Source organism: Macaca thibetana, chromosome 16, assembly GCF_024542745.1.
Source record: "Macaca thibetana thibetana isolate TM-01 chromosome 16, ASM2454274v1, whole genome shotgun sequence".
Classification (NCBI taxonomy): domain Eukaryota; kingdom Metazoa; phylum Chordata; class Mammalia; order Primates; family Cercopithecidae; genus Macaca; species Macaca thibetana.
In genome coordinates this window covers 30,005,984-30,066,931 of record NC_065593.1, presented here as the reverse complement: position 1 = coordinate 30,066,931, position 60,948 = coordinate 30,005,984, and the positions used below count along the sequence as shown (strand labels likewise).

At 39.6% G+C, this 60,948-nt stretch overlaps 1 protein-coding gene and 1 pseudogene across 2 annotated transcripts in view; both read left to right on the top strand.

Moving 5' to 3' along the window:
* The first annotated feature begins 999 nt into the window (after positions 1 to 999).
* LOC126938287 (tRNA-uridine aminocarboxypropyltransferase 2-like) lies at positions 1,000 to 20,875 on the top strand (annotated as a pseudogene).
* A 20,177-nt stretch (positions 20,876 to 41,052) lies between these two features.
* Positions 41,053 to 60,948, top strand: part of SLFN11 (schlafen family member 11) — a 20,686-nt gene continuing 790 nt past the window's right edge. The window contains exons 1-7 of one of the 2 annotated variants that reach the window (XM_050762316.1): positions 41,053 to 41,150; positions 41,423 to 41,580; positions 42,073 to 42,189; positions 45,309 to 46,375; positions 48,753 to 48,881; positions 58,000 to 58,723; positions 58,921 to 60,948. The exon at positions 58,921 to 60,948 is cut by the window's right edge and continues 790 nt beyond it. In XM_050762316.1, the coding sequence (XP_050618273.1) occupies positions 45,328 to 46,375; positions 48,753 to 48,881; positions 58,000 to 58,723; positions 58,921 to 59,692 (2,673 nt within the window). In that variant the 5' untranslated portion in view covers positions 41,053 to 41,150; positions 41,423 to 41,580; positions 42,073 to 42,189; positions 45,309 to 45,327 and the 3' untranslated portion in view covers positions 59,693 to 60,948. The remainder of the gene's footprint in view (positions 41,151 to 41,422; positions 41,581 to 42,072; positions 42,190 to 45,308; positions 46,376 to 48,752; positions 48,882 to 57,999; positions 58,724 to 58,920) is intronic. The other variant, XM_050762318.1, reaches the window with a different exon arrangement.

The following is a 60,948-nucleotide window of genomic DNA, read 5'->3' as shown; positions in this document are numbered from 1 at the left end:
ATTATTATTATTTTCAGGGACAATGTCTTGCTCTGTCGGCTGGGCTGGATTGCAGTGGTGTGATCATAGCTTACTGCAGCACTGAACTCCTGGGCTCAAAAGATTCTCTCACCTAAGCCTCCTGAGTAGCTAGGACTACAGACACATACCAACTCATCTGACTAATTTTTAAAATTTTTGTAGAGATAGGGTTTCACTATGTTGCTCAGGCCAGTCTCAACTTCTGGGATTAAGCAATCTTCCTATCTTGGCCTCCCAGAGGGCTCAAATAGGCAAAATTGAGCCATTAAATGGAGAAGCAGTAAGGATGATTATCCCTTTTCATAATGAGGTTCTATATAACAAGTCTTAATCCTTGAAGGGCCTATTCTAACTTAAATTGTGCCATATTAACTATTTTAAAGAGGGATTTATAGGGTTCCATTTTATCAAGCCATTTTTTAAGTCCCAAAATTTTAACTTTAATTTATTATTTGTTATATCAGAGTCTGTGTCCAATATGAGATACTTTAAAGCAATGGGTACAGAACTATGGGAAATTCAACCAAGGCAGTAAAGTGAGGGATATTCATTTTTTTTTTTTTTACTTAGTTACCTTTTTAAGATTAGAGGGGGTACAATATTTAAATTTAGTGAGAACCCCAAGTATAATATATATTTTTTTGAAAAGGAGTTTCGCTCTTGTTGCCTGGGCTGGAGTGCAATGGTGCTATCTCAGCTCACGACAACCTTTGCTTCCCAGGTTCAAGCGACTCTCCTGCCTCAGCCTCCCTAGTAGCTGGGATTACAGGCACCTGCCACCATGCCTGGCTAATTTTTGTATTTTTAGTAGAGACAGGGTTTCACCATGTTGGCCAGGCTGGTTTTGAACTCCTGACCTCAGGTGATCCACTCGCCGTGGCCTCCCAAAGTACTGGGCCCCAAGTATAATTTGAGCCCCAGTATTGATTGAGTCCATGAAGTATGTCAGTTTGTATATTTTAGCAAATACTAAAGTTAATTTTAGATCTTATGTTGTAGAGACAAAAAACCCAATCAGTGCCCTATTTATCTTTTTGTAATATAAATTCTTTGGTATATACATTCTGGATTTATAATTGGGCCAAATTATGGACCTTTGTTTTAATTTAGTTATATATATTATATCCATATCTATATGTACATATACGATCTATTCCTTATGTCTATATTAAAATATTATATTGATGGCCTGACCAAAGTGTCCGCCATGGAGTCGCAGAAAGAGGCGCGAACACTCCAGGAACCCGTCGCTCGGCCGGCTGGGGCCTCAAGGTCTCAGACGCCAAACGACTAGGAGCTGCGGGAGGGCGGCGCAGTGCTGGCCAAGGCTGCCCTGGGCACAGAGGCGGACGACGCTGGTGCGGACTGGCTATGGGAGCCGCAGGTGCAGCCGGCCGAGCGGAGGCCCGAGTGCAGCCGCTGCAGCTGGCCTCAGAAAGTGTGTTTGTGTCCATTTCTCCCAGCGCACCCTTTGCATATCTCTACCCACTTGTACATAATTCAGCATCCAGCAGAGGAAAACAAAATGTTGTAGACAGTTCCTCTACTAGCAGCATGCCTCCCTCAGGACAAGTGCAAAGTAAAGATTGGTCGTCGCTTCAGTGAAGAAAAAGATCCTGAACTTTCAACTGTTTGCCGGAAATTTGGTACATTAATATTATATCCAGGGGCTGAAGCTGCTAATTTGGAAGAATTTATGTTAGATTTTCCTGTTTATCCTTCACAATCATCATCATTGATGGTACACGGAGCCAGGCTAAGGACATTTTCTGTAAGAATTCCTTGTTCTGACACCCCAAACAGGTGCAGTTAAAAACTAGCATTTCGGCTCGCACGGTGGCTCACGCCTGTAATCCCAGCACTTTGGGAGGCCGAGGCGGGCGGATCACGAGGTCAGGAGATCGAGACCATCCTGGCTAACACGGTGAAACCCCGTCTCTATCAAAAATACAAAAAATTAGCCGGGCGTGGTGGCGGGCACCTGTAGTCCCAGCTATTCGGGAGGCTGAGGCAGGAGAATGGTGTGAACCTGGGAGGCGGAGCTTGCAGTGAGCCTAGATCGGGCCACTGCATTCCAGCCTGGGCGACAGGGCGAGACTCCGTCTCAAACAACCACCACCACCACCACCACCACCACCTAGCATTTCTAGTCAATATGTAATTCGGATGCAGCCAACTAATAGAGGTCTTTCTACACTGGAATGTGCAGCTGTTGCTCTTTCCCTCTTGGAGAAAAATAATTACATACAAGAGACTTTGTTTCGCCCTCTTGAAGCTTTATGCTCTTTCCAACGTTAGCATGGTGCCCAAATTCACCTCAGGAAGGAACACCTTCTGAAAAATGGATTATATCCAAAACCAGTGCCAAAGAACAAACACAAACTCAGGAAAATGTAACTGTTAAAGAATAGCGTTAAAATTTAGTACAGTTGTTCTTTTGGTGCTAGCTTACCTGTCTTCATCTAACAATACCAAGTTAAGTTTTCATATAGTTTAGGTCTGTAGGTTTCTGACTTGCTAAAGTAGAATGAGAATTGCATACTAATCTTGCCCAGAAGAAGGAAGTAAACCCAATATCCATAGAAACAAATAAACAAACGAAAATTCACTGACTCACTGAAAAGCAAGATTTCATACTGTACTTGTTTTTAAAAATGTGCCTCTAATAATACATGTTTTCAAACTCAAATTTAAAATGTGATTTGTTGTTGAGCTGGGTTAGAAGTTCTTGCTTGTAAAATAGAAGGAAATCGTTGTGGTAGATTGAAACAGTATTGTTTTCATTAATGTTTATAAATAAGTAGGTGTAGACCAATAGTATAAGATACCTACATCGATTTGCAGTCCTAACTTTATAGTTTGAAATAAGTAGCAAAAGAAAATTATGATAATCAAGTAATTCATTATTTTGTAAAATAGTATAAAGGGATAAGAAAACTTTATTGTTAAGGGCTAAATTTGAATTCATCTAATATGATTTAAGTATTCTATTAATTGTCCTGCTTTTTAAAGAAGTACATGTAATTTTGAAACAGCACACATTTTCATTTGCAATTGCTCTGGATAAATTTTTATTTTTCAGTGTTGATTGAACAGGCTTATTGACTATGGTAAACTTATTTTATTGAAGTTTTCAAATGGAAAATAGTAAGTGGAATATTATACAACTGTTATTTTCAGAACATATTTCTTTAGGGCTATTTAAAATAGCCTTTTTAATGGGCAAAAACTTTCAACTTGAGAGAACAAATTCCTCTCCTCTGTGGGAAAATATTTGCTGAGATTTTGTATAGAATAAGAGACATGTAGGTAACATATATTTATATTCAGCATAAGTCTACTGCAATCATGAACACCTCTTGGCAAGAAGAGGGGATTTTGTTTTCAGTCTTTGTTTATGACTTCTAGAGTTTCCTGCATCATACGTGTTAAGTTGTAAGGAAAAACTAAACATGCAATTTAAAGGTAAACTTGATAACTATTTATGGAACATAAGCATACACTGATGGTTATTTCTCACAGTTTTCATGCTCATTTGTTTATTATTTACTTGGATTAGACTCATTAAAAACCAAAATGGTGGTCACAATTAGAATGCTAATATTTGGGGAAACTATGCAGAAAATATTTTAAAATATTAAAAGTTAGAGTGCTATCTTCTGTTGTTGATTTATTTTTGGATTTAAAAACAAATTAGGGCTGGGCCCAATAGCTCACACCTGTAATCCCAGCACTTTGGGAGGCTGAGATGTGAGAATTGCTTGAGTCCAAGAGTTTGAGACCAGCCTGGGCAACATGGTGAGACCTCATCGCCACACAATTTTTTTTTTTTAAAATAATTATCCAGACGTGGTGGTGTGCACCTGTGGTCCCAGTTGCTTGGGAGGCTGAGGCAGAAGGATTGCTTGGGCCCAAGAGGTCGAGGCTGCAAGAAGCTGTGTTCATTCCACTGCACTCCAGCCTGGGTTACAGAGTGAGACCTGTCTCCAAAAATAAATAAATAAATAAGCTCATTTACAATGTAAAACACCTAATATCAGATGATTATTTGGTGTACTAGAAAAGAAATAGCATATAATAATATATAATAGTTTCTTAACAAGTGGGGCTAAAATCATTTTATAGTAATTTTTCACATTGATGTTAAACTTCATGAGTTTCCTTTAGTCACTAGTATTTTTTAAAAAGAAAACTCCCCCATCCCTAATATACCATTTTGTATCTCAAAATTTTACTTTGTTGATTTTTAAAGAGTAATTTCTACTTTTATCTTTTAAATAAAACATTTTTGAGTATTTTTGAAGACTTAAAAAGCTTAACATTTAGTATTTTTGGAAATGTATAACATTTTCTTGAAGTATGTAGTTTTCCAAATTATTTTAATGACCTGTTAACTCACTTTACTTGTTTTTTACCTATATTTTCCTGACCTCTTTACAAGGCAAGTCCATTTAATCATCTGTGGTACAAAGTGCTTCTCTAGTCACCTGTTCTCATTAAACAGTTTTAAGTAAGTTTTAAAGCCATTATTTTAATTACTAAAAGTTCTCAAAGTGTGTAGTATTATGTGAGTATTTTAACTGAAAATTTAATCAGGGTTTTAAAAAGTACTTTTTTATTGTATTAGTTGGCTTTTAAATTCAGATTCTTTATATTTGCTTGATTTTCCTGGAAGTTCCAGGCTTTATGAATTTGTAGCTGATAGTAGGTTTTGCTTGTGTACCCCAGCTGCACTTTGATGTGGGGTAGATGGTTTTGTGAGTTATTTGAACCATGTAACTCAGAGAATAGTATTTCCTTATACATAAAGTGACTTCAGTTTTAATCAGCCCATTATAGTATGTTGAAATCACTGTGTGTAATGAGAGATATTGAGAGTTTCTAGCATAAAGGGTTGAGAACTATATTATACAAAGTAAGTCACAGTGCATGGCAACTTTCTACAGGTTGGATTACAAGACTTCTTATGTGGAGTAGGATAATTATATTGGGAAAAATTATTTTCGCTAACTTTAAGACTCCAGAGACACTTTTCTCAGCCATGACCAGTAATGTTTTAAAAAGATTTTGGAAGGAATAAACTCCTCACTATACCACCAGTTCGTGATTTTAAGGGAGGAGACCACCCTTCATATTGTCTTATGCCCAATTTCTGCCTCCAGAGAAAGAAGAAGTAAAAACTAAAAGGCAGAAATGAAATCCACAAGCAGACAGCCCAGCGCCACACCCTGGGCCTGGCAGTTAAAGATCGACCCCTGACCTTTAACATAACATCAGTTATGTTATCTATAGATTACAGACATTGTATAGAAAAGTACTGTGAAAATCCCTGTCCTGTTCTGTTCTGTTCTAATTACCGGTGTATGCAGCTCCCAGTCACGTACCCCCTGCTTGATCATGACCCTCTCATGAGGAGCCCCTTAGAGCTGTGAGCCCTTAAAGGGACAGGAGTTGCTCACTCGGGGAGCTCAGTTGTTGGAGATGTGAGCCTTGCTGAAGCTCCCGGCTGAATAAAGCCCTTTCTTCTTTAACTTAGTGTCCGAGGGGTTTTGTCTGCGGCTTGTCCTGCTACAATTTATTTATTTTAAAGAGACAGAGTCTCCTTCTGTCACCCAGTTTGGAGTGCAGTGGTATAATCATGGCTCACTGCGGCCGCGAACTTCTGGGCTTGAGTGTTCCTCCCGCCTCAGTCTCCCAAGTAACTAGAACCTCAGCCCCATGCCACCACACTCAGCTAATTTAAAATTTTTGTGGAGCTGGGGGTCTGACTATGTTGTTTAGATGGGTTCTGAACTCCTGACCTCAAGAGATCCTTCTGCCTTGGCCTCTCAGTTAGTAAATTATATAGAACACTTCTGTATAATTTATTCAGCTTATTCATCACATATTTCCAACTGTTGCCCAAATAGGTTTAAAAATGTGATCATGTTATTAGAAAATCCTCTCCACTGAATTTCAGGGATGCTGAATTTTAGGGAGCTAAATCATTGACCCTTGTATGTAATTGCTGTTGGTACAGAAGTAAATTTTATTGATGCTACAAGTAAAAAATTAGATCTGACTTAGTAAACTCAGAAGTTTTACATAACTATATTTTACTATGTAGATGTATTTCTTTAACATAGCTACAGATGGGCATTTTTATGAATAAATAATATTGCATTATAGATGGAAAAATTGTATCTACATATGATTTAGTTGGTTATTATTTTCTCCCTGTGCTACAATTTTGATGTTTGTCTCCTCCAAACCTCATGTTGAAATTTAATCCTCAATATCGGTGGTGGGGCCTAATGGGAGGTGTTTGGATCAAGGAGGAGGATCCTTCATGAACAGATTAATGGCTTTCCTTGGGTGGGAGTGAGTTCTGACTTTACCAGTTCCCGTGAGAGCTGGTTGTGAAAAAGAGCCTGGCACCACCCCCACTTTGCACGCATTGGCTCCTCTTTGTCTCTCTTCTGGAAGCAGCCTGAGGCTGCAACCAGATGTAGGTGCTCAATCTTGAACTTTTCTAGACAACAGAATAGTGTGCCAAATAAACCTTTTTTTCTGTGTAAATTATTTAGCCTCAGGTATTGGTATACAGCAACACAAAATGGACTAACACACTAGAATTCAGGGTTTCTTTTTCCTCTTCCTCCCCCTGCCTCATTACAAGAAAAACCTGGGACTGTAATGCCCCTCGAAACTGGGCCTCCAAACTGGGAAGGAGCTGAGAAACGAAAGAATGGCACAGACAAGTAAAGCCTGGTGAGTAGATGAGTTTACTAGGACTTACATACAGGGGGCTCCTGTGTGGCAGCAGGACAGCTCCAGAGATCTGTCCAGCTACCCGTCTTTAAGATGCTTTTAGTTAATTTTCTGGCTTGTTGACTACTGCATGTAATGAGACTGTTTTCCTTAATATGTTCCCAGATACATTCCAGGATATTTGGGTTCTCAGGGATACCTGCTCCTTGGCTGGGCACCATGGTCTTGGCTTACTGCTTGGCCTTCGGGGTTCAAGCAGTGGATATACACTGGAGGAGGATGGATCACACTACCCCTCCATGCCATTTTAGGCTGTTTTGGTTTTTGTCTCTGGATGACGAGAAGAAAGGACTGTAGAAGAAAGGGGCCCAGTTTCTCTAGGCAGTGCCTTTCCGTGGACAATGCCCTCCAGTCCCCTTTCTCCCTTTTTTTTTTCTTTATTAAACAAAATCTTTTAGAATGGCTGGTATCTCTAGGGTGAAATTTTCCTCTTCTCTCACACCCTTTTTGTCTCCTCTTTCCCAACCATTTTTTTTTCCTTTTTCTCATTTGAATATTTATCCGATACCTCAGGTATCAGATCCAAGAAGCTGACGAAATCCCAATTAGGATAAACCCAACAAAATTTGTGCCAAGACACATTGTAATTGAATTTCTAAAACTAAATTTAAATGCCAAAAATCTTTAATGCTACCAGTGAAAAATAACACCTTCTTAATAGGGAACAACAATTCGAATAACAGTGGAACCATGGAGACCAAAAGGAAGTGGTACAATATTTTTCAAATGCTGAAAGATAAGGACTCTCAACCTGGAATCCTATGCACAGGGAATATGTTCTTCAGAAATGAAAGGGAAATCAAGACATTCTCATATGAAGGAAAAATAAGAGAATTCATCACCAGAGGACCTACCCTAATAGAACAGCCAAAAGAAGTTAGCTAAAGAGAAAAAAAAGGCAAAAAGAAGGAGTCATGGAACATCAGGAAGGAAAAAGAACTCAGTAACTACAAAAAAAAGTACGCTTTCCTTCTCTGCTTAAGTCTTTTAAATTATGTTTGACAGTTGAAACAAAAATTACAATACTATCTGATGTGATTCTACATGTTTATAGAGGAAATAGTTAACACAATATTATAAACAAGTTAAAATGATTAAAGAGACATAACTGGAGGTAAGATTTCTATATCCTACTAGGACTGGTAAAATGATGACACCAGTACACTGTGAAAAATTATATATATATAATGCAATATCTAGAGCAACTGCTATAAAAACTATACAAACAGATACACTAAAAACATAATAGAGACATCATAATGGAATTCTAAATAATATTCACATAACCCACAGGAAGACAGGAAAAAGTAAAGAAAAACAGAAAGAAGAAATATAAATCAAAAAATAAAAGGGGATACTTAAGCCCAAACATATAAATAATTACAGAAAGTGTAAATGGTCTAAATACACTAATTAAAAAACATATTGGTAGAGTATATTTAAAAACATGACCCAACTAGATGCAGTCTAAAGAAACTCACTTCAAATGTATGGAAATTGAAAGTAAATGGAAAAAGAATTATGCAAGCAAAGGAAAGCAGGAGTGGCTATACTAATATCAGATAAAGTTATATCTGATATTACTTTAGGTAAGATTTTACTTTTAGTAAAATTGCCAGAGACAGAGAGGGACATTATATAATGATGAACATCAGTCCATCAAGAAGATATAGTGATTATATGTGTATGTGTTTCAAATAACAGAGCTGCAAAATATGTGACACAAAGAGTGTTAGAACTGAAATGAGAAACAGACTCTACGATTATAGTTGGGGACTTTAACACCCTTCTATCAATACCTGCTAGAAAAAGTAGACAAAAAATATGCAAAGGGAGCCTGGGCAACATAGCAAGACCCCATCTCTACAACAACAACAAAATTAGCTGGGGAAGATGGTGTGCACCTGCAGTCCAGGCTACTTGGAAGGCTGAAGCAGGAGGATCACTTGAGCCCAAGAGGACGAGGTTGCAGTGAGCTCTGATTATGCCACTGCTCTCCAGCCTGTGTGAGAACCTGTCTCTAAAAAAAAAAAAAGAAAAATATATAAGGATATAGAAGAACGTAACACCACCAGTCAACAGAAGTCAACACGATCTAATCGACATATACAGAACACTCTACCTAACAGCAACAGAATATACATTCTTTTCAAATGCCATGGAACGTATACCAAGATAGACCATAACCTGAGCCATAAAAGAAACTAAACAAATTGTAAAGATGAAAATTTTAAAGATTAAAATTAAACTCAAAGGGTGTTCTATGGCCTAAATGGAATCAAACTACAAATCAATAACAGAAAGATAAAAGTAAACTCTCCAAACACTTAGAAACTAAAAACACACTTCTAAGTAATCCATAGATCAAAGAGGAAGTCTCATGGGAAAATTTAAAAATGCACTTAAGTGAGTGAAAATGGAAATACAGTATATCAAAATTTGTGAGACATAGGTAGTGACAGTAAGGAGATTCAGTGATGAGAGTGAAATTTAAGCACCAAATGCACAGATTAGTGTGGTAGGCTGAATTATAGGCCCCCTAATGATGTAAATCTCCTAATCTCTAGTACCTGTGAATGTGTTGCCTTAACACAGTAAAAGGGACTTTGTAGATGTGACTAAATTCACACTTTTGTGATAAGATTATCTTGGATTATCTAGGTGGATCCAGTATTATCACAAGGGTCCTTATAAGAGGGAGTTAAGAGAATCAGCCACAGAAAGAGGAAATATATAAGGATGGAAGCACAGGACAGAGCCAAGAGAAAGTGCTATGCACTTCTGGCTTTGAAGATACAGGAAGGGGCTACAAATCAAGGCATGCAGTCAGCCTCTAGAAGCTGGAGAAAGCAAGGAAATGGATTTTCCCCTACAGCTCCAGAAGGAATACAAGCCAGCCGATACCTTGATTTCAGCTCAGTGAAACTGATTTTGGACTTCTGATTTCCAGAACTGTACGATAAATTCATGTTGTTTTAAGCTGCTAAATTTGTGGTAATTCGTTGCAGCAGCAATAGGAAACTAATACAATTAGAAAGCAAGAGGCCGGGTGCGGTGGCTCACACCTGTAATCCCAGCATTTTGGGAGGCTGAGGCAGGCAGATCACTTGAGGTCAGGAGTTTGAGACCAGCCTGACCAACATGGTGAAATCCTGTCTCTACTAAAAATACAAAAAGATTAGCCAGGTATGGTGGCACGTGCCTGTAGTCCCAGCTAGTCAGGAGGCTGAGGCAGGAGAATGGCTTGAACCCGGGAGGCAGAGGTTGCAGTGAGTTGAGATCACACCACTGCACTCCAGCCTGGATAACAGAGCGAGACTTTGTCAAAACAAAAAAGAAAAGAAAAGAAAAGAAAAGAAAAGAATAGTTGCTATGCTGCCCCTTTAAGATCATAGAAAAAGTAGAGCAGAATAAACCCAAAGCAAGCAGAAAAGAAGGAAATAAACAGCAAAAATCAATAAAACTGGAAACAGAAAAATAGGAAAATCAATAGAACAAACAGCCAGTTATTTGAAAAAAGACCCATAAGACTGGCAAATATCTTGGGAGATTTACAATGAAGGAAAATAGCATATAAACTACCAATATCAGGAATGAAGTGGGGAATATCAATACAGACTGTTAGTCTAAACAGCACCATTTTGTAAGTCCCCCTCCATTTCGCAGACCTTGGTGAAAGTGAAATATTCCATGGGGGTTGGAGCCATGAGACACAGCCTGCCTCATATTCTGCTGGGAGCAAATGCAAGGAACACCATATTCTGCCGGTACAAGGGCCAGAACCACCTCATCCTGGGAACACATTATCGATGTTCTCCATGGCAGCAAGCCGTACTGCCCAGACCCCTTCCACCCATACCTCTAAGTAACCCAACCTGTAAGCAACAGTGGCCACTGGCATTATGCTGGTTCCCCACTTCTGTAGGTCTTATGCTGGACACAAAGCCTGCATTTGCTGTAGAGCCACCACTTTCTCTGTGTCTTTCTTTAACCCTTGCCTTCCCTTCAAAACCTAACACAGACCATGTAGACATCCAAAGGATAATGAGGGAATACACAAACAACTCTGCATTCATAAGTGAGACAACATGAAATGAACTACTTCCTCAAATTGAATTTGTCTTTTACAAGCTCCCAAAAAAGAAGTATCTGTGCCTGAGTGATTTCACTAGAGAAGTCTGCCAGACATTTAAAATAAGTTAACATCAATTATACATATTCTTTTCCAGAAGACAGAAGAGAGGCCACTTCTCAATTCATTTTGTGAATTCATTTATTGTATTACCTAATATCAAAATCAGACAAAGACAGTACAAGAAAAGAAAACCACAGGCCAATAGCCCTTATAAATATGAATGTAACAACACTTTTTCGTTGTTATTTTTTTGAGGCAGGGTCTCACTCTGTCACCCAGGATGGAATGCAGTGACATGATCACGGCTCACTGTAGCCTCAATCTCCCAGACTCAAGCCATCCTCCCACCTCAGCCTCCCAAGTAGCATGGGTCACCATCTCTGGATGTTTCTTTTCTTTTTTTTTTTTTTGGTAGAGACAAAATCTCACTATGTTGCCCAGGCTGGTCTCAAACTCCTGGGCTCAAGTGAGCTTCCCACCATAGCCTCCCAAAGTGCTGGGAATTCAGACATGAGACGCCATGCCTGGCCAAAAACTCTTGATAAAATACTAGCAAATACTATCAGCAATACATAAAATGACTTATATACCAGGATTTATTTCAGGAATGCAAGGTTGGCTCTATTATTTGAAAATTGATCAATGTAATCCACCATATATTACCAGGCTAAAGAAGAAAAATCTACATGACCTTGCATTTGGTGATTACTGTTCAGATGCAACACCAAAAGCATAATTCATGAAAAAAAAAAAGCCATGGGGTTTCATTAAAATTAAAAATTTCTGCCCTGAGAAAGACACTATTAAGATAATGAAAAGATAAACCACAGATTGGGACAAAGTATTTGGTAAACACACATCTAATAAAGACTTGTATCCCAAATACACAAAGAGCTCTAAAAACTCAATAACAAGAAAACAATCCAACTGAAATGGGCAAAAGATCTGAATAGACACCTCATCAAAGTGATTTATGGATGGCAATTAAGCATAGGAATAAATGGCCAACATTATGTGTCGGTAATTTTTAAAATTTATTTATTTATTTATTTTTGAGATGGAGTCCCACTGTTGTCAGCCCAGACTGGAGTGTAATAGCGTGGTCTCAGCTCACTGCAACCTCTGCCTCCTGGGTTCCAGCAATTCTCCTGCCTCAGTCTCCAGAGTAGCTGAGATTACAGGCACCTACCACCACGCCCGGCTAATTTTTGTATGTTTTAGTAGAGACGGGGTTTCACCATGTTGGCCAGGCTTGTCTGGAACTTCTGACCTCAGGTGATCCACCTGCCTCAGCCTCCCAAAGTGTTGGGATTACAGGCATGAGCCAACACACCCGGCTGGTAATTTTACATTAAAACAGTGAGTTACTACTATACAACTCTATGGCTAAAATCCAAAAAAATAAATAAACAAAACCTCACAAAAAACCTGGCAATACCAAATGCTGGTGAGGATGTAGAGTAACAGAAATTCTCACTCATTGCTGCTTGGTGGCTTCTTACAAAAATAAACACAGTCTTACCATATGATTTAGCAATCACACTCCTAGGTACTTACATAAAAGAGTTGAAAATATATATCCACATGCAAACCTGCATGTGGATGTTTATAGCTGCCTTATTCATAATTGCCAAAAACTAGAAGCACTCAAGATGTCCCTCAATAGGTGAATGAACAAACAAACTGTGCAATATCCAATGGAATATTATTTCTGAGATGACCGGATAGCAGCTGCCACCTCTCAGCCTGGACCCTGTCAGGACCCTGCCAGGACTCTGCCAGGTGCGGATTTTCAGGCCCAACACTGCTGGGCCTAGAGGAAGCCCCATGTGCCACCTGGATGCAGCGCCTCTGGGTGGCACCGGGTATGGTGGGCGCGAAATATTGTGGCCGCTGGAAGGTTGCAGAGGCCATTTATAGGGTGTGAAGCGTCCAAGAAGGCAGGTCTACGGACACAGGCTCGGCAGCCTGTTTAGGTCATGGAGCCACACAGATCAGGGTCCTGGGGTGACCACCTTGTCCCAGTTGGGCTAGACCTACTTAGTCCTGATGACACTGGACAAAGGCCTTAACCGCAGGAAGGTGAGTGGAGTCCTCCAAGCATGATGGGTGGAACGGTTGGCACCCATTGGTGAGGGCTGGTCTTGGTTCTACCTACCAGATGTTGAAGCTGGAAGAATGGTAGAATAACATGGTAGAATAACATGCCACATTTGACCCACTGAAAGGCCCATCACACTTTGGGAAGATTTACTGGCCATTTATAGAAGTCCTGTGTATTTAGATGAAAAAGCTGTTCTCAACTTTCCTCCCAACCTTTTATAAGAAAACATTTGCTAAATCTGGCCCTCCTAGATGTAAAGAGGTTCCCAAGGTATGACAGAGTTAGAAATCACACATCTTGCATATTCCCATTTGTTTAAAAAGAAATCATAGAAAATAAATGTCTTTTGTAGATGACTTTTTGAAATGGAGTTGTCAGACCACCTCTGGAAGCGACACCAAGAGTGACAAGCCCACATTTATTCAGGGGCTTAGAGGACATGGAGTGGAAGACCTGAGAAGGAAGAGAAGGTTCTATGCCTGACTGGTTATATTTAGAAGACATTTTCATATTCTAACCATTGTTATGTGTGTGTGTGTTTTATTCACCACTACTGTATACATAGCTGACAATGCTAAGAACTTTTTTGAAATATTAATATCTAGTCTTTCTAGATGTTCTGAAGTGCCTGACATTTGTTAAGATTAGAGGTAGTAAAATAACACATTTTGGTAAATGTGTCTGGTGTTAAAATTCATGTGAAATGTTGTTTTTGAGAGGAATGGCCAAACCACATCTTGTGTAATACACATTGTGTTTGTGTACTACTTTGGTGGGGAGGGAGAAGGAGAAGTGTATGAGCTCTATGCCAGGGTGCTTACAGTGAGGCAAGATTAATCATTGTCTCTTATGTCTGTGCATTTTGTTTTATTTATCTGTGTATGTAAAAGACAAATGACTCCTAATTTACAACATATAGTCTTTCTTGAGAGTTGAAGAGGTTGCCAGGGTATGAAAAACATAGAGTTAGTAAACTAACATATTTAGTTTACATTTACATTTTATGATTTACATTTTGTAATTTACATTTGCATTTTGTTTTAAAATTCCTAAGAAAGATTGTCTTCTGAAAAGTTCAGCATTATTGCTCACTGGGTTGATGGAGATGGGAAGGGTTTTAAGTCCAAATGTTCATGTTTGGAAGATTCTATCAAATTATAAAGGGAACTGCCCTTTATAAAACCCTACAAGCCACTCTCCTTTATAAAACCTCTACAGCCACCCCCCATTGGGGCTATCAAGCCAGTAGCAGCTTGGCAGCTCTCTGGGACAGAGCTCCAAGTGGGAGGGGTAGGTTGCTGTCTTGCAGCCCTCGCCCTTGCTGTCTCCAGGATCTGGAGACTCCTTGGTGGTCAGGGGCCGGTCTAGACCCCCAGCACAGAGCACCCACCTCATGGAAAAGTGGCCGTATTGTTTTCCATGCAGGTCCTGGTCCTCACTTCTCCTCAATGGGCAGGGCCACCTGACCTGGGACTCCAGCACAACCACCCTGCCCCTGCCTGGTCACTTCAATCAGAGGCATCTCTACATTCTTTTGAGGAGGAAATCCCGGAGTCAACCTGCAATTCCTCTACCACTGCAGTTGCAGTGTTACCGACCTAGCAAGACCTCAGGCTGGAGAAAGAAAAAAAACACCTAGTCACTATGCTGGCAAGACCCAATGGTACTCTGTCTCCAAGACAACCATTTCTCAAGCATCCATTGGCTAAAAAAAAAAAAAAAAAAAAAAAAAAAAGGGATGGAGGAAAATCTACCAAGCAAATAGAAATCAGAAAAAAGTGGGAGTTGCAGCCCTAAGATCAGACAAAACAGACTTCAAGCCAAAAAAGATAAAAAAGACAAAGAAGGGCATTACATAATGGTAAATGGTTCAATTTAACCAGAAGACCTAACCATCCTAATATATATGCAACCAACATAGAAGCATCCAGATTCATAAAGCAAGTTCTTAGAGACATGCAAAGAGACTTAGACTCCCACACAATAATATTGGGAGACGTCAACATTCCACTGACAGTATTAGAAGATCCTCAAGGCAGAAAATGAACAAAAATATTCAGGACCTGAACTCAATATTGGACCAAATGGATCTGATAGACCTCCACAGAACTCTCTACCCCCAAAAACAGAATATACACTTTTCTCATTGCTACATGGCACATACTCTAAAACTGACCACACAATCAGACATAAAACAATCCTCAACAAATGCAAAAGAACCCAAATCATACCAAACACAATCTTAGACCACAGTGCAATACACACAGAAATCAAGACTTAAAAAAATTACTCAAAACTATGCCATTACATGGAAATTAAATGACCTGCTCCTGAATGACTTTTGTTAAATAAGAAATCAAAGCAGAAATCCATCAGTTATTTGAAACTAATGAGAACAAAGATACAACATACCAGAATCTCTGGGACACAGTTAAGGCAGTGTTAAGAGGGAAACTTATGGCCGGGTGCGGTGGCTCATGCCTGTAATCCCAGCACTTTGGGAGGCCGAGGTGGGCGGATCACAAGGTCAGGAGATCGAGACCATCCTGGCTAACACGGTGAAATCCCCTCTCTACTAAAAACAGTGAAACCCCATCTCTACTAAAAATACAAAAAAAATTAGCCAGGTGTGGTTGCGTGTGCCTGTAGTTCCAGCTGCTGGGGAGGCTGAGGCAGGAGAATGGCATGAGGCGGAGCTTGCAGTGAGCCGAGATTGTGCCACTGCACTCCAGCCTGGGTGACAGAGCAAAGCAAGACTCCATCTCAAAAAAAAAAAAAAAAAAAAAAAAAAAAAAAAAAAAAAAAAGAGGGAAATTTATAGCACTAAAATCCCACATCCAAAAGTTTGAAAGATGGCAAATTAACAACTTACTGTGAGAACTAAAAGAACTAGAGAAGCAAGAGCAAACCAACCCTAAAGCTAGCAGAAGATAAGAAATAACCAAAATCAGAGCTGAACTGAAGGAGATGCAAGACATGAAAAACCATTCGAAAGATCAATGAATCCAGGGGTTGTTTTTTTAAAAAAATTAAAAGATAGGCTGCTAGCTAGACTAATAAAGAAAAGAAGTCAGGCACGGTGGCTCATGCCTAATCCCAGCACTTTGGGAGGCTGAGGCAGGCGGATTACCTGAGGTCGGGAGTTCGAAACCAGCCTGACCAACATGGAGAAACCCCGTCTGTACTAAAAATACAAAAATTAACCGCGTGTGGTGGCGCTTACCTGTAATCCCAGCTACTTGGGAAGCTGAGGTGAGAGCATCACTTGAACTGGGGAGGCGGAGGTTGTGGTGAGCTGAGATCACACCATTGCACTCAAGCCTGGGCAACAAGAGTGAAACTCCATCTCAAAAAAGCAAACAAACAAACAAACAAACAAAAAAACCCGAGAAGAAAAGATAGAAGACCCAAACAAACACAATCAGAAATTACAAAGGGGATGTTACCCCTGATCCCACGGAAATGTAAATAACCATCAGAGACTAACCTATATGCACAAAAACTAGCAAACCTAGAAGAGATGGATAAATCCTGGACACATACACCCTTCAAGACTGAACCAGGAAGAAGTTGATTCCCTGAACTGACAAATAATGAGCACTGAAACTGAATCAGTAATAAATAGTCTGCCAACCAAAAAAAGCCCAGGATCAAATTCACAACCAAATAATACCAGATGTACAAAGAAGAGCTGGTACCATTCCTAATTAAATTATTCCAAAAAAATTGAGCAGGAGGGACTTCTCACCAACTCATTCTATGAGGCCAGCATCATCCTGATACCAAAACCTGGCAGAGACACAATGACAAAAATGGAAGCTTCAGGCCAATATGCTTGCGAACACTAGTGTGAAAATACTTTACAAAATACTTGCAAACCAAATCCAGCAGCACATCAAAAAGCTAACCCACCATGATCAAGTAGACTTTATATCTGGGATGTTAGGTTTGGTTAACCTATGGAAATCAATATATGCGATTCATCACATAAATAGAACTAAAGACAAAAATTACATTATTGTTTTAATAGAAGCAGAAAAGGCTTTTCATAAAATTCAACATCCTTCATGTTAAAAACTCTCAATAAACTAGGTATTGAAGGAATATACCTCAACACAATAAGAGCCATCTATGACAAACCCACAACCAATATTATAATATTGATATTGATATGAATGGGCAAAAGCTGGAAGCATTCTCCTTGAAAACTAGCACAAGACAAGAAAGCCCTCTCTCACCACTCTTCTTCAAGATGGTATAGGAAGTTCTGGCCAGAGCAATCAGGCAAAGGAAAGAAATAAAGGCATCCCAATCGCAAGAGAGGAAGTTAAACTATCCCTGCTTGCAGATGACATAATTCTATACCTAGAAAACCCCATAGTCTTGGCCTAAAAGCTCTCTCAGCTGATAAACAACTTCAGCAAGTTTCAGGATACAAAATCAATGCACAAAAATCACTAGCATTTCAATACATCAACAACTGCCAAGATGAGAGGCAAACAGGAATGAAATCTCATTCACAATTGTCACAAAAAAATAAAATACCTAGGAATACACCTAACCAGGGAGGTGAAAGAGCTCTACAATGAGAATTCCAAAAAAACTGCTTGAAGAAATCAGAGATAACACAAATGGAAAAACATCCCATGCTCATGAATTGAAAGAATCAGTATGATTAAAATGGCCATACTGCCCAAAGCAATTTACAGATTCAATGCAATTCCTGTCAAACTACCAATGACATTTTTCACAAAACTAGAAAAAAACAAAAAGAGGGAATCCTCCCTAACTCATTTATGAGGCCAACATCATCCTGATACCAAAGCCTGGCAGAGATACAATAAAAAAAGAGAATTTTAGACCAATATCCCTGATGAACATCGATGCAAAAATCCTCCATAAAATACTGGCAAACCAAATCCAGCAGCACATCAAAAAGCTTATCCACCATGATCAAGTGGGCTTCATTCCTGGGATGCAAGGCTGGTTCAACATATGTAAATCAGTAAATGTAATCCAGCATATAAACAGATCCAAAGACAAAAACCACATGATTATCTCAATAGATGCAAAAAAGGCCTTCATGCTAAAATGTTTCAATAAGGTATTGATGGGACATATCTCAAAATAATAAGAGCTATTTATGACAAACCCACAGCCAATATCATACTGAATGGGCAAAAACTGGAAGCATTCCCTTTGAAAACTGGCACCAGACAGGGATGCCCTCTCTCACCACTCCTATTCAACATAGTGTTGGAAGTTCTGGCCAGGACAATCAGGCAGGAGAAAGAAACAAAGGGTATTCAATGAGGAAAAGAGGAAGTCAAATTGTCCCTCTTTGCAGATGGCATGATAGTATATTTAGAAAACCCCATCGTCTCAGCCCCAAATCCATTAAGCTGATAAGCAACTTCAGCAAAGTCTCAGGATACAAAATCAATGTGCTAAAATCACAAACATTCTGATACAGCAATAACACACAGAGAGCCAAATCATGAGTGAACTCCCATTCACAATTGCTTCGAAAAGAATAAAATACCTAGGAATCCAATTTACAAGGGATGTGAAGGACCTCTTCAAGGAGAACTACAAACCAGTGCTCAATGCAATAAAAGAGGACACAAACAAATGGAAGAACATTCCATGCTCATGGATAAGAAGAATCAATATTGTGAAAATGGCCATACTACCCAAGGTAATTTATAGATTCAGTGCCATCCCCATCAAGCTACCAATGACTTTCTTCACAGAATTGGAAAAAACTACTTTAAAGTTCATATGGAACCCAAAAAGAGCCCACATTGCCAAGACAATCCTAAGCCAAAAGAACAAAGTGGGAGGCATCACGCTACCTGACTTCAGACTATACTACAAGGCTACAGTAACCAAAAGAGCATGGTACTGGTACCAAAACAGAGATGTAGACCAATAGAACAGAACAGAGCCCTCAGAAATACTACCACACATCTACAATCATCTGATCTTTGACAAATCTGACAAAAACAAGAAATGGGGAAAGGATTCCCTATTTAATAAGTGGTGTTTGGAAAACTGGCTAGCCCTATGTAGTAAGCTGAAACTGGATCACTTCCTTTCACCTTATAGAAAAATTAATTCATGATGGATTAGACTTAAATGTTAGACCTAAAACCATAGAAATCCTAGAAGAAAACCTAGGCAATACCATTCAGGATATAGGCATGGGCAAAGACTTCATGTCTAAAACACTAAAAGCAATAGCAACAAAAACCAAAAATGAGAAATTGGATCTAGTTAAACTAAAGAACTTCTGCACAGCAAAATATACTACCATCAGAGTGAACAGGCAACCTACAGAATGGGAGAAAATTTTTGCAATCTACTCATCTGACAAACGGCTAATATCCAGAATCTACGAAGAACTCAAACAAATTTACAAGAAAAAAAAAAAAAGAACCCCATCATCAAGTGGGCAAAGGATATAAACAGACACTTCTCAAAAGAAGACATTAATGCAGCCAACAGACACATGAAAAAATGCTCATCATCACTGGTCATCAGAGAAATGCAAATCAAAACCACAATGAGATACCATCTCATGCCAGTTAGAATGGCGATCATTAAAAAGTCAGGAAACAACAGGTGCTGGAGAGGATGTAGAGAAACAGGAACACTTTTACACTGTTGGTGGGGCTGTAAACTAGTTCAACCATTGTGGAAGACAGTGTGGCGATTCCTCGAAGATCTAGAACTAGAAATACCATTTGACCCAGCCATCCCATTACTGGGTATATACCCAAAGGATTATAAATCATGCTGCTATAAAGACACATGCACATGTATGTTTACTGTAGTACTATTCCCAATAGCAAAGACTTGAAACCAACCCAAATGTCCATCAATGATAGATTGGATTAAGAAAATGTGGCACATATACAACGTGGAATACTATGCAGCCATAAAAAAGGATGATTTCATGTCCTTTGTAGGTACATGGATGAAGATGGAAACCATCATTCTCAGCAAAGTATCACAAGAACAGAAAACCAAACACTACATGTTCTCACTCATAGGTGGGAATTGAACAGTGAGAACACTTGGACACAGGAAGGGGCACATAACACATTGGGTCCTGTCGTGGAGTAGGGGGAGAGGGGAGGGATAGCATTAGGAGACATACCTAATGTAAATGACAAGTTAATGGGTGCAGCACACCAACATGCCACATGTATACATATGTAACAAACCTGCACATTGTGCACATGTACCCTAGAACTTAAAGTATATACATTAAAAAAAAAAAAAAATCCAAGCCAAGTCAAAATCAAAACCAAAGTATCAAGCAATCCAAGTCAAGTCAAAAACAAAAACTAAAGTGCTGGTACAGGCATGCTGTGGGTGAACAGGTCACGCTTCCACTCAAATGGAGTGGTTAAGTCTTACCAAGTTTCAGATGTCCGGACTCCAAGTTCCAGTTCCTTCCTGGTGTTCAGCCACTGTGTTGATCCTTCTTGGGGGCCTGCCATGCACTGCTCTGGCGAGGCGTTCCACCAGGGCAATTGCCTATCCCGGAGCGCTCTCAGGACCCGGGTCACTCAAGCTGGCCGGAGTCCCCCGCAGTGATGCTCCACAGGACAGTCCTAAGCTGCCTAAGGGGCTGCCTTGACTGTCCGTTAATCACCTCACTTCCTGGTCAGGGAACCAAGAAGTGTATCAGGACAAGCCGCAGACAAAACCCCTCAGACACTGAGTTAAAGATGGTAGGGCTTTATTCAGCCGGGAGCTTCGGCAAGACTCATGTCTCCAAAAACCGAGCTCCCTGAGTGAGCAATTCCTGTCTCTTTTAAGGGCTCACAACTCTAAGGGAGTCTGCGTGAGAGGGTCGTGATTGATTGAGCAAGCACAGGGTAAGTGACTGCGGGCTGCATGCACCAGTAATTAGAATGGAACAAAACAGGACAGGGATTTTCACAGTACTTTTCTATACAATGTCTGTAATCTATAGATAACATAATCGATTAGGTCGGGGTCGATCTTTAACTGCCAGGCCCAGGGTGTGGCGCCGGGTTGTCTGCTTGTGGATTTCATTTGTGCCTTTTAGTTTTTACTTCTTTCTTTGGAGGCAGAAATTGGGCATAAGACAATATGAGGGGTGGTCTGCCCCCTTACTATGAACACCTTTACACACATAAACTAGAAAACCTTGAAGAGATGGATAAATTCCTGGAAAAATACAAGTCTCCTAAATCAGGAAGAATTTGATACCCTGAGCAGACCAAAAACAAGTAGCAAAATTGAAATGGTAATTTACAAATTACCAACAATAAAAAAGTCCAGGACCAGATGGATTCACAGCAGAATTCTACCAGACATTCAAAAAAGAATTGGTACTAATCCTTTTAACACGATTCCACAAGATAGAGAAAGAAGAACCCTCCCTAATTCATTCTATGAAGCCAGCATCACCCTAATACCAAAACCAGGAAATGACATAACAAAAAAGAAAGCTACAGACCAATATCCTTAATGACCGTAGATGCTAAAATCCTTAACAAAATACTAGCTAACCAAATCCAACAACATATCAAAAAGATAATCCACCATGGTCAAGTGGGTTTCATACCAGGGATGCAGGGATGGTTTAATATATGCAGGTCAATAAATGTGATACACCACATAAACATAATTAAAATAAAAAATCACATGATCATCTCAATAGATGCAGAAAAAGCATTCTACACAATCCAGTGTCATTTTACAATAAAACATATCAGCAAAATCGGCATACAAGGGATGAACCTTAATGTAATAAAAGCCGTGTATAACAAACCCACAACCAACATAATACTGAATGGGGAAAAGTTGAGAGCATTCCCTCTGAGAACTGGAACAAGACAAGGGGGCCTACTCTCACTACTCCTCTTCAACATAGTACTGGAAGTCCTGGCCAGAGCAATCAGACAAAAGAAAGAAATAAAGGACATCCAAATCGGTAAAGAGGAAGTCAAACTGTCACTGCTGACGATGTAATCATTTACTTTGAAAACCCTAAGGACTCTTCCAGAAAGCTCCTAGAACTGATAAGAGAATTCAGCAAAGTTTCCAGATACAAGATTAATGTACACAAATCAGTGGCACTTCTATATACCAACAGCGACCAAGCAGAGAATCAAATCAAGAACTCAACGCCTTTTACAATAGTTGCAAAAATAAATAAATAAATAAATAAACAAAATACTTATGAATATACCTAACCAAGGAGTAGAAAGACTTCCATAAGGAAAACTATAAAATACTGCTGAAAGAAATCATAGACAACACAAACAAATGGAAACACATCACATGCTCATCGATTGGTAGAATCAATATTGTAAAAATGACCATATTGACAAAAGCAATCTACAAATTCAGTGCAATTCCCACCAAAACACCACCATCATTATTCACGGAATTAGAACAAAACAATTCTAAAATTCATATGGAACCAAAAAAAGAGCCTGCATAGCCAAAGTAAGACTAAACAAAAAGAACAAATCTGGAGGCATCACACTACCTGATTTCGAACTATACTATAAGGCTATAGTCACCAAAACAGCATAGTACTAGTATAAAAATAGGCACATAGACCAATGGAACAGAATAGAGAACCCAGAAATAAATCCAAATACTTACAGCCAACTGATCTTTGACAAAGCCAACAAAAACATAAAGTGGGGAAAGGACACCCTTTTCAACAAATGGTGCTAGGATAATTGGCTAGCCCCATGTAGGAGAATGAAACTGGATCCTCAGCTCTCGCCTTATACAAAAATCAACTCAAGATGGATTACGAACTTAAACCTAAGACATGAAACTATAAAAATTCTAGAAGTTAACATTGGAACAACCCTTCCAGACACTGGCTTAGCCAAGGATTTCATAACCAAGAACTCAAAAAGCAAATGCGATAAAAACAAAGATAAATAGCTGGGACCTAATTAAACTAAAGAGCTTTAGCACAGCAGAAGGAACAGTCAGCAGAGTAAACAGACAACACACAGAGCGGGAAAAATCTTCAAAATCTATAAATCTGACAAAAGGCTAATATCCGGAGTCTACAATGAACACAAACAAATCAGTAAGAAAAAACAACAACAACAAAAAAACTCCATCAGAAAGTGGGCTAAGGACATGAATAGACAATTCTCAAGGAAAGATATACAAATGGTGAATGAACATATGAAAAAATACTCAACATCAGTAATGATCAGGGAAATGCAAATCAAAACCAAAGTGCGATACCACCTTACTCCTGCAAGAATGGCCATAATAAAAGAGTCAAAAAACTCTTTAGATGTTGGTGTGGATGCGGTGAACAGGAAACACTTCTACACTGCTGGTGGGAATGTAAACTAGTACAGCCACTATGGAAAACAGTGTGGAGATTTCCTAAAGAACTAAAAGTAGAACTACCATTGGATCCAGCAGTCTCACTCCTGGGTGTCTATCCAGAGGAGAAGTCAATTATTCGAAAAACATACTTGCACACGCATGTTTATAGCAGCAAAATTCACAACTGCAAAATCATGAAACCAACCCAAATGCCCATCAATCAATGAGTGGATAAAGGAACTGTGATATCTATAGATATACATATAACAGTAGTATTCCATCGTGTGTGTGTATATATATAATATGTGATATGTATATATGATTATTCCACATATATACGGATATATATATGATATATGATATATATTCCATATATATTATGTGGAATTATATATGTGGAATAATATATGTGGATAATATATGTGGAATAATCATATATATGAATATTCATATATATCGCATATAATATGTGATATGTATATATGATGGAATATATGTGATATGTATATATATGATGGAATAGATATATCATATATCACATATTATATATATACACACACATGATGGAATACTACACGGCCACAAAAGGAATGAATTAACAGCATTTGCAGTGACCTGGATGAGATTGGAGACTTATTCCAAGTGAAGTAACTCAGGAGTGGAAAACCAAACATCGTATAATCTCACTGATACGTGGAAGCTAAGCTATGAGGAGCAAAGGCATAATAATAATGTGGTGGACTTTGGGGACTCTGGGGGAAGTGTGGGAAGGGGACAAGGGATTAAAAGACAACAAATACGGTGCAGTGTATACTGCTTGGATGGTATGTGCACCAAAATCTCACAAATCACTGCTAAAGAACTTACTCATGTAACCAAATACCACCTGTACCACAATAACTTACGGGGAAAAAGTCTATTGCATGTTTATAAAGCAAAAACAGGTAGGACAAATAATATTTTTATAAAAACAGGAAGAATATAGGAGTCATAAGGAAAAGTCCTTTTTTGGTTTATTATCTATATGTTTTTGTTCCCATTTCTTCAGTGGTAGCTCTAGGGCTTACAATTTGCACCTTCAACTTACCACAGTTTAGTCATAGTATATGACTTTGTGAACTATGTAAGAGCTTTACAACAATACACACCCATTTCCTCTATTTCTAAAAATAAAATATTTCTATTATAAGCCCCACAATACATAGCTTTATTCCTTTAAAAAATTAATTATTTTAAGAATAATTTTCAGCACAGTGGAGGAAGTAATGCTACCCCGCAGAGTTGGCGTGTGTTCTAGATTCATCCCGGCACCACCATGTCGAAGGTTTCCTTTAAGATGATGCTGACATCTGACCCGATGTCTGATGCCATACAAAGTACTCGGTATTCCTGAGAGTACACCTTTCACAGCAGTCTTAAAGTTTGCAGCCGAAGAATTTAAAGTTCATGCTGCAACAAGTGCAGTTATTACCAATGATAGAATAGGAATAAATCTTGCACAGACTGCTGGAAATGTTTTTCTAAAACAGGGTTTAGAACTGCGGATTATTCCTAGAGATCATGTTGGAAGTTGTGAATATCTACTACTTGGGCCGGGCGCGGTGGCTCACGCCTGCAATCCCAGTACTTTGGGAGGCCGAGGTGGGTGGATCACGAGGTCAGGAGTTCAAGACCAGCCTGGCCAAGATGGTAAAACCCCATCTCTACTAAAAATACAAAAAAATTAGCTGGGCATGGTGGCACGCGCCTGTAATCCCAGCTACTCTGGAGGCTGAGGCAGACAACTGCTTAAACCTGGAGGGCCGGAGGTTGCATTGAGCCGAGATCGCGCCACTGCACTCCAGCCTGGGCGACAGAGTGAGACTCTGTCTCAAAAAAAAAAAAATCTGCTACTTGGAACATACGATTTGGAACTTATGATTGCCTTTCAGAATAAATATTGGTATTTTTGTGGAAATCAGGCATTTAGCATACTATGAAAACACCAAGAGTCAATGAACAATGAAAGGTGACTCATCTGTTTTTTTTTTTTTTTGGTCCATACTCTTCATATGAAGAGGTAATGCATAAGAATTAAGGCTCCTACACCCACAGAAGATCATAGTCTTTGATTGCTACCTCACAACACAAACAGGTAGTTCACGGTGGGGGGGTGGGGGGGCAGGGAAATGAATTAGCGGAACTGTGCTAACTGGAAGCTTCTGATAATTTTATTTTTTAGAACAATTTGGAACATTAAAATGTACTGAGTCTTATATATTCATCTGAGTTAAAAATATAAAAAGAATTATGGATCTTAGATGGCAATTTGCTTGATAGCATCTGATTTGCACACTCATAGTTTGATTTTTAATTAAATATATAGGTTATGATGAAGTCAATAGACGTATCAGTGAACAGTTAACTATATTAAATTTTTATAATTTACTTTTTTAAAGATTCAGACCTCATGTATTATATAAATTTCAGTTTAATATCCATCAAAAAAATTAAAATTATAATCTAACTCTTATATGTATAAATTGATGTCTCATACCAGGTTTTAATGTTGGACTTGCAGAATCCAGTACTTGTAATGGTGGGAATTCACAATAAAGTAGAAGCATCCTTTGCTGAGTTATAGATTCCTTTATCAATCTCTTTTGATACAACTTTTAAAACAAGTATCTTCAAGAAACCACTGGTGTTTTGAGGATAATATTTCTAAATAGCATTCAGGAAGATAATATTATTGCACAGAAGATCTGATGATTAAAAAAGCAACAACAAAAGCTCAAGGAAATGCAGATCGAAAGTGCTGACAAGTTATATTTACTGAAGATCCAACTTTTAAGGAAGTTCTGAGATTAGTCACCCATGTGAATAAGAAGCCAGGAAAGGAAAGATGGGGAAGTCCAGATGACCAGGCTTCTGTTAAGGAGGAAAGCAACAGAGGAAAGCAGTGAAGGGGAACAGAAAGGTGTAGCAAAGTGTTACAGAAAAGCCGACTGGATAGGCAAAACTGCAGAAGGTAGAGGTTGGGGAGAACTGAAAGGGAAAACAAAATACTTGACATAGTCTGAAGAAGTAGAAGGCAATTAGAGAAAACTAAGTATCTACTGGCCTTGTCAACATACAGACTTCAAACTACCCCTTATGAGAATCCAAAGAATGATGTAAGGGAAGATTTTATTTGCCCTTCCAGAAGAAATCAGTATCTATGTAAATACTGAAAGATGAAATCAAAGCTCATAATGATTCAGAATCAGTGCTTGCCCTGCTGTATTCTGAATGGTGAACTCTGGAAGCAGGGATTGTGTCTGTCTGGCTCTTTTTTAGAGCTGGAAATGTAGTGGCTTTCATTAAACACTTGCTGTGAAGTCTCTCTAAGACCAATTGTTACCTTAGTATGTTTCAATAGCTTCTCTATCATAGGCCCTAGGTTCATTGGGGGAAAAATATATAAGAAAATTCAACAGAATCAGCATTTGAAGTGTGCCATTGGTAGTTGTTTATGAAGTTACCAGATATTCATAAAAGTGACAAATGAACAGCAGGATTATGAATTATCAAAGGAAAAAACATTTGCTGAGGTGAAAAAATCTGACGTTTGGGGAAGTTTTTATTTTTATAAACAAAATCTGATGTTCAAAGGCTCCTGTTTCTTACAATAACTATTGAGCCTCAGTTAACCAGAAATTTATGAACACTCATTTCCTGACTTTTTGCTTTAATTTTTTTCTCCACTCTGCAAACACAACAGTTTGCCTGCTGTGTTGCAGAAATAAATTTATGTTGTCCTCTGCCATAAAGTGATGTATTTAATATTTTTATTCTTTGTTTTTGAAAATTATGAGTTTCTAAAAACGTTTTATTAAACTAGACATTTTGTTATTAAATAAATGTGATCTGTAATTTGTGCAGAATGATTTGAGGTATTGTACTTAGTTTACATGCATTTTGGGTTCATAATTAATATCCGATGAAAATACATTTTGTCGTATTGAAAAAAGAATAATTTTAAGTGCAAAAGGATTTTTTATATTTATCTACATATTTACTATCTTCTGGGCTCTTCACTGTTTTTTGTAGGTCTGAGTTTCATTCAGGTATCATTTTCCTTCCACCTAAAACACTTCCTTTAATATTTTTTCATAAGAAAGATCGGCTGGTGACAAACTCCCTCAGATTTTCAGAACTCCTTTTTTTTGGTCTGAAGTCATTACTTTGCCTCCATTTAGGTAGGTCTCTTTTTTTTTGTGGTTGTTATAGGTTGTTATAGGATCCTAGGTTGACAATCTTTTAGCACGTTGTAGATGCATAGTTCCGGATTCGGTACAGGTTTGCACAAACTATCTGTAAACAACATGTTAAAGAAAAATGGAGAAGCTGGAATGAGAGAATACGAAGATTTACTGAAATGAAAAGGTGGTCATTGAAAGAAAGTGGGTTATGAAACAGCATGAACATTATGACCTCATTGTAACAAACGTGCGTTACATACACATATGTGTAATATATACGTACGTGTATCCATATACACATTGTGTATATATACTGCAATTCGTTTTACTTACTTACTTTCGCCTCCACTGGAGCCTGTATTAATCAGCCCAGCATTAACCGCTGCTCGCACCTTTGGGCCACTCAGCATCAGTGAGAACTGGGCCTCAGACAGAGCCGCCCGGGACATCCGCGAGGGTCCCGCAAGGTTGGCAGCACGGAGCCCGGCCAAGGGCGAGCTCTCGGCCAAGGATGGGGAGTTGACCAAAGAGAGGAGGATTACAAAATCCAAATACTCGGACAGGTGCTAAATACTCGGGCGGGTGCTAAAGACTGCAGTAGGGCAGAAAAGCAGAACGCTGGCTGGTTTCTTTTGTATCACGAGCAGTGTGACAGTTACCGGGGTTGACCAAACACAGCGCACCGGCCGCCGTTAAATCCTACTCTGGCTCGGGGTCTGCGGAGCCTGCCCCGGCCGCAGACTCCATAAACCCAGCCAGGAACCAAGAGTGGACCAATCTGCACACCTGCCCCATTTGGCAAGGGAACGGAAGCGGAGGCCCGAAACAGAAGCGGAGGCCCAAATTCTTGCCCCGGTCTCCAAGACCCACTTTCTGGGGCGTTGGGGAGAGAAGCTCAGCTTGGGGTCTGGGCAATTCGAGCGGGTTGGAATGGGAAAGCTCTAGCGAGAGCTCAGGTGGACTCTCCGAGGGGTACCTGGAAGGTGGGACCGCAGGCACCGGGAGAGAAGAGGTTGCGAGGAAGGAACCGGCCCACCCCGTTGGAAGCGCAGGAGCAGACGGCTGCGTGGGCCTGGGAAGCTCTTCTCTTTCTTCATAATCTTTATTCTTTGTTTTAGTGTAATCCAGATAGATCAATAGACAGATGATAGGGAGGGAGGGTTGGATGGAGGGAGCGAGGAGACGGAGGAAGGGTGGCAAGAAGGGGGAGGAAAAAAAATCCCCAAATTCCCCGAAACTAAGACACGTGGCAACAGTCAGGAAGTTGGGAGCTTCCAGAAAATTAAACGCTGCAAAGAGTTCGCGGGCTTAGTAGACCCGCCCATTGGCGCGTGCATCCTCTGCGTGGGAAGTGCACAGGATGGCGCCAACCCGCTAGTATATAAGGACCCGACCTGGGCGCTTCCGGGGAAACGCGAAGGGGGCTTCGGACGCGCTGGAGCTTGAGAGGTAAGAGAGGGTCCCGGCCCCTAGCCTGGGACTCCGGAGTTCCGTTTCTACCCGTGCTTCAGGGTCTAGTCCAGCTGAATCCCCGTTGGGCTGTAACTCGAATGCCAGGTTCGAGAAGAGAGCAGCACCCGCCCCACCTCACTCCAGCCAGGGTGTGGGGTGTTGGGGGTGTGGGGAGGGGCTGGAGGGGTGCGGAGGGTCTGGGGGTGGAGTGGAGTGGGGGTATCTGTGCTTTTCTCCCCTGCCTGGGGGCCCAGCTAGTTTGCTCAGCAGGTTGCCTGAAAAGCGGGCTATGGAGGACTGGGAGGCGGTGCGCGGGTGGATAATGGCTGCGGAAGGCATTGGGGGCGGGGCGGGCCTGACCTGTGCACCTGCTCCCGCTAGAAGTTGGAAGAGCCCCTGGCCAGCGAGCAGCGGTTTCTGGGGGGCGCGGAGCAGGAACCGAAGCCTGGGAGGTCACAGGGTCAAGTGCACCTTGGTGGCTCCCAGGGCTGCAGGTCTCAGGCTTCAGAGTTCTTGGTATTGTAGACTTGAGAAACTAGTTCTACAGGTTTCGTGTGACCGACCAACCGCTCTAAACTATGTCCCTTAATATAGAAACTTACAGCAGAATTAGAATTGCCATTACCCTGCGGGGAGGTTTATAATCTAGAGAGGGGAGAAATGAGAAAAATGTCTCCCTGTGGACAAGATCTGTAGAATACACGTGCTATCCAAGAAGGACAAAGAGCTCTATGTTTTAGTTTTCCAAGAGGGCACGTCTGTGGCAGCCCACTTTTCTTTCTTTTCTTTTTTTTTTTAAATTAATTTTTAATTTCTGTGGGTACATAGTAGATGTATATGTTTATGGGTTACATGAGATATTTTAATACAGGCATGTCATGTTTAATAATCACATCAGGGTAAATGGGGGTATCCATCACCTCAAGCATCTGTCCTTTGTGTTACCAACAATCCAATTATGCTCTTTAGTTTTTTATCTTATTTTATTTTTGTAGGTACATAGTTGATGTATATATTTATGGGGTACATGAGGTGTTTTGATACAGACATGCAATGTGAAATAAGCACACCATGGAGAATGGGGTATCCATCCCCTCAAGCATTTATCCTTTGAGTTGCAAACGATGCAGTTACACTCTTAAAGTTATTTTAAAACATACGATCAAGTTATTATTGACTGTAATAACTGTTGTGCTATCAAACAGTAGGTCTTATTCATTCTTTCTTTTTTTTTTTTTTTTTTTCGAGACAGAGTCTAGCTCTGTCGTCCAGGCTGGAGTGCAGTGGTGCGATCTTGGCACACTGCAAGCTCAGTCTCCTGGGTTCAGGCCATTCTCCTGCCTCAGCCTCCCGAGTAGCTGGGACTACAGGCGCACACCACCACGCCCGGCTAATTTTTTGTGTTTTTTAGTAGAGACGGGGTTTTACCGTGTTAGCCAGGATGGTCTCGATCTCCTGATCTCGTGATCTGCCCGCCTTGGCCTCCCAAAGTGCTGGGATTACAGGCGTGAGCCACCACGCTCGGCCATTCTTTCTAATTTTTTTGTACCCATTAACGCTCCCACCTCATCCCTTCCCTTCTACCACCCTTCCTCAGGTAGTCATCCTTCTGCTCTTAGAATAAAATTGTTTTGATTTTTAGATGCCACAAATAAGTGAGAACATGTGATGTTTGTCTTTCTGTGCCTGGCTTATTTCATTTAACCTAATGATTTCCGGTTCCATTCGTGTAGTTGCAAATGATTGGATCTCATTCTTTTCTATGGCTGAATAGTACTCCACTATGTATATGCACATCATTTTTTTTTTTTTTTTTTTAGGTTTAATATTTTTTTTTTAAATTTATTTATTACTATTATACTTTAAGTTGTAGGGTACATGTGCATAACGTGCAGGTTTGTTACATATGTATACTTGTGCCATGTTGGTGTGCTGCACCCATCAACTCATCATTTACATCAGGTATAACTCCCAATGCAATCCCTCCCCCTCCCCCGTCCCCATGATAGGCCCCTGTGTGTGATGTTCCCCTTCCTGAGTCCAAGTGATCTCATTGTTCAGTTCCCACCTATGAGTGAGAACATGCGGTGTTTGGTTTTCTGTTCTTGTGATAGTTTGCTAAGAATGATGGTTTCCAGCTGCATCCATGTCCCTACAAAGGACGCAAATTCATCCTTTTTGATGGCTGCATAGTATTCCATGGTGTATATGTGCCACATTTTCTTAATCCAATCTGTCACTGATGGACATTTGGGTTGATTCCAAGTCTTTGCTATTGTGAATAGTGCTGCAATAAACATACGTGTGCATGTGTCTTTATAGCAGCATGATTTATAATCCTTTGGGTATATACCCAGTAATGGGATGGCTGGGTCATATGGTACAGCTAGTTCTAGATCCTTGAGGAATCGCCATACTGTTTTCCATAATGGTTGAACTAGTTTACAATCCCACCAACAGTGTAAAAGTGTTCCTATTTCTCCACATCCTCTCCAGCACCTGTTGTTTCCTGACTTTTTAATGATCGCCATTCTAACTGGTGTGAGATGGTATCTCATTGTGGTTTTGATTTGCATTTCTCTGATGGCCAGTGATGATGAGCATTTTTTCATGTGTCTGTTGGCTGTATGAATGTCTTCTTTTGAGAAATGTCTGTTCATATCCTTTGCCCACTTTTTGATGGGGTTGTTTGTTTTTTTCTTGTAAATTTGTTTCAGTTCTTTGTAGGTTCTGGATATTAGCCCTTTGTCAGATGAGTAGATTGCAAAAATTTTCTCCCATTCTGTAGGTTGCCTGTTCACTCTGATGGTAGTTTCTTTTGCTGTGCAGAAGCTCTTTAATTTAATGAGATCCCATTTGTCAATTTTGGCTTTTGCTGCCGTTGCTTTTGGTGTTTTAGACATGAAGTCTTTGCCCATGCCTATGTCCTGTATGGTACTACCTAGGTTTTCCTCTAGGATTTTTATGGTATTAGGTCTAACATTTAAGTCTCTAATCCATCTTGAATTAATTTTCGTATAAGGAGTAAGGAAAGGATCCAGTTTCAGCTTTCTACTTATGGCTAGCCAATTTTCCCAGCACCATTTATTAAATAGGGAATCCTTTCCCCATTTCTTGTTTCTCTCAGGTTTGTCAAAGATCGGATGGCTGTAGATGTGTGGTATTATTTCTGAGGACTCTGTTCTGTTCCATTGGACTATATCCCTGTTTTGGTACCAGTACCATGCTGTTTTGGTTACTGTAGCCTTGTAGTATAGTTTGAAGTCAGGTAGTGTGATGCCTCCAGCTTTGTTCTTTTGACTTAGGATTGTCTTGGAGATGCGGGCTCTTTTTTGGTTCCATATGAACTTTAAAGCAGTTTTTTCCAATTCTGTGAAGAAACTCATTGGTAGCTTGATGGGGATGGCATTGAATCTATAAATTACCTTGGGCAGTATGGCCATTTTCACGATATTGATTCTTCCTATCCATGAGCATGGTATGTTCTTCCATTTGTTTGTGTCCTCTTTTATTTCACTGAGCAGTGGTTTGTAGTTCTCCTTGAAGAGGTCCTTTACATCCCTTGTAAGTTGGATTCCGAGGTATTTGATTCTCTTTGAAGCAATTGTGAATGGAAGTTCATTCCTGATTTGGCTCTCTGTTTGTCTGTTACTGGTGTATAAGAATGCTTGTGATTTTTGCACATTAATTTTGTATCCTGAGACTTTGCTGAAGTTGCTTATCAGCTTAAGGAGATTTTGGGCTGAGACAATGGGGTTTTCTAAATATACAATCATGTCATCTGCAAACAGGGACAGTTTGACTTCTTCTTTTCCTAACTGAATACATTGATTTCTTTCTCTTGCCTGATTGCCCTAGCCAGAACTTCCAACACTATGTTGAATAGGAGTGGTGAGAGAGGGCATCCCTGTCTTGTGCCAGTTTTCAAAGGGAATTTTTCCAGTTTTTGCCCATTCAGTATGATATTGGCTGTGGGTTTGTCATAAATAGCTCTTATTATTTTGAGGTACGTTCCATCAATACCGAATTTATTGAGCGTTTTTAGCATGAAGGGCTGTTGAATTTTGTCAAAAGCCTTTTCTGCATCTATTGAGATAATCATGTGGTTCTTGTCTTTGGTTCTGTTTATATGCTGGATTATGTTTATTGCTTTGCGAATGTTGAACCAGCCTTGCGTCCCAGGGATGAAGCCCACTTGATCATGGTGGATAAGCTTTTTGATGTGTTGCTGAATCCGGTTTGCCAGTATTTTATTGAGGATTTTTGCATCGATGTTCATCAGGGATATTGGTCTAAAATTCTCTTTTTTTGTTGTGTCTCTGCCAGGCTTTGGTATCAGGATGATGTTGGCCTCATAAAATGAGTTAGGGAGGATTCCCTCTTTTTCTATTGATTGGAATAGTTTCAGAAGGAATGGTACCAACTCCTCCTTGTACCTCTGGTAGAATTCAGCTGTGAATCCATCTGGTCCTGGACTTTTTTTGGTTGGTAGGCTATTAATTATTGCCTCAATTTCAGAGCCTGCTATTGGTCTATTCAGGGATTCAACTTCTTCCTGGTTTAGTCTTGGAAGAGTGTAAGTGTCCAGGAAATTATCCATTTCTTCTAGATTTTCCAGTTTATTTGCGTAGAGGTGTTTATAGTATTCTCTGATGGTAGTTTGTATTTCTGTGGGGTCGGTGGTGATATCCCCTTTATCATTTTTAATTGCGTCGATTTGATTCTTCTCTCTTTTCTTCTTTATTAGTCTTGCTAGTGGTCTGTCAATTTTGTTGATCTTTTCAAAAAACCAACTCCTGGATTCATTGATTTTTTGGAGAGTTTTTTGTGTCTCTATCTCCTTCAGTTCTGCTCTGATCTTAGTTATTTCTAGCCTTCTGCTAGCTTTTGAATGTGTTTGCTCTTGCTTCTCTAGTTCTTTTAATTGCAATGTTAGAGTGTCAATTTTAGATCTTTCCTGCTTTCTCTTGTGGGCATTTAGTGCTATAAATTTCCCTCTACACACTGCTTTAAATGTGTCCCAGAGATTCTGGTATGTTGTATCTTTGTTCTCATTGGTTTCAAAGAACATCTTTATTTCTGCCTTCATTTCGTTATGTACCCAGTAGTCATTCAGGAGCAGGTTGTTCAGTTTCCATGTAGTTGAGCGGTTTTGATTGAGTTTCTTAGTCCTGAGTTCTAGTTTGATTGCACTGTGGTCTGAGAGACAGTTTGTTATAATTTCTGTTCTTGTACATTTGCTGAGGAGTGCTTTACTTCCAATTACGTGGTCGATTTTGGAGTAAGTACGATGTGGTGCTGAGAAGAATGTATATTCTGTTGATTTGGGGTGGAGAGTTCTATAGATGTCTATTAGGTCTGCTTGCTGCAGAGATGAGTTCAATTCCTGGATATCCTTGTTAACTTTCTGTCTCGTTGATCTGTCTAATGTTGACAGTGGAGTGTTGAAGTCTCCCATTATTATTGTATGGGAGTCTAAGTCTCTTTGTAAGTCTCTAAGGACTTGCTTGATGAATCTGGGTGCTCCTGTATTGGGTGCATATATATTTAGGATAGTTAGCTCTTCCTGTTGAATTGATCCCTTTACCATTATGTAATGGCCTTCTTTGTCTCTTTTGATCTTTGATGGTTTAAAGTCTGTTTTATCAGAGACTAGTATTGCAACCCCCGCTTTTTTTTGTTCTCCATTTGCTTGGTAAATCTTCCTCCATCCCTTTATTTTGAGCCTATGTATGTCTCTGCGTGTGAGATGGGTCTCCTGAATACAGCAGACTGATGGGTCTTGACTCTTTATCCAGTTTGCCAGTCTGTGTCTTTTAATTGGAGCATTTAGTCCATTTACATTTAAGGTTAAGATTGTTATGTGTGAACTTGATCCTGCCATTATGATATTAACTGGTTATTTTGCTCGTTAGTTGATGCAGTTTCTTCCTAGCCTCGATGGTCTTTACATTTTGGCATGTTTTTGCAATGGCTGGTACCGGTTGTTCCTTTCCATGTTTAGTGCTTCCTTCAGGGTCTCTTGTAAGGCAGGCCTAGTGGTGACAAAATCTCTAAGCATTTGCTTATCTGTAAAGGATTTTATTTCTCCTTCACTTATGAAACTTAGTTTGGCTGGATATGAAATTCTGGGTTTAAAATTCTTTTCTTTAAGAATGTTGAATATTGGCCCCCACTCTCTTCTGGCTTGGAGAGTTTCTGCCGAGAGATCTGCTGTTAGTCTGATGGGCTTCCCTTTGTGGGTAACCCGACCTTTCTCTCTGGCTGCCCTTAAGATTTTTTCCTTCCTTTCAACTTTGGTGAATCTGGCAATTATGTGTCTTGGAGTTGCTCTTCTCGAGGAGTATCTTTGTGGCGTTCTCTGTATTTCCTGGATTTGAATGTTGGCCTGCCCTACTAGGTTGGGGAAGTTCTCCTGGATGATATCCTGAAGAGTGTTTTCCAACTTGGTTCCATTTTCCCCCTCACTTTCAGGCACCCCAATCAGACGTAGATTTGGTCTTTTTACATAATCCCATACTTCTTGCAGGCTTTGTTCATTTCTTTTTCTTCTTTTTTCTTTTGGTTTCTCTTCTCGCTTCATTTCATTCATTTGATCCTCAATCGCAGATACTCTTTCTTCCAGTTGATCGAGTCGGTTACTGAAGCTTGTGCATTTGTCACGTATTTCTCGTGTCATGGTTTTCATCTCTTTCATTTCGTTTAGGACCTTCTCTGCATTAATTACTCTAGCCATCAATTCTTCCACTTTTTTTTCAAGATTTTTAGTTTCTTTGCGCTGGGTACGTAATTCCTCCTTTAGCTCTGAGAAATTTGATGGACTGAAGCCTTCTTCTCTCATCTTGTCAAAGTCATTCTCCGTCCAGCTTTGATCCGTTGCTGGCGATGAGCTGCGCTCCTTTGCCGGGGGAGATGCGCTCTTATTTTTTGAATTTCCAGCTTTCCTGCCCTGCTTTTTCCCCATCTTTGTGGTTTTATCTGCCTCTGGTCTTTGATGATGGTGATGTACTGATGGGGTTTTGGTGTAGGTGTCCTTCCTGTTTGATAGTTTTCCTTCTAACAGTCAGGACCCTCAGCTGTAGGTCTGTTGGAGATTGCTTGAGGTCCACTCCAGACCCTGTTTGCCTGGGTATCAGCAGCAGAGGCTGCAGAAGATAGAATATTTCTGAACAGCGAGTGTACCTGTCTGATTCTTGCTTTGGAAGCTTCCTCTCAGGGGTGTACTCCACCCTGTGAGGTGTGGGGTGTCAGACTGCCCCTAGTGGGGGATGTCTCCCAGTTAGGCTACTCAGGGGTCAGGGACCCACTTGAGCAGGGAGTCTGTCCCTTCTCAGATCTCAACCTCCGTGTTGGGAGATCCACTGCTCTCTTCAAAGCTGTCAGACAGAGTTGTTTGCGTCTGCAGAGGTTTCGGCTGTGTTTGTTATTGCCCTGTCCCTAGAGGTGGAGTCTACAGAGACAGGCAGGTTTCCTTGAGCTGCTGTGAGCTCCACCCAGTTCGAGCTTCCCAGCAGCTTTGTTTACCTACTTAAGCCTCAGCAATGGCGGGCGCCCCTCCCCCAGCCTCACTGTTGCCTTGCCCGTAGATCACAGACTGCTGTGCTAGCAATGAGGGAGGCTCCGTGGGTGTGGGACCCTCCCGGCCAGGTGTGGGATATGATCTCCTGGTGTGCTTGTTTGCTTAAAGCGCAGTATTGGGGTGGGAGTTACCCGATTTTCCAGGTGTTGTGTGTCTCAGTTCCCCTGGCTAGGAAAAGGGATTCCCTTCCCCCTTGCGCTTCCCAGGTGAGGCAATGCCTCGCCCTGCTTCAGCTCTCACTGGTCAGGCTGCAGCAGCTGACCAGCACCGATCGTCCGGCACTCCCCAGTGAGATGAACCCAGTACCTCAGTTGAAAATGCAGAAATCACCGGTCTTCTGTGTCACTCACGCTGGGAGTTGGAGACTGGAGCTGTTCCTATTCGGCCATCTTGCTCCGCCATGCACATCATTTTCTTGATCCATTCATCTGGTGATGGATGCTTAGGGTGCTTCCAAATCTTAGCTATTGTAAACAGTGCTGCAAGAAACATAGGAGTGCAGATGTCTCTTGGATATATGATTTCCTTTCTTTTGGGTCAATACTTATGAGTAGAATTGCTGAATTTTGTGGTAACTCTATTTTTAGTTTTCTGAGGAACCTCCAAACTGTTATCCATAATAGTTGTACTAATTTACACTCCCACCAACACTGTATGAGTGTTCCCTTTTCTTCACATCCTTGCCAACATTTGTTATTGCCAGTCTTTTGGATAAAAACCATTTTAACTTGGATGAGATGATACCTCATTGTAGTTTGGATTTGCATTTTTCTGATGATCAGTGATGTTGAGCACCTTTTCACGTGCCTGTTTGACATTTGTCTTCTTTTGAGAAATGTCTATTCAAATCTTTTGCCCATTTTTCAACAGGATTATTGCATTTTTTCCTATAGAGTTGTTGGAGCTCCTGTTATATTCTGGTTATTACTCCCTTGTTGGATGTGTAGTTTGCAAATATTTCCTCCCATTTTGTGGGTTGTCTTTTCACTTTGTTGATTGTGTTCTTTGCTGTGCAGAAGCTTTTTAACTTGATGTGATCCCATTTGTCCATTTTTGTCCATTTTTGTTTTGGTTGCCTATGCTTATGGGGTATTGCTTAATGAATTTTTGCCCAGATCAATGTCCTGGAGATCTTCCCCAATGTTTACTTGTAGTAGTTTCACAGTGTGAGGTCTTAGATTTAAGTCTTTAACCCATTTTGATTTGATTTTTGTATGTGACAAGAGTTAGGAGTCTAGTTTCATTCTTCTGCAGATAAATACCCAGTTTTCCCAGTGCCATTTATTGAAGAGAATGTCTTTTCCCCAGTGTATGTTCTTGGCACCTTTGTGAAAAATGAGTTCACTGTAGGTGTGTGTATTTGTGTCTGGGTTCTCTATTCTGTTCCATTGGTCTGTGTGTCTGTTTTTATGTCAGTATCATGCCATTTTGGTTACTACAGTTCTGTAGTATAATTTGAAGTCAGGTAATGTGATTCCTCCAGTTTTGTTCTTTTTGCTTAGGATAGCTTTTGCTATTATAGTTCTTTTGTGGTTCTATATAAATTTTAAGATTTTTTTTTCTGTTTCTGTGAAGAATGTCATTGGTATTTTAATAGAGATTGCAGTGAATCTGTAGATTGCTTTGAGAAGCATGGATATTTTAACAATATTGATTCTTCCAGTCCATGAACATGGACTACCTTTCCGTATTTTGGCTCTTCAATTTCTTTCATCATGATTTCACAGTTTTTATTGTAGAAAACTTTAATTTATTTGGTTAATTCCTAGGTATTTAATTTTATTTGTGGCTATTGTAAGTGGGATTACTTTTTTTATTTCTTTTTCAGATTGTTCACTGTTGGCATATAGAGATGCTATTGATTTTTGCATGTTGATTTTGTATCCTGCAACTTTACTGAATTTATCAGTTCTAATAGTTATCTGGTGTAGTCTTTAGGTTTCTTCCAAATATAAGATCATATCATTTGCAAACAGGGATAATTTGACTTCTTCCTTTCCAATTTAGATGCCCTGTATTTCTTTCTCTTGTCTAAGTGCTCTAGCTAGGATTTCTATGTTGAATAACAATGGTGAAAGTGAGGATCCTTATAGTGTTCCAGATCTTAGAAGAAAGGCTTTCAGTGTTTCCCCATTCAGTATGCTACTAGCTGTAGGTCTGTCGTATGTGGATTTTATTATGTTGTGGTATGTTCCTTCTATACCCAGTTTTTTGAGGGATTTTCCATGAAGGGGTAATGAGTTTTATTAAGTGCTTTTTCAGCATCAGTTGAAATCATATGGCTTTTATCCTTCATTCTGTTGATATGATGTGTCACATTGACTGATTTGCATATGTTGAACCATCCTTGCATCCCTGGAATAAATAGCACTTAGTCATGATAAATGATCTTTTAAATGTATTGTTGAATTCAGTTTGCTAGTATTTTGCTGTAGTGTTTTTTTCTTTGATATGTCTTTGGTTTTTGTATCAGTAATACTGGCCTCATAGAATGAGTTTGGAAGTCTTCCCTCCTTCTCTATTTTTTGGATAGTTTGATAAGGTTGGTATTAGTTCTTCTTTAAATGTTTGGTACAATTCAGTGGTGAAGCCATCGGGTCCCAGGCTTTTCTTTGCTGGGAGACTTTTTATTATGGCTTTATTCTCATTACTTCTTATTGGTTTGTTCAGGTTTTGGATTTCTTTATGGTTCAATCTTGGTAGGTTGTATGTGTCTAAGAATTTATTTTCTCTAGATTTTACAATTTATTGGCATACAGTTGCTCATAGTAGCCACTAATGATCCTTTGAATTTCTGCAGTATCAGTTGTATTGTCTCCTTTTTCATCTCTGATTTCGTTTATTTGGGTATTCACCTTATTTTCTCAGGTAACCTGGGTAAAGGTTTGTCAATTTTGTTTGTCTTTTCAAACAACAAACAGGTAGTGAAGCCAGCCAAGCTGTGTTCTTTTCTTCAGAGTGGCAAGTTCCCTCAGGACCTAGGTGAGTTCACGGATGCTATCCAGGAGTCAGGGACTAGAGTAAGAAAACCTTAGAAATCTACCTGGTGTTCCATTCTACTGTGGCTGAGATGGCCCTCAAATCATGAGACACAGTTCTTCCCACTCTTTCCTCCTTTTTCCACAGGCAGAGGAGATTACCCTGTGGCCATCAAGACCATGGGTCCACAGGGAGTACTGTTAGCTATTGCTGATATTCACTTAAAGCCCAAGGGCTCTTTAGTCAGCTTGTGGTGAATGCTACCAGGTCTGGGACTCACTCTTCAGGACAGTGGACTACCCTCTGACCCAGGGCAGGTCCAGAAATGCTGTCCAAGAGCCTACTTGGTGCTCTACCCCTGTGGCTAAGCTGGTATATACGGTGCAAGACAAAGTCCCCTTTACTTTTCCCTCTGCTTTTCTCAAGCAAAGGTGTCTCTGCCTGTATGTGCCACAGCTGGGATTTTGCTGAGTCTCACCTGAAGCCAGCAGATTCTCACCCAAGACCCACGGCATATTACCTGGGTATCATTGCTGATTACTCAGGGACCAAGGGCTCTTTAGTCAGCAGGTGATAGATCCTGCCAGGACTGGGTCCTTCCCTTTAAGGCAGCAGTTTCCCTTCTGGCTCAGAGTGTGTCTAGAAGTGTACAGGAGATAGGGTCTGGAATGGGTGTCTCATGACCCTGACCAGTGTCCTATCCTACTGTGCCTGAGCTGACATCCAAGATGCAAGACAGAAGTCCTATTTAGTCTTCTCTCTTCTCTCCTCAAGTGGAAGGAAGTGATCTTTTTGGAGCTGAGAGCTGCACTATCTGGGGTTGGGAGGGGTGTGGTGCAAGCACTCTCTTAGTTGCTGCAGCTGGTATCTCAGTAGGTTGTGTGCCCTCCAAGCCTACTGGCTCTGAGCTCAGCTCAGCACTAGGACTTGCCTAGGAGTTTCAGTCCTTATGGCCTAGAATGCCTTTCAAGTTTATTTAGAGCACCATAGCACTTCAGCTACAGTGGCGAGGCTTGCTGGAACTCAGGTTTCAATTGCTGGATGGACAATTTCTATCTCACTAGGGCTGGTCCAAATTCTGCCTTCATGGGCAGGTATAAGCTGGATTCAGCCTGGTTTTGCTTTTCACTGTAACAGGGCAGCACTGAGTTCAATGCAAAGTCTTAAAATCGCTGTGCCCTCCCTTTCCAAGCACACAGATTTCTCTGCACCACGTGGTCACTGTAGGAGAAGGGGGATGGTAGGTGGAGTCTTCTATTACACCACCTTGTTCTGCCCTCCCATTTCCCTTTCTGTTCAGTTTCTATCTGAGGCTAGCCAATCCCCTGTGATCTAGGGGAGATGGGTGGGAGGATGGAAGGAAAGGGGAAGTAAAACAAAAAATAAGAACCATCCAGAAGCATACAGAAAATTGGGCACCACTAGACAATTTGACATTGCAAAGTTTTCCCAGGCTAATTCCTCACCTTTTAGGGAGTTTGCTGAGCAAATTAGGTAAGCCTTCCTGGCAGGGGAGAAATGCACAGATGCCACCCACTCAGCCCCCTGCTTGGGGGTGGTTGTCCCCGCGTGTTCATGTCAGACTCACTGTTCCATCAGGGGTCCTACAGGACCCCTGGGGCATGGGGAGAAATGGGGACAGCTAATAAATGGAAATCATACGGCTAATAAATGGAAACCATACAGCTAATAAATGGTGGAACTGGGATTTGAACCTAGGAAATCTGAGTCTTAATCCTTGAACTCTGCTACCTCTGTCTACATAGGTTTCTGTATACAGAGCCTTCAGGACTGCTTTTGGTGGAAAGAGAGCATGTGGTGCTAATTCACTGTGTTGGTGGGAACACTGGCTGCACTGAAAGGTTTGAGAAAGTTATCCTGTAAACCGACTAGAATCAGGTGCTTTTGTTTCTGAAGTGCTTTGGTAAGTGTCCTGAGTTTCTTTTCTTAATTCTTAATTTCTTATTAACTTAGTTTAATTTTATTTAGGATTTCAAATTTGTATGGGACAATATCTCTACCTTACAAAGAATGTGCAAGTGATGCTGATTATAATTCCTTTAATCCTAAGGAAACAGCTAGGGATAGAGCTCTCTAAGCCTTTTTTGCCTGCAAAAGAATCTAAGCAGATGGTGGAGTTGCTGTTTAAATACAGTTGCCAGTGAAAAACTATCAGCATCTATTGGCTTTGACAATAAAGTTTATGGGGCAGAGAAAGTATTTAACTATGAAATCCCTATATATCAAAAGGAGTATTTTACAAATAACTTGATAAAAATGTTTCAATGGTCTTGGAATGCAGAATGGAATTTTGAGAAATATAAATTTGTAGGCAAGGGTCTAAAGTAGGCAAGATGGTAAGAATGTGGATGTGCCACCAGCCTTCCTTTTTTTTTTTTTTTTTTTTTTGAGACAGATTCTTACTTTGACTCCCAGGCTGGAGTACAGTGGCACGATCTTGGTTCACCACAATCTCATCTCGAGGGCTCAGGAGATTCTACCACCTCAGCCTCCTGAGTAGCTGGGACCACAGGTGAGCACCACCACAACTGGCTAATTTTTGTATTTTTTGAGGAGACGGGATTTCACCATGATGCCCAGACTGGTCTCAAACTCCTAGGCTCAAGTGATCTGCCTGCCTCAGCCTCCCAAAGTGCTGGGATTATAGGCGTGAGCCACCGAACCTGGCCCAGCCTTGACTTTTATCTAACAAATGTCTTCTAAATGTCTTCATACCTCAGTCGTCTCATTCCTTCTGTCACCTGCATCAACATCCACCCTATCTGTTCAGAGTTACTAGCACCCACTCAGACTTGTAATTTCAAGCCTTTAGTATAGGATGGATTTTTGTAGGAAGGGAAAATAAGGCTGTGATAGTCTGCTTCTACATATTGTATATATCCTTGATGACTTCAAAATAGGTTATGAATATACTGATTGCTTTAAGTTTTATTTTATTTTAATAATTTTCCAATAATGATGCAAGGTATTTGTTGATTATATTTAAAATATTTATTTAAAAAAACAATTTTCAAATAATGATGTGAAGTATTTGTTGATTGTACTGGTTTTTTACAATTTCATTTTAAATAATAATTTTCAAATAATGATATCAGTTATTTGTTGATTATATTGATCTTTTTGAACAATTCTTAATCTTGATTATTCGTAATTTTTATTTCAAAGTTCACTCTCCTTCTTTTTTATTTCCCTTATTGAGACCTACAATCCATTCACCTTTTTACTTTGTTCCTGTCAATGAGATCCCTGCCACCCTCACTCCCTGACCTATTTGTCTTAGAATGCGTAGTCCAGATTTCAGTTACTTCCGTGATAAAATCCTACCCTTCCCCCGACTACCGTTTTAATTCGAAAGAGGATGACTTTTAAAAAATGTTGTAATAACTCAGAATTCCAGAAATGCAAAGAGAAGAAAACAACAAAAATTTATGTCCCACTCACCTCTGAGATGTATTTAGTACAGGTGCTTTTTCTTCTGAACTTATAGCATTGTATGTACAGCTAAAGGTTTCTTAATTCTCTAATCTCATTCTTTTCCATACTTATTTGTAACCTCTGTTAAAAAAAAAGTGCATTTTTATTCACGATGTTTTTCTCCTTTTACGAAACATAAACATATTTATTATGGTTTTTAAAATATTTTAATCTAAATGCTATTCTATTGTGTGTTATCTTCTGCAAACCTGCTTTTAAAATTTATCATGCTTTGTGAGTTTATCTATATTTATGCTTGAAGATATGATTTACTTATTTTGTCTGCTGTATTAATCTTTCATTGTAAGTTGTTTGTTTCCCATGTCAAATATCTATCTTGTTCTTTATAATGTCTGTTTCAAACTGTCTCTGTTCTGTTATTAAAATGTTTTTGTCAGCTGGGCATTGTGGCTCACGCCTATAATCCCTAGCACTTTGGGAGGCCAAGGCAGGGGTATTGCTTGAGCCGGAGTTTGAGACCCACCTGGGCAACATGGGGAGACCCCCATCTCTACAAAAAAAAAATTTTTTTTAAGAATTAGCTGGGTATAGTTGCTGTGCGCCTGTAGTCCCAGCTACTCGGGAGGCTGAGGTGAGAGCATTGCTTGAGCCCCAGAGTTTGAGGCTGCAGTAAGCTGTGACTGCACTCCAGCCTGGATGACAGAGTGAGACCCCATCTCACACACACAAAATGTTTTTGTCTTGTTTTTATACCAAGTGCCTCTGTCTCAGGGAGTGACTTTATTTTCTACCTCAAAGAGAAAAGTGAAGCTATCAGAAGGGGACTCTTTCAGCTTCCTCCCACCAAAGCGATACGCCTACCTTTTGCCCATGCCAATTATCTCCGTTTCTCCTCCTCCTGACCTTCTTCTGCATCCTGGATCACCTTCCTTCCTTACCTCCCTTTTCAGGGCCTTCACTGTCTCAATCATCCTAACTTCCTTCTATCTCTTTAAATTTTCACTTCCCTACTAGCTTCTTCCCATCTAAATATGTTTAGACCTTTCCCATCTTAATAAAATTCTTTAGCTTCTTCTTTTCCTCCAGCTACATTTCTTTTTACCTCTCTCCTTTATAGCTTCATATAGTGAACAAGTTGTATATATGTGGTGATACTATTTCCTAACCTCGCATTCATTCTTTGACTCATTGTGAAATGGACAGTTAATATAGATTCCTTTACTAAACACCTGTGAACCAAAGCATAGTGTTAAATCCTTTTTGAGAATTATTCTCAATTAATCCTCATAATAACAGGCATATTAAGGTGGATGCACCATGTTTTATAGGTAAGAAAACAGAGTTAGAAAGATTAAATATCTAGGTTAATGTTACAATACGTTTAATGACAAGTGGAATTCAAGCCATCTCCATTAACTCTAGTCTCTAAGACCTTAGCCTGTGATTTATTGCCTCCTGGTGCCCACTGCCCAGGTGTCTGAACAGCATTTTTCAAAGTCACCAATAACCTTAATTTTACTAAACCTAATAACACGTTCGAGTCATCACCTAGCTGTACCTGTCAGCAGTATTAGACACCTTGGCTCTGTCACGCCCCACCTTTGCAGCCTCCGTTTTTCATTATATCATAGATCTGAGACCTCTGCGCAGGTGATTTTGTTTGGGCTTCCTTAATACCATATACCCTTGGTTTTTCTCCTACCTCTGGTTTTTCACAGTCAGTCCTTTCTACAGTCTCCTTTTCAATGTTGTCTTCTTTTACTCATCCCCTAAAGTCAATGTTCACTGGAACATCAACAATCTAAACTGAGATAGTCTCATTCCATTGTACACATGCCCTTCATGTGATCCACCGCTTCCATTCTTCAATGCTGATAACTTCACCCGGCCAATTCAAAGGCATCCTTCAGGTCTTGATTAAATGTCACCTTTGCCTTGGAAGTCTTGTTGAACCATCGTCTCCAGATTCGTTTAGATACCCCTTTAGTGTATTTTTCTTCTCATAACTCATATAATACATGATGTTAAATGCTAATTTCATTAGCACCCTTCCTTGCCAACCATTCTCCTCCTAAAGAGAAGGGATTGCTCCTGTTTTGCTTGCTAGTTTATTGCCTTCTCTCAGCACATATTAGACAGAAAATAATATATTAATAAATGAATTGCATGCATGTAACAATTCATGTCTTCTAATAGTTTCAGCTGTGAGTTCAACATGGAGGCAAATCAGTGCTCCCTGGTGGTGGAACCGTCTTACCCAGACCTGGTCATCAATGTAGGAGAAGTGACCCTTGGAGAAGAAAACAGAAACAATCTGCAGAAAGTTCAGAGAGACCAAGAGAAGGAGAGAGTTTTACGGGCTGCATGTGCTTTATTAAACTCAGGAGGAGGAGTGATTCGGATGGCCAAGAAGGATGAGCATCTCGTGGACATGGGGCTGGATTTAGAAATGTCTTTGAGAGACCTTATTCAGTCTTCAGATTTGCAGGCTTTCTTTGAGACCAAGCAACAAGGAAGGTGTTTTTACATTTTTGTTAAATCTTGGAGCAGTGGCCTTTTATCTGAAGATGGCTCTGTCAAGCCCCGCCTTTGCAGCCTCTGTTCTTCATTACGCCGTAGATCTCAGACATCTATACTTCTCATGAACTCAAGAGAGGCATTTTGTTTCCTGAAGAAAAAGAAAAATGCAAAAATCTTGGAAGAAGGACCTTTTCACAAAGTTCACAAGGGTATACACCAAGAGCTCCGTAACTCAGATCCTGCTGACCCAATTTTCCAAAAAGACTATCTCGAATATGGTGAAATCCTACCTTTTCCTGAGTCTCAATCAGTAGAGTTTAAACAGTTCTCTACAAAACGCATCCAAGAATATGTAAAAAAGATAATTCCAGAATACGTCCCTGCATTTGCAAACACTGATGGAGGCTATCTTTTTATTGGAGTGGATGATAAGAGTAAGAAAGTTCTGGGATGTGCAAAAGAAAATGTTAACCCTGACTCTTTGAGAAGTGAAATAGTAAAAACAATACACAAACTACCTTGTGTTCATTTTTGCAAAGCCCAGTGCCAGATAACCTTCACACTCAAAATTGTGGATGTGTTAGCTAAGGGAGAGCTACATGGTTATGCTTGTATGATCAGAGTAGAGCCATTTTGCTGTGCAGTGTTCTCTGAAGCTCCCAATTCATGGATAGTGGAGGACAAGTACGTCTGCAGCTTGACAACTGAGAAATGGGTAGGCATGATGACAGACACAGACCCAGGTAAGAGGGAGAAAGCTCCTCCCTCCCTGTCCTTTCTACATCCTTGGGACCTCCCATATTAAATTTTCCTTTGCTGCCTATGACTTTGAATATCTTACATCCACCAAACACTTTATTTTGAATCCCCAAGTATCCTACTTTTCATACATGAGAAAATTTTGTTGGGTGATTAGAAACCTAACTCACATGTCTATAAGTGGTGATTTTCTACATTCGTAACTGAACAGAAAATTATTTGAGAATGGCCACCCTTGCAGTGGTGTACTGGAATGGCTCTTACTGGCTTTAGAATCAATTATTAAATTTTCAGGAATTTTTGAGGTAGTTGTTAAACACAGTTATTACTAAAAATTAGGTTTTATATTCTTGCACCTAAATAAATTGTATCAGAAACAAATGTAATAAATTCAAACTCACCACTTCCTAATTATTTGCTACATTTTACCATTATCTTTGCTTGAGAGATAATTTACATCTATTGTATCTTTGTGGTGGTAATACTATAAAATGGAGTGCTACTGTGCATTGCTTTCCAACGCTGTATTTAGTGATAATCCATCAGGAGCTTGAAATTGTCTGTGGTGGGAAGATTTATAACACCGAAACTGGCAGTTGGCTATGAACGAGGGATCTCTTCTCAACTAGATCTGTTTATCAAACCATCACCAGCATAGTACTACTTTCTGGGGTTGCTTGTTTGAAGTATTAAAAGTCCTTTGGGCTGGGCTCGGTGCTCACGCCTCTAATCCCAGCATTTTGGGAGGCCGAGGTGGGTGGATCACCTGAGCAGGAGTTCAAGACCAACATGGCGAAAGCCTGTCTCTACTGAAAACAGAAAAGTTAGTCAAACGTGGTGGTGCGTGCCTGTGGTCCCAGCTACTTGGGAGGCTGAAGCAGGAGAATTGCTTGAACCTGGGAGGAGGAGGTTGCAGTGAGCCGAGATTGTGCCACTGCACTGCACTCTAGGTGATAGAGGGAGACTCTGTCTAAAAAAAAAAACAAACCCTTTGGATTGAAGTTTGCTATCACCTCATAATAGTACCCTGCCTAAATTAAGATGTAGTTTATCTCTTGATCCTTGAGGACATTGTTGATTTTGTAGATCAGGAAAATTTGAAAGCAGCTCAGGGCCAAGCGTGGTGACTGACGCTTATAATTCCAGCACTTTGGGAGGCCGAGGTAGGAGGATCACTTGAGCCCCAGAGTTTGAGGCTGCAGTGAGCCATGATTACACCAATGCACCCCAGCGTGGGTGAGAGTGAGACCCTGTCTCAAAACCAAAAGAACAGAAAGTATTTCAGGGTGATGAGGGTCATGGGGATAGAGGTGTATTCAAGGTTTGTCCTCAGCACCCTTTCATATTGTTCTGTGTCTCTGTTTATCCTGTTGATATTTTGCCTTTTCTTCCACTCATCACCATGTACCCATTATGCTCTATGCCAGCAGCTATAATCTGCTCTACCCCTCTGCTCCTAACAGTTGGAAATATTTCTTGCCTTGCATCACTACTGCTTCCCAAACATATTTCTGTATATACCCCATCATGCTATAATTTGGCAGGCTGGTGGGCTATCTCAGTGTCTCTGGAACACCTGAGAACACCCTAAGCCTGTAGAAATACAGAGAGAACATAAAAACTGGGACACAGTCTTCTGAGTAAAGTGGATGTGTACTTGGAAAGGAGATGTTATAAAGCCGATTCCAATCTCCAAAGCACATGAAAAAGTTAATGCACTCTATAACGTCCTTTGATTTTACAGTGTCTCATTTTAACATCAGGAATAAGCATAGGTGTCAGAATGTCGCCCAGGCTGGAGTGCAGTGGCACGATCATAGTCCACTGCAGCCTTGAACTCCTGGGCTCAAGTGGTCCTCTCACTTCAGTCTCTTGAGTAGCTGAGACTACAGGCATGAGCTACTGTGCCCAAGCTCTAAGCTATTTTTTAAGTGTGAGTAACGGTGATTGCAAATCAGTGATGAGATGATATTTAACAGGGATGAGAGTTGGGTTCAGGAGAGGTGGTAACGGTTGGAGAGGGGATGTAAAATAAGATACATGCACAGACAGCAGTACTAAAAGAATGTGCTAGGTATCACAAGAGGTGTGCAAACAAAATGCTGTCCTGATACAGAGAACGAAGAATTATACTGAATGGAGAAATACATTTAAACTTCCAAATAATGGCTTTTCAGGGTGGGTTTTGGCAACCTTGATATGCAATAAAGGCACTTATCTAGACAGAGTGAGTGGAGAGTTATTTTGATATTATCTCTCAAGTCACACTTTTTAGAAAGTCACACATTCCACCTACTGATAAGGCCTCTTTCAGTATGAAGAGATTAACATGTCAGAATAATGTGAATTTTCTTTCTTAAGATCTTCTACAGTTGTCTGAAGATTTTGAATGTCAGCTGAGTCTATCTAGTGGGCCTCCCCTTAGCAGACCGGTGTACTCCAAGAAAGGCCTTCAACATAAAAAGGAACTCCAGCAACTTTTATTTTCAGGTAATTATGGTTTGTCTTCTCAACACCAGCCAGTTTCTATGTCAGGATAAAGGGAGATTAAACTGTTTTATTTGTTTTGTAAAGTCCTGAAAGTGCTCTGCAAACCCATAGATAAGACGTGATGATGTTACAATCTTCTTGGTGATAAGTGGTTTAGAAATGAACCCTCACTGACCCCAGTGGCTAAGGCAGTACCACACATAGAATCCAGGAACATTATTTCCCTTAAAGATTATTTGTTCTTGTAGTTCCCAACTCTGGCTGATCATCAGTGTTTCTGGTCATTTTTAAAAGGACACATATCTGAGTTCCTCCTCCACTCATAACAAGTTGGAATACCTGGGAAGAGTGGCTTGCAATATGCACTTTTCTCAAACTACCCTCACGATTTTATGCTAATCTAGATTGGAAAACTTTTATCTAGTCAAACTAGTTATACACTGCACCAGAGAGCAGCCAAAAAACTGCCTACCCTTGCCAGATTTTCCAGAGGAGTGGTGGTTGTAAATATGAGAAAAGAATATAAATCTAGGTCAAGATGGAAAACAAAACATTTAAAATGGAGATGGATTATGCATTTCTTCCCATGTTTTGGGTTTAGGACAATCATGTAGCAGCACAAACACAATAATTCAGGACCAAGGTCAATGCCTTTTCTCTACTCTTATCCCTTGCTCCCATGATAGGCTTTGCTTAGGAATCCATTGCTGTCTCCTTTGTAGAATCCCAGAGAGGGAAAACCACTTGCTTAAATCTGTGCAGTAAGTCAGTGGTTTATCTGGCACTATAATTGATACATAAGTGTCCTATATATGTGTAAATATCTGTCAAGGATCATTAAATTAATAGATAATGACTGCTCCCATTACAATTTCATTTTTTCCCTTATCCAAGGTCCTTGCATTCATTTACATATCAAACTTATATTTTAGAAACTGTCCACAATAAACAATGTAATCTAAGAGTAAACCTATTAAGCACTGCTAATCATTTTTTAAGCTCAATAGATTCATTTTAGTAGAGCTTATTACCATGGAATAAATTATAACTAAGACAAAATAATAAGCTATATGCCCATAGAGGAGCAGCCTATTATTCTGGTATTAAAAAAATCAATTTTCTAAAACTTCTACCAAACTTTTGAAGAATAGGCATATTTTAGACTATTTGCATTGTTCTAGATTCATAGAAAAATAACAAAAATTCCCAAGTCATTGTTTTTTGAGACAGGGTCTTGCTCTGTCACCCAGGTTGGAGTGCAGTGGTGTGATCATAGCTCACTGCAACCTTAAACTCCTGAGCTCAAGTGATCCTCTAACCTCAGTCTCTTGAGAAGCTGAGACTATAGGCATGAGTTACTGTGCCCAACCCTAAGCTATTTTTTAAGTGTGAGAAATAGTAATTATAAAACTTGTTAAAGATAGAAAAAAAAGAAAAAGGAAAACTCAGACTAATCTTACTTATTAATGAGGATGCAAAGACAGAATTCCAGAAATACAAGGATGTATCAGCATTTGGAGAGTTAATGTAATTCATCATTTCTATGTATCTATGCAGATAAATTATATATTTGTCTTCTAATACATCAAAAAGGCATTTGTAAAGCTCAATACATGTTGTTTTTTTAAAGGTCCTCAACAAAACAGTAACCTATAAATAGTGCTTTAATATTATATTTATATTTACATATATATATGTATATATATCCACCAAGAACATCATGTTAATTGGGAGAGATTATAGGCATTCTATTAAATTCAGGAACAAAACAGCCACTTGCATATTACAAGTACAATGTCATATTAATTGACCAATACAGTTAGATAAGAGAAAGAAATTAGAGGGATTAAATGGAAGAAGATAGGACTATATATCTGGAGAACTCATGAGAATCAAATGAAAAGCTACTGTAAACAGTAAAAGAATTCAGAATGAATATAAGTACTTATATTAGTATTATAAGAAACAACTATAAAAATTAATATGCAGAATTCAGTATCTTTAATATAACGTATAATGAAAGAAAACACCCAATTTCCAATAACAACAAAAAGGTAAAATATCTGCAATAAACCTATCTAAAGCAAAAGTTAAATTAATATTGAAGGACACAGAAGCATAAGTGAATCAGGGAATGTTATGTACTTTGAAGGAAGAATCATCATCACAAAGTTGTCAATTCTGAAATTATTTTATATATCAATTTTAAAAGAGATTATTTAAATCTAAACATAAAAACTAAATTAGCAAGAACAGGTGGAAAATTAAAACCTGAAAAACAAGAGAGGCTATCTATAAATAACATATATTATTTATAGATATATAAATACATATAATATATAATTATATAACTATAATATATAGATATAAAAAATATATTATATATCTATATATTATGTAAATAAGTATACATTTTTATTTTATTATTTCATATTTATATGTTATATACTTATATTATGTATAATATATATTATTTATATATATTTAAATATATAGTATATATATATAAATAATAAAAAGAGTTGTATTGGCATGTAATTAGTATATATATATAAGTAATAAAAAGAGTTGTATTGGCATGTAATTAGACCAAAGTTATGGAATGTAGGATCTGGAAATACACAGAAACATAAATTAAAATTTAGTTTATCATGAAACTGGCCTTGCAAATAAGTAGAGAAAAACAGAAATGTTCATAAATATATAGGGTAGCTTGGTGGCAATTAACTTTTTAAAAGATGAATTCATACTTTACTTCATATACTAATATAAACTCCAAATGGATCAAGAATTTAAAACAAAAAGCCAGAAAAGTTCTAGAAGAAAACATAGGCAAACATCTTTATAATTTTTGCGTTAGACTTAAAAATATCAAGATTCAAAATCTGTGAACCATAAAAGACTGATATATATCACTGCATACAAATAAGTATTGTGCATGACTAAAGCCACTAAGAACAAAGTCAAGTGACCATGACCAAGTAGAAAAAATATTTGCAACCCATATCACAACCAAAGGACCAGTGTCTCTAATATATAAAGAGCTTCCAGAAGTTGATAAGGACACACACACACACACAGACACACACACACACACACAAACAGAAAAATCAACAAAGATAGTCCAGAGAAAATAAAATTCATACAGCTCTGAAACATTTGAAAAGATGCTAAATATTAATCAAAATAAGAGACATGTAAATTAAAAGGAGATATTATTTCCATCTACTAGATTGTTAAAAAATGAAAAAACCTGACATTATCTCTTATTTGCTAGATTGTGGGGAAACACACCTTCTTGTACATTGCTAGTGGGAGTCCATATTCGTACAACTCCATTGGAGGACAATTTGGCAATATATTAATATATTGGAATCACAAATGTATTTAACTTTTGGGATTTTATTTTGTGTGTGTGTGTGTGTGTGTATGCTACATATGCTTGCATACATACCAGACATACAAGGTTACTCGCTGTAGTGTTAACATAATAGCAAAAGATTGGGGGGAAAACTAAAGGGCCCATCAATAGGGACTGGTCAAGCAAGATATGGTACATCCATATCTGTGTTAGATAGCTGTAAGAAAAGAATAAGAAATTGTGCATTGATACAGAAAGATCTCCACAATACATTGCTAAGTGAAGAAAAGTAGTTGCTGAGTGGTTTGCTACCTGTTGGGAAAGAAAGGGCAGAATATTTGTTTGTATTTGCATAAAGCAATTTCGGAAGAGTAGGCAAGAAACTTAAAAGTGTCTGTGATAAGGGAGAAGGGTGAGATTGGGAAGGCAGGAAATTAAGAAAATGGGAGTAGGAGTGTTTGGGTATTTGGTACAGGAATATATTAACCAAAGTTTTTTTTTTAAATGACATTTTTCACTTTTGGAACATTGTTATTGTTATTAGATTTTGAACATTAATAGTGGTAAACAAATTATGTTTATAGTTTTACAAATAGATTCCAGATATTAAGAATAAAGATGTTCTGGTTTTTTGAAAAGATCAACAAAATTGATAGGCCACTAGCAAGACTAATAAAAAAGAAAAGAGAGATCAAATAGACGCAATGAAAAATCATAAAGGGGATATCACCACTGACCCCAGAGAAATACAAACTACCATCAGAGAATACTGTAAACATCTCTATGCAAATAAACTAGAAAACCTAGAAGAAATGGATAATTTCCTGGACACTTACACTCTCCCAAGACTAAACCAGGAAGAAATTGAATCCCTGAATAGACCAATAGTAGGCTCTGAAATTGAGGCAACAATTAATAGCCTACCAACCAAAAAAAGTCCAGGACCAGACGGATTCACAGCCGAATTCTACCAGAGGTACAAGGAAGAGCTGGTACCATTCCTTCTGAAACTATTCCAATCAATAGAAAAAGAGGGAATCCTCCCTAACTCATTTTATGAGACCAACATCATCCTGATACCAAAGCCTGGCAGAGACAAAACAAAAAAAGAATTTTAGACCAATATCCCTGATGAACATCGATGCAAAAATCCTCAATAAAATACTGGCAAACCGAATCCAGCAGCACATCAAAAAGCTTACCCACCATGATCAAGTGGGCTTCATCCCTGGGATGCAAGGCTGGTTCAACATACGCAAATTAATAAACATAATCCAGCCTATAAACAGAAGCAAAGACAAAACCCACATGATTATCTCAATAGATGCAGAAAAGGCCTTTGATAAAATTCAACAGCCCTTCATGCTAAAAACTCTCAATAAATTCGGTATTGATGGAATGTATCTCAAAATAATAAGAGCTATTTATGACAAACCCACAGCCAATATCATACTGAATGGGCAAAAACTGGAAAAATTCCCTTTGAAAACTGGCATAAGACAGGGATGCCCTCTCTCACCACTCCTATTCAACATAGTGTTGGAAGTTCTGGCTAGGGCAATCAGGCAAGAGAAAGAAATCAAGGGTACTCAGTTAGGAAAAGAAGAAGTCAAATTGTCACTGTTTGCAGATGACATGATCGTATATTTAGAAAACCCCATTGTCTCAGCCCAAAATCTCCTTAAGCTGATAAGCAACTTCAGCAAAGTCTCAGGATACAAAATTAATGTGCAAAAATCACAAGCATTCTTATACACCAGTAACAGACAAACAGAGAGCCAAATCATGAATGAACTCCCTTTCACAATAGCCTCAAAGAGAATAAAATACCTAGGAATCCAACTTACAAGGGATGTAAAGGACCTCTTCAAGGAGAACTACAAACCACTGCTCAGTGAAATAAAAGGGGACACAAACAAATGGAAGAACATACCATGCTCATGGATAGGAAGAATCAATATGGTGAAAATGGCCATACTGCCCAAAGTAATTTATAGATTCAATGCCATCCCCATTAAGCTACCAATGACTTTCTTCACAGAAATGGAAAAAACTGCTTTAAAGTTCATATGGAACCAAAAAAGAACCCGCATTGCCAAGACAATCCTAAGCCAAAAGAACAAAGCTGGAGGCATCATGCTACCTGACTTCAAACTATACTACAAAGCTACAGTAACCAAAACAACATGGTACTGGTACCAAAACAGCATGGTACTGGTACCAAAACAGAGATATAGACCAATGGAACAGAACAGAGCCCTCAGAAATAATACCACGCATCTACAGCCATCTGATCTTTGACAAACCTGACAAAAACAAGAAGAAATGGGGAAAGGATTCCCTATTTAATAAGTGGTGCTGGGAAAATTGGCTAGCCATAAGTAGAAAGCTGAAACTGGATCCTTTCCTTACTCCTTATATGAAAATTAATTCAAGATGGATTAGAGACTTAAATGTTAGACCTAAAACCATAAAAACCCTAGAAGAAAACCTAGGTAATACCATTCAGGACATAGGCATGGGCAAGGACTTCACGTCTAAAACACCAAAAGCAACGGCAGCAAAAGCCAAAATTGACAAATGGGATCTAATTAAACTAAAGAGCTTCTGCACAGCAAAACAAACTACCATCAAAGTGAACAGGCAACCTACAGAATGGGAGAAAATTTTTCCAATCTACTCATCTGACAAAGGGCTAATATCCAGAACCTACAAAGAACTCAAACAAATTTACAAGAAAAAGCAAATAACTCCATCAAAAAGTGGGCAAAGTATATGAGCAGACACTTCTCAAAAGAAGACATTCATACAGCCAACAGACACATGAAAAAATGCTCTTCATCACTCGCCATCAGAGAAATGCAAATCAAAACCACAATGAGATACCGCCTCATACCAGTTAGAATGGCAATCATTAAAAAATCAGGAAACGACAGGTGCTGGAGAGGATGTGGAGAAATAGGAACACTTTTACACTGTTGTTGGGACTGTAAACTAGTTCAACCATTGTGGAAAACAGTGTGGTGATTCCTCAAGGATCTAGAACTAGAAATACCATTTGACCCAGCCATCTCATTACCCGGGTATATACCCAAAAGATTATAAATCACGCTGCTATAAAGACACATGCACACGTATGTTTATTGCAGCACTATTCACAATAGCAAAGACTTGGAATCAACCCAAATGTCCATCAGTGACAGACTGGATTAAGAAAATGTGGCACAATACACCATGGAATACTATGCAGTCATAAAAAATGATGAGTTTGTGTCCTTTGTAGGGACATGGATGCAGCTGGAAACCATCATTCTCAGCAAACTATTGCAAGAACAGAAAACCAAACACCGCATGTTCTCACTCATAGGTGGGAATTGAACAATGAGATCACTTGGACACAGGAAGGGGAACATCACACACCGGGGCCTATTGTGGGGAGGGGACAAGTGGGAGGGATAGTATTAGGATATATACCTAATGTAAATGACAAGTTAATGGGTACAGCACACTAACATGGCACACGTATACATATGTAACAAACCTGCACGTTGTGCACATATACCCTAGAACTTAAAGTATAATAATAAAAAAATTAAAAAAACAATAAAGATGTTCTTAGCACATTAATTATTAGCATTGATTGACAATAAATTAGGTTCGGATTCAATGCTGTCAGTGCTTCTCTTGGAAGAAATGCAATGATTGTCTCAAATAGAAATTTTGTCTGTAATGGGGTTACTGGCACTAAAGATATTCAGGGCCTGGTGTAGCAGATCAGAATCAGCCAGCCCCAGTGTTCTTCCTCTTGGTGTCCTAAACCTTTAGGCTCCCTCACCTGATTGATTTCTTATGGTTTGAGAACAACTGCCCTGGACCCTTAACTGCTGTTTCTAAAGATTCCCTAGATCCATGGTTGAAATTAGTTCCCAGAATGGATACGAGGTGGGAGCTCCAAGGACAGAAGGATGAATATGGGAGTTCTGGGGAGGATGAGGAGTTTATCAAGTGATCAAGGTGGAAGAAGACATCAGAGTTTCAGAGCAAACCTGTGCAAAGGCACAGAGTCCTCAAATCACATGGAGAGTGATGACTACTCTGGTGAACCTGGAATGGTGGCATTAATTGAACATCTAGTCTGGTCCCTATCATTACTGTTATGTGGAATATCAAAGAAATGAAAGAGACACTTCTGATCTTCCCATAATTTCCTTCAGAAGCATGTTCCATTATACAATTAAAGAAAAAGAAGACCTATGCAATAATGAGGTAAATAAATATCAAGTGTTTTAGTGACTTTTACCATTTATCAGGCAGGAGTAGTCTGTGACTTGCCGGGCAGGGCAAAAACAGTAGAGGATCTGATGTCCAAGAGACTTGGGTTCAGACTCTGGCCCTGCCTTTTCCTAGTGGTGTGATGTTGGGCAAGTCACTTGATCTCTTTTATTTTTTATTTTTTGAGACACTATCTTGCTCTGTCGCCCGGGATGGAGTGCAGTGGTATAGTCATAGCTCACTGCAGCCTTAAATTCCCTGGCTCAAGCAATCCTCCTACCTCAGCCTCCTGAGTAGCTGCACCCAGCTCTCACTTGACCTCTTTGAGTCCTTATCTACTCATATGAAGATGGGAATAAATATATATTCCTTTGAAAATTTGTGAGGACCAGAGATATGTGCAAATTCCCTGGTACAATCAACAAATGGTGTATTTTCTTATTTTACATTTCTTTGGTTTCCAAAGCTTCATTTTAAACATATGCTCAGTTATCCTATTTTATCCATTCTAAGATGTGTGTTTCCCCCTATATTTTAACATCTCTAAAATCTGGATGTGTCTCATGATAGATGCCATCTCCTACTCACTGTCATCCAGGTTGCAGGCATAATCAAGTTGTATGAGCACCTGGTACGAAAGAGAAAGCACCAGCAACAATGAACAATAAACAATTACCAATAAAATCTGGGTAATTTCATTTGAAATTACCACTGCAAATCTTGATTTGGGTTTGTACTCTAACACTACCACAACAGGACAATAGTTATCTTCCCCCCAACTTTGGAACCCATGATCATTGAAATAAGTTCATAATCCTCCAATGCAAGTATATTCTCATGTCACAGAATTATTTCTTGTTTGTGTGTGACAAAGGGAAGACTTTTGTGATAGTGGGGAGCCATATGTTGATCTTTAAGTGATGCAAGAATTCTGCTTCAGGAGAGATAGCTTTAAGGATCTTCTAGTCCAGGACTGCAGGAAATTCGCTGCCAATAAAGGCTTTAATATGACTCCCTCTGCCCCGCAAATATGGAGTTAATGAATACCTTCTTCCTGGGGCCGGGGGAGGGGCTCCTGCTACTCCCAGCAATGGGGCATTTTGAGATTCAGGTACCTCGAAAGTAGAAAGGGGAGGAAGAGAACCAACATTTCTCAAGCAGCTACAATGAACCAAACATTTTATGTTATTTCATTTATTCCTCCTCATAGGAAATGTGCTATTCTTAGTTCTGTTTTACAGATGAGACAGCAAAGTCTTAGGTTAAGGAATTTCCCAAGGTTGTAACTTTTAAAAAACACATGGATTTAGATGAAGTATACCAGGTATTCCAAGCGTTCTTTTCCTTTATAATTAATATTTATAAAATAATATTTGAAACTTTCATAAGTAATAATCCAGTTAATCAATTAGTTAATTATAATTAGTCATCATAATCAATAGGGTTATTTCTCTTCCCTTAATTTATCATTCTTTTCACATACAGTCCCACCAGGACATTTGCGATATACTCCGGAGTCCCTCTGGAGGGACCTGACCTCAGAGCACGAAGGACTACAGGAGTTAATAAACAAGCAAATGCAACCTTTCTCCCAGGGAATTGTGATCCTCTCTAGAAGCTGGGCTGTGGACCTGAACTTGCAGGAGAAGCCAGGAGTCATCTGTGATGCTCTGCTGATAGCACAGAACAGCACCCCCATTCTCTACACTGTTCTCAGGGAGCAGGATGCAGAGGGCCAGGACTACTGCACTCGCACCGCCTTTACCTTGAAGCAGAACCTGGTGAACGTGGGGGGCTACACCGGGAAGGTGTGTGTCAGGGCCAAGGTCCTCTGCCTGAGTCCTGAGAACAGTGCAGAGGCCTTGGAGGCTGCAGTGTCTCCGATGGATTACCCCGCGTCCTATAGACTTGCAGGCACCCAGCACATGGAAGCCCTGCTGCAGTCCCTCGTGATTGTCTTGCTCGGCTTCAGGTCTCTCTTGAGTGACCAGCTCGGCTGTGAGGTTTTAAATCTGCTCACAGCCCAGCAGTATGAGATATTCTCCAGAAGCCTCCGCAAGAACAGAGAATTGTTTGTCCACGGCTTACCTGGCTCAGGGAAGACCATCATGGCCATGAAGATCATGGAGAAGATCAGGAATGTGTTTCACTGTGAGGAAAAGAGAATTCTTTACATTTGTGAAAACCAGCCTCTGAGGAACTTTATCAGGTAAGCAGTTGGATCTTATGTCTCTAAGTATTATTTAATCTGGGTTTAATTTTTTCTGCTAAGTCACCTTCCTTCTTGAGAATTGAGTGGTAAAATCATCTGTGATAACATACTGTGCTCAGAGGAACATGATACATTCATTTTCTCCCCTTGCTTTTTTTGGATAAAACTTGAGTGTGTTCTTTTAATTTTTGCAGTGATAAAAATATCTGCCAAGCAGAGACCCGGAAAACTTTCATAAAAGGAAAGTTTGGACACATTCAACACATCGTCATTGACGAAGCTCAGAATTTCCGTTCTGAGGATGGGGACTGGTATGGGAAGGCAAAAACCATCACTCGGAGAGCAAAGGATGGCCCAGGAATTCTCTGGATCTTTCTGGACTACTTTCAGACCAGCCACTTGAATTGCAGTGGCCTCCCCCTTCTCTCAGACCAGTATCCAAGAGAAGAGCTCACCAGAATAGTTCGCAATGCAGATCCAATAGCCAAGTACTTACAAAAAGAAATGCAAGTAATTAGAAATAATCCTTCATTTAACATCCCCCCTGGTTCCCTTGAGGTACTTCTTGAAGCTGAATGGTCCCAGGGTGTTCAGGGAACCTTACAAATTAAGAAACACTTGACTGTGGAGCAAATAGTGACCTTTGTGGCAGACACCTGCAGGTTCTTCTTTGAAAGGGGCTATTCTCCAAAGGATGTTGCTGTGCTTGTCAGCACTGCAAAAGAAGTGGAACGCTATAAGTATGAGCTCTTGAAAGCAATGAGGAAGAAAAGGGTTGTGCAGCTCAGAGATGCATGTGATATGTTGGGTGATCACATTGTTTTGGACAGTGTCCGGCGATTCTCAGGCCTGGAAAGGAACATAGTGTTTGGGATCCATCCAAGGACAACTGACCCAGCTATCTTACCCAATATTCTGATCTGTCTGGCTTCCAGGGCAAAACAACACCTATATATTTTTCTGTAGGGTGGCCATTAGGAAGAACTCCAACCCAAAATGCTCTGTAAATGTCTATGGGTGACGGTCTGCTGATGGTAGAAACCTTTCTTTTTAGTTTACAAGTCAGAGATTTGGACAGAGCTGACACAAAGAGTTTGGAGCTCCCCCATTTCTGGCTCTCCTTTCAGGGTTCCTCACCCAACTCTTTTCGGCAGTGGTGGTTGCCCCCGTTCTGACCCCTGACTCTTTCAGCCAGAAAGATGGTGGCTTTCTAAAGGAACTTTAGCTGCCCTGCACAACACAGATCTGTGTCTTGCACTTTGGGTAAAAGCCATAAAAATAAGAAACTCAGTGTGTGGCCTTTCTTTCTTCCAAGGCTGGGCTTCTTTTTTTAAGTCCCTTCATGTAGTTTGTTGTTTTTAAAAATTTGTCCAGAATTGTTTTCTGCAGAAGCCTGGTCTGTTAGGAGCTTACAGGCCATAGCAGAAGCAATTGTTCCTGAATTCTTCACATTCATCTTTGCTGTATCCATTTAGTGCTTGGGAGAGTCTGAAGATAATTCAGTCACTGTCAGATTAATAATTTTGTCAGAACAAAGAATACCGTTGTGAATATTTAATCCTTTAAAATTGTGATCTTCAGAGCTTGTTCTCAGAATGGCGCAGACGAAGCCTTAATTGTGATAGTGAACATTAATGGTCACTTTAAAGAGAAATTATAGGCCAAAATGAAATGAACAGAAACCTGTTTGCCCTGGCTTTCAGTGGAAGATAATATTAGAGACCAAAATCTGGTTCTGAAGGTGTGTATCAGCCCTAACGTGAACCGAAAGATTGTCTTTAAAAACCAATGAGCTTATGTTTTTAACTTCTCAGTTTAGTTCTATGCATTGCTCTGTAACACACCTAGTGAAGTTTTATGTCATTCTTGAACTATGATTTTTTTTTTCCATTTACTTTCATGGTTTGGTGGGCCATTGTTATGGACTGAATGTTTGCATCCCACCCTTCATCCCCAAATTCCCATATTGAAGCCCCAACCTATAGTGTGGAGCTGGGGCTGTTAAAAAAGTAACGAAGGTTACATGAAGTGATGGTGGGGCTGTGATCTGCTAAGGTTGGTGTCTTTATAGGAGGAGACCCCAGAGAGCTTGTTCCCTCCCTCCTTGTGCATGCAAACAAGAGGGCTTGGGAGTACACAGAGAGATGGCAGCCACCTACAAGCCAAGAGGAGAACCCTCACAATGAAACTCTTGCTGCTGGCACCTCTGTCTTGGACTTCCA